General features: G+C 37.0%; 1 protein-coding gene across 1 annotated transcript; it reads right to left on the reverse strand.

Annotated features, from left to right (window-relative positions):
• Positions 1 to 606: 606 nt before the first annotated feature.
• ZC3H15 (zinc finger CCCH-type containing 15) lies at positions 607 to 15,387 on the reverse strand. The gene is made up of 10 exons (XM_063341816.1): positions 15,140 to 15,387; positions 12,774 to 12,875; positions 10,416 to 10,527; positions 8,633 to 8,785; positions 7,445 to 7,536; positions 6,283 to 6,465; positions 5,425 to 5,571; positions 5,170 to 5,274; positions 4,810 to 4,936; positions 607 to 4,077 (listed from the first exon to the last, which is right to left on the reverse strand). The coding sequence occupies exons 1-10, from the start codon at positions 15,215 to 15,217 to the stop codon at positions 3,884 to 3,886; spliced, it is 1,293 nt and encodes a 430-aa protein (XP_063197886.1). The 5' UTR covers positions 15,218 to 15,387; the 3' UTR covers positions 607 to 3,883.
• Between the last annotated feature and the right edge of the window lie 56,702 nt (positions 15,388 to 72,089).

Consider the following 72,089-nt stretch of genomic DNA (forward strand, 5'->3'; position numbering starts at 1 on the left):
TGAATAGATATGAGAGATACTTGCATATTAGAGCCATCTCGTTCTCTCAATTTAGGGCTGTAATAGTTTCACTGAGGGGAAAAAAAGATCTAACTTTGTAAGGCTTGTAGTCTAGTCACTTAATCACTCTACAGTTTCAGTAAGTTACTGAAAAGCAACACATGGAACAAGAACAACACTGTTTATGAAAATTCCAAGTATGTTATTTGCAAGATCTATAAGCTTACAAAATGTTTAAGCCTGCATTCCTTATTATATTCAGGTAATTTTTAAGAAGAGGCATAAACATTGCAAAATAAGTAGGAGTCAGCATTCAGAATGTCTGAGACAAACTTTTGGACACCTGTTATTTCACACATCTGACTGTGAAAGAACTGTGAAAGAAAATACCATAAATATACTCATTTGTATGCATAGGTTCTTTTTGTACAATCTGTTTGTTAAATAAGCACCATCATGACAATACTGAATTACCAAGAAAAGCACCACTGCTCCATCCAAAGTTTTTCCAACAGTAAAATCTCCCCTTAATAAAAAGCAGTTGGGGAGCACTGTCCATTAATAAACAGCAACATTTCCATTACAAACAACTAACAGATAGTGTAATATTTGAGGTCACTCTTTACGTTTAATTTTTTTCTCCAAATTTTTTCCAGGCCTTTATCAACAGTGCTTATTATAATACAAGTGAGGAGCTCTGAGTAACAAGGCAGTGGCGAGCATGAGATTCAATCACACAGGTCTCAAAAAAAAAAGAAAATTCCAGAATTTAAAGCTAGCCAGTTTAAGCAGTTCAAGCAGTTTTTCTGTGTGACAGAAATGGGGTTTTAACATACATCAAAGTTTAAAGCCAACAAATATGCTACTTCCACAACAGCAAGCACCAGGAAGGAAAGGCATGGGTTTTCTACAGCATTTTTTTAAATAATGGGTTTGTCTGCACTGGTGTCCAGTAATAAAGCTGCTACATTAGCATATTCCCTCAAGAAATATTAATGCCATAGCTACACTACACTTCCCACATAGTATTCATTGGAGTTATGAGATAAACAAGATGATGCAAACAGTGGTGCAGGCTGCAAGGGATGGGAATAAGTTTTATTGCAGAGGTGCTTCTCGCCAGGCTTATGATCCTTTACAGCCTGACCTCGACCCAGTAAGTGTCTCAGACAGAGCCTTCCTACTCCTGTAACAGTGAAATACTGTATTTTTGACCCATACAAACTGGACAGTCACCGAAGTGAAGATACTACTATTTTAGGATTCAGATTGTATCTCATTTTTCCGTGACGCATTCACTTTACATCAGATTAATTTTGAATATCTTGGAAATAAGCACTGTGATAGAATAGAGTCCACCTGAATGTGACTTACCACTGAGTTGTTCTCATTGATGCAAGTTTCCCAAAATTAATCTACCCCAAGTAAGGTCTTTGCATTCATTTTTAATTGAGCATTTGACTGAAACTCCCTGTCAGCTGCAAATTTAGGCTTAACTCACAGGATTGAGAACTTTTATCAGGTTATATTCAAGCCTATATTCAAGCAGAAGGAAGAAGACGACGCATAGTGCTACTAATCCTTAGAAGCATGCCTGAATGCTATACTAACAAAGACTTCTTTACAAGCAGTCACCTTGCTTTCATGGTTAGAAATCTAGACATACCAAGCAAAACAAGACGCTAGAACAAGTCCAGTCAGAAGTGCCAGAGTAAGTTGAAAGGGAAGAGTGAAAACCAAAAAGGGATAGCAAACTATTGTTTCCTGACCACGTGAAGTAATGTGTCAGTGACTACTGCCTATGAAAAATAAGTTTTTCTTCAACGCACAGATATTCAACATATTCAAATACCATGCAAGGCAACTGCCCTAATGTTCAAGTGACGCGTGCACAAAGGAGTTATGCACCACAACTGAGCCCTTTAGACCCAAAAGAGCACACACACATTCTGCCCATCTGTGTTTTATTACCTGAATAGTATGAGTTACTCTATCATTCCTTCACCGTAAAATGCAAATAATTAACAACATTGACACAACTGTGGCAAAGATTTAGCCTATTTAGATCAGTGAATCAGATCAGTATTATAGAAATCAGCATTATATATAATATACCAGCATCTAAGACACAAAATATAGAAAGCCATTTTAATCCTTGATAATGATTAAATTACTTTTATTCCAATTTAAAATATACAACTTTGAAAAATTATGCATCATACATTCAAATATGAACCACATTCTTAAGCGTCCCGATATCCAGGTATCCTATTGCTGGCCAGTATAATACAATAATCTGTCAACACTGTTTATTTATGGCCATAGGAGAAAAATCTCCATAAATAAATATGTATATCTGATATTGCAGCTTTATTCCTTAAACACTTACATTTTAGAAGTCAATTTCAGTAGGCCTCTGTCTCCCAAACACTGCTTCTTGTTCCTGTAGGAGAAAAGAAATTCCAAAGATCCCAAAAAGGACAAAAAGTGTCTAAATCAGCTATTTTAGAAATAGTATTCAAGAGTCAATTTAGCAGTGTCAGAACTATTAAAGCTAATATTACCAGCCAAAAGCAGTTCGAGAAAGCTTGCTAACAATGCCATGAATCTTAGTGGTCTTTAAGTAGTAATTTAAAAGCTTTAGAAAAAAAAAATCAATATAAACAGCATCATTAGTACAGCAATACTGTTGCAGATACTATTAGGAGCACGGCCAGGAGGCATAACCTACAGCTCCCTTGAAAAAGCACCAAGCCATCTTAATGGCAGGGATTCAATGAAGTTTAAAAGGACACCTTGCCTTTTATTTAAGCCTGACAGTTAAGTGCCCCCTGCAGGATACAACACTGCTCCCCTTTGAGGCAACTTACTACCGCGTAACTTCATTATTTATAGAACACGAAAGATATGACAGCCATTTTCTAGACCATAACATTCCTGCTCTGCGGAGCCTGAAGTCATCACCAATACAAAAAACCCAGTGGGGAAAGAATGAGACTCAAATAGCAATGAGTGATGTATAGCATGTATTAAATCAGTTAATGGATGGGTAGGAGATAAGAACAGTAGGGGAAGAGAGTCATCTGCTGGATTTTATACTGCATGAAGTGTAGAAAAAAAGTTGTAATTGCAGTTAGCCCTAATTTAACTGAAGCCAACACCATCACTTCTATATCAGGACTGGAGAGAAAAATGCTTATCACTACATTAGAAAATGAAGTTATTAACAGTTTGGTGTGATATCCTAACTTAACAGAGAAAAATCAACACAGGTATTTTAAAGTTGATAGTTTTTATTTACAGTTTTGTTGGCAAAAGGAGGTGGGAAACTTTAAAACATTTTAAACAGAGGGCACCATATTGTATTGTATGACGTATCAGTTCACAATCTGTATCTTCAGTATCCAGCTGATCAAATAAAGCTAATCACCACTTAAAGAAGCATAATCTGCATCAGCTCCATTAGAGTATACTGCCTAAAAACACTTCAGGCAGTTTCTAAATCAACACAATCACTAATAAAAACGCAGTTCAGGTGAAGAATGTATACTTTCACTTTTTTTACTGTACCTGGTATCAAATTGCCCACTTTACTTGCATACTGGCAAAGCAGTTACACTTCCTACTTTTAGTTGAAAGTTATAACCTCATTTTCTGCAGATTCATCTGTCAGGTAATTCTGAACTACTTTGAATATTTTACTGTGAGCATAGTCGAGATTGGAGTAGATGAGATTGAAGGAAAATATTCCTATGATGTGCCCATCAGAATCAGCTGGGTAACCATAAACATCCTGTTTAAGAATTCTATTCAAAAAGGAGAAAAAGCATAGTCAGTTTTCACTTTGTCACATAGATTTAATTCCTCGCTTGAGCTTTTTAATTCATTCTTCTAGATCAAGAGTGTTCAGTTCTTCTTCTAGTTCATCCAAGTCCTCTCCAGTAAAAAGATTTTCATCAACTGGAACGGCATCAATTACTCCATTTTCCAACTCCCCATCTCCATCATTATCTTCCTCTATATCATTTGGCTCACTGATGTTTATATCACCACCAGAAGCTTCACTTAATTTATTATCTGAAAATAAAAATAATTCTTAACACATTTCAGTGTCACAAGGCACTAATTCACAATACTACTAAACAGACTTTAAAGTTTTGAAACTATGAAGAATTTACTTTATTTGAAATTTATGTAGACTTACATTGGTTAAATTGCATGTACCTAATTAATATGCAGGTTTGGATCATCAGTTATTAAAACAGATTAAAAAAAGTAACTCAAACTCCCAACTCCTCAAACTCCTATTTTCATAACTGGGTCAAATTTAGTTAGCTACTCCTACTGAATGCCTGCACTTAAAAGACTCTGGGTCTTAAATAGTATTTCATGCATTTCATAAGTGCACCAAGATCAAGACTTCAAGACTTTGCCCTAAGAAATTAGAAGCTAACTTAAGACAGCTAGAAAATATGAAGAAAAGCTTGGATTTTTGTTGACATTATTCAGTCATTTACTAAATCTGAAAAAAAGGGAAACCACTAAAACAAACATCTTAAGGATTTACTTGAAGTGGCCATAAACGCTATCTTTTACTTCATCTTGAATTTAAGAAATTAAGAACTGCATAGCATTTACTAGAAGCTGTTTCTTTAGTAACTCCATGTATCATTGATATTAATTTCGCTCCCCCCACCCTTTTTAAACAAATACTTATTTTCAGCAGATCAGTAATTCAATTCTATCTACCTTTTGGGAAGCTCTTAACAATTCAATGACATATTAATGATGCCTAAATAATGAACTTACCATCTTTTTCTATTGAACTGTAAGTGCTGAATCGCTCTGGACTAGCCACAGTAATACCAGTCTCATCTACAGCTTTTGGGACATACAGGTTCAAATCTACATCATTTATGCACACAGGGTCTTCCACCTGAAAAACCAAGATTCTCTGCATGAATTTTTACAGAAGTTCTCATTTCTGCAGGATTCCTACAAATTTTTTTTTAATCTTTCTTGTGACACCAGAATTTTCACAAGATATACTCTGTAGCTATGTTAAATTAAGAACCAAGCTTATTAATTGCACTACAAGAACTCTCAAATTAGAAGTTTTCAAACTTGAATGTAACTTGAAATACTATTCAAGTTAATACTCCTCTTTACCTCATCATCTTCTCCCGTTCCTTGAATATAATGGGTGTCATCTGCTTCTTCATCATCTGCATCAACCAACTCTGGTCGAAACTCAAATACTTCACGTCCACTAATCTATTCACATAAAAGAAAAAGAATCTTAATTTATCGCTTGATAGAATTTATACTGCTGTAAAGAAAAAAAGCAATTCCAGGCTAGCTACCTTATTACAAAAACTTATGTACTCTCTCTTCTTACATTAAGAATTGGAGTGTAGAACATACCACCAATGCTTTGCCAGCTTTAAAATCTGCTTTCCTCCTCTCCATATCTTGCTCAGCCTTATCAATTTTTTCTTGTCTTTTTCTTCTCTTCCATGCAATAAAACACTCTAGAGTAATTTTGGTAACATTTGGTCCTAAGGCAGCACGCTGTCAAGTGAAGAGACTGATTAATGATAGAAACTGTTTCCAAAGGCTATAACAAATTAGAGAGTTACTCTTTTCCAGAAACTAATTGAAAACATTTCTTTCTAATTCATTCTTCACTCTCACCGCTATCAAACATGCACCATCAACTTAAAGTTTGACTCAACACAGAATTTTCCAGTTAGTAAGATGAGGCGACATAAAAGTTAAGATGAAAAGTGGAGGAGCAAAGAAACAACAATAGCTCAGGTTCTCCTGAAACTGACGCTGCCATGCAATGGTGACAGAAATAAGCAGAGCAGCAGTGTGATGCCTTCAGAAGGCCCTGTTCTCTTGATGTTGCTTGCTCATTACAGAGAGGAGATGAGATACAGTGGATAACTGGGACGCGAGAACTAAGGAGGCAGGCAGCGAGCTGGCGATGAGGAAGGCCCATAGAAGCAGTTGTGGCAGACCAAGGAAAAACAACAGTAAGAAATAGAAGCCTCCTAGAAAAGGATTAGCAACACCTGCACTAAGTACACAGCTATAATTTAATCTATTCACTAGGTAATAATTTCTAAACAAAAACATGAATCCAATACTATACCCTAGCTCATACAGCTATAAAAACCACTTTATATTTTTTAATTATTAATTAGGAAGATATTTACAACCGTCTCTTCAGAGTACAAAACCAAATACCACCAAAAGGTACCTGTCTGACAAGTTTACCTCTTTTTCTATTAGATCTTCTAAAGAAATTTCATCTTGCTTTTCCTCCTTCTTTTTGTCTTTTTTTAATACAAAACCTGGAGGGAGAGCGTGACGATACATGCAGTTGTCTCCTCCGCCTGGACAGACCCAAAACCATCCATATTTGTTGTTTTCAATAGCATCAAGGAAATATTTGCAGACCTGTATAAAACAATGGTTGTTAGCACCACATCCTCTTTTCATCCCCAGCAGTTTACGCTACATATAAAGTTACTACATGTTGGAAGTACAGTAATTTAAAGCCAGTTGTGCTCAAAACTGAAGGAACATGTGAAATGCATCGCTACTAAAAAAGTAGACAAAAGAAGTGCAACTAATTATCTAAAATTCATGTAGTCAAAAGCTTTTTCCCCTAATATAATCCCAACTTAAAAAGACAGGAAGATTTAGAAGACTGGCAACTGTGTACTACTGTAAACCCAGCTGGCACGTAAAAGCATGCCAACGGTCTTTCTCTTCCTGCTCACCAACATCAGTATAGCTCTAATCAAAATAAATAGAATCTGCCTCAGATGTTAAACCTTCCAGCTCACGATCTTGAGGTAGAGATGCCATTCCAGAACTTTTAACAAGCAATTCATAGTTCAGACTTAGTCATATCAGAGTTTAATTTTTGCAAATTTAAGAAGTATCAAAAGAATATTTCATAATTTGGTATTGAAAACAAAGTGAAATAGTTCTGTAGAATGAAAGAGAGATTAAGATATTATACCATTTAGTGCACAAACTAAGGAGTATTCTTGAAGCTAGAGGTCAGGAACTACAAGTGACTCTCAATTAGTAGATTTCAGTTTACAGGAGAATGTTTAAGCTTATATGCCATCCAGTGCATAAATAAGCCAGCATGTATGTAGCAGTCACTGCAATGAGATGACAGAACTAACTCATCACAATACTTGAATCTTCTAAGCAAATGGGATGCATAAGATATACTGCTGATTACTTTAGCATTTCTATTTTGAAAGCACTTCACCTACTATCCATTTGTATTTTACATGAGAAAATACTTTATGACTGAAAGAGCTTCAGGGTGTTTTTTTTTTTTTTTAATACATTACTAGAAATACTATGAGCCCAACTGTATACTCAAAGTATTGTTATAAATAAAAAAAGGACATACTATTTGAGTTTTGGGTTTTTTCTTTTCCGCCTCACCATGCTTCTTGTTCACCACTTCTTCCAGCTTCTTCTCATCCCAGTTATCCATTGTATCTAGAAAAAGACAGATGGTTTCACAAAAAATTTCAAATACTAAACAATGCTGTCATATTGCTTTTCTCCCTAATAAGTTTTAACATGCGGTTCTTATATTTTAGTTAGTTTATAGTATGGAAAATAAATTCAGGCTTTTATTATAAAATTTTCAAACTTTTCTATGCTGCTTACAAGACAATTTCCTCAAAAGCCTTAGAAATGTATATTTGGACATGCATGAAGTGTGTTTCAGTTAAAGACTAAAAAACGTGTCATTCCATCTGTACGCTACTGAGCGTGGACAAGGGAACTGCAGGAAGATAACTGAATAAAAGAGAAGGTTGGAGGCTGGTGTCAAGAAATACAGATAATGTAACCTGATGCTCGAAAGAGATAATCCCAAATTTTCTGTGTTAAAGTTAAAAGAAGGTGCCATCAAAAGAAGCAAGATCAGCAATGGTAACAGTAGTAGTCAATCTACGGGATCCTATCATATTCATTTAGGACGACACAGGCTAAAATTCAAATAAAGACCCAGACATGATGAATTGTGGAAAAACGAAATAAATTATTTTGACTATGGAATCTCTAACCCCTGCTAAGTAAGAGTGAAATCCAGAATACTTTGCCAACAAATGATTTGGGGAAAGGATATCAAGTCACAGAAAAAATTCCAAAGTATCCTGAATTCTAGAACTGCGCACATTTGGGCAAACACTAATAACAGTTCTGGAAGGCAGCTATGGTTGCTCATTACACTTCCTCCTTTTGCACTTTGGTTTTACAGAACTTAGAAGAAACTAGCAACTATAAGAAAGACCAAATACTCTATAACTTGCTACTTGTATGACATAATATGTTACGCAGCAAAATTCAAAAACCACCATTCATTACCATTAGGACACAGTTCTTTTTCTAAACAGGTCCTAAAGAATACTTGTGAGCACACTTTTTAAAGCAAGTTTCACTGCTTGTAAGTTTGAACACAGTGGTATGGGTTGCTGTGGTCATTGATCAGGCTCTTCAGGATCATAACCACAACACAAGACAACTCTTAATCTTAAAAAATTCAGATTCAGAATAGTTTAGTAGTCATTTTCTAGAATTATTATACCTTTTTCAAGGTCTTCATCTCTTGCATCAATGTAGACACTTCGTTTTTCACACTTCCTTTCCAAAGACAAATCATGAGAAAACTTGCACTTGTCTCCTTTAGTGCACTGTCCTTGCTTGAAGAAAGCACAAACTACAGATTTGGGGTCAGCACCTGAGTGAAGAAAGTTTTTATATTTTAATACAATTTTTTAAGCAAAAGCTGTATATTAAAAGTGCTAAGAACAATGTCTAGGATCATACAATCTTTAGGATTTGTAGAGAATGAAAACAGGTTTTTAAAAGTGAAAGTTATTTAACGCGTGTGTGTTCATCACAAGTAAATACTTCATGTCCTGAACGTGTCATATTTACTTTGTACAGTATGATATTTGCGTTAAGTATCGAAGCTGGCACTTGACTATTAAAAGAAATATGGACAGCATTGTGCCCAAGCGAATTATTCATTCATGTAATACATACAAGATATCACTCTATGGAACTTCTTCCCTATACAATAAGCTATTTTTGCCCTAATTCTGGATGTCAGCCTTTCCTTAACAGATCAACAACACACTAGAATAAGTGTTAATAATCTAATCTGCACTCATTCAGACCACTTTCTTTAAGTAACTGTCATCCTACTAAAGGAATTATTAGACCATTAGGAGGTGAGAATAGAAATGAAAGAAGTAGAAATGTATTTGTGAGACACAATGAAATCAGAATGAATATTATAAGTAAGGCATTTAAGTGTTCGTGTAAGATTTCAAGCTCAATTTTTTCACTTGCTGATTTTAAGCTTGGTGCAAGTCACCAGTGACTAGAGTACGTACAGCAATACACCCATTTAAAATCTTAACTAAAGATCTAGTTTTTAAACACCAAGTGGATCCCTAAAAGAACTTCAGGTAATATAGCTCTCCTTGCTGGCAATCTCAGTAGAAAGTCAAGGCTTTCATTAGGACGATATTAGTTCTTCTGAAATAACTTTAAGTCAAGAGCTACTTTATTTGGAGAAAGTTCACCATTGCAGATCACAAACAGAAAACAGCGAACAAATATCATGTTTGCTTTAAGACATATCTGGAAATCACACTTGTTCAGTCAAAAATTATTGCACATAATTCATTAGTACCAGAAGATTAATAATGCAAAGAGCTGATAGTTCATTCCAACAGTATAATTTTTTTTTCCTCCCACATGCCAGCAAATTGTAGGGTTTCGCTGAAGTATAAAATACTCTTAAACTCACATTATATCACAAAACTAGTTTGCTCGATAACTGAGTTCAAGTAAGACCACAATTCCGAAGCAAAGTCCTACAGTTGACTGTGAGGTGGGACAGAAGTAAGTGGAAAATTTTTTACTGTTCTGATTTGAATTCAAGTTTTCTGTTAAGACAACAGTTATATTATACTCTTTGTAATGCCTGGATGTTCACGTTTCCCTGGGGAGAAAGGATGCTTTAAACAAATACCATCACACGCACACACTCATGCCACTCATTCAGAAGCACCTAATTAATTAACCTGAATACAGCAAGGTATCTATAGCTGCCCTGTCAACATCAATGTAGCTTTTGATATTTTAATGATCTAGTAATCCCAGATGATTTCCTAAAAAAAAAAAAAATAAAAAAAAAATATGTCAAATCGTTACCGAAAAACTACTTAGTACACTAGATGGAGAAGGAAAAAGACATATCTACTTTATTGAAAAGTGAACTGTCATTTTCAAAGGCTTACTCATCTACTTCAGGTAAAATAAGGGAACATAAGTGAAGAGAATTCAGTTACTCATACCTTTGCTAATTTTCTGTGCAGCAACCACAGGCTTGAAGAGTTCGTTTAATTCTTGTAATTCTTTTTTCTTATCTTCTTTTTTTAATTTCTTCTCACTTTCTGTTTGAGCAGCCTATAATGACCCCAAATTTGAAGTTATTAATAGATAATTAGAATTACGTTACTCACTTCACAGGAAGTGTCCATTAAAATAGCAGATAAATTAGTTTATTCTAAGTGGAAGAGGAAAAGAACCTATGATATCTGAATTTCTCAGAATTCCTGCCCTTCCATGAATGGCCAGTGCCATCTAGTGGTAGTGACTTTTCAAACAGAAGAGATTTCAAATGCAATTTGTCAGAGATGAGAGATCCTGGTAGGTACCATTAGATAACAGTTACCTCTGTTCCACCTTTACAGGCTAGGAAATCAAGTGAAGAGACTAAGGAGAGGAAAAGTTAGTTGCTCTTTTGTGATACATTAGCAGTGCAAGTACTCAATGCAGTTACTTCAGGATCTGTGCAAATAGCTTATCTGTCTTTAGTCCCCTACGTGCTGCGTTGTTCTTTCTCTTCACGTATACCAGAAGCTCTTCCAGGAAATATGTCTGTAGAAGTTAGGAACTGCTTTTAGAACACTTTTTTTGGTTTGAATTTATATCAATGAATTGATAACCGGTGGTTTGTAAGACAAGAACATTCATTTTATAGGTAACTAGGGGCCAAGGACTCAACAAGCCCAACTAGGAAAAGCAAGGTTTGTGTATTAAAAAAACCATGTGACTCTGCCTTATCCTTTTTGGAAAAGACAGAAAAGGCCAGAAAAGAGGGAACAAGATAGATGAAAGAGAACATGGGGAAAACATTATTAGAAGATTTGATTCTTATCCTTAAGGGAAGCTAGTGAGACTCCCACCATTATACAAATATGTGGGGTGCTTCATTGGTAAAATACAGTGCAATATTAAAAAAGGAGCTTTATTCTTACAATGAACTTGGCAAGAAAATGCCAAATTGTTTTAAAATGGAATTGATTCGTTTGGTGCACATACAGAACACTCAGTTTTCATACTGAAAGTCCCTAAATCCTATTTTGTATAGCATGCAGACCCACGTATGTCAACTACAAAAAGTAGTACTCTAAGAACACTTTTATTTCATCCTAGGGTTCTAAAAGCATGAAGATGAAGCTTCCCTTTTTTTTCTTATTAAGCAAAAAAACCTTGACAGCATTTCCATTTGTATCTCAGGACACAACAATAATTGCTTTAAAGTGTTCTTTCTTTCTCAGGGACAATCCTAACTGAAAACCATTACTACAGGGTAAGAAAGGTATAATCAGGTCTAAAAAAAAAAATTATTTTTTTTTTTAACATCCATCAGTCAGTTGCTAAGAGCATCTGCGAAACAAATTATTTTAGGTTGTCTAATTTACATACTGGTATTCCATTAAATGCTACAGATTCAGGGATTTCATACAGGAATTTCAAAAAAACTGTTTCAGAAACATTGGTGTTACTCAAGTGACATCAAGCAGTCCATTCCACTACAAGTAATTGTTAGCTCTAATGACCTGACTATCAACTTTACCTCTAAAGTTGTACTTGACATTTGTTAGTTCATCCTTATGTTATGCAAGGAATTTAACCTAAATTATGACATCATTAATTTAGCTGATGCAAACGTAATATTCTACAGGCTTATTCATAGAACAGGAATCTGCATAAACACTTAGCAACTAGGTTCCCCAGCACCGTAGGAATAAGAGACCTGGCTCACTTCCATTATAAAAGTATTTTCATGAAATTTGTGCTTTCTGACTAAGTGTAATCTAAACATTTATCTCAGCCACATCACACTTTACTTCATTATATAAAAGAGCAGAGTAGTAGACCATGTCTCAAAATTTCATTTTCTTTGGCCAGTTCACCGAATAGATGCAGACTTCCATACATATAATGTGGAAGTATTATAATAAATACTTCCATAAATAAAACAAGCAGCACATATGGGCTTATACATTTTTTTTAATCTTCCCCCAATTCCAATTTTAGTATTAGTAACAACGGCTCTTATTTTTAACAGTTCACTGTTTCAGGTATACTGTAAACTCAATTATGTTACCTAATTAGAATACTGTGTAAAGAAACACACACCGTTATTACTTGAGTTTAGGGTTTTTTTCCAGGGGTTTTGGTATATAATTCTCAGCTACACAGGCTTTGCAAGAAGACTAGCTAGTTAAATCTGTGTTAATCACAATACATCAGGCAAGTAACATCTCAACTTTTTTCTACTTCAGTACTACATCACAATCTACATGTATAGTGAAAGATGATTTCACTATACGGTAGGAAAACATTACAGAATAAATGCTTACCTGACGTGGATTTTGCTGACCAAATTTAACTTGGTGAGTCACAGCCTTGATAAATTTTTGTTGTTTCGCACCTTTTTTATTCTTTAGGCCAAATGTTTTGTCCTAAAATCAAGAGATAAATACAGCCAAATTAGTTGAAACTGTCCAACAGCTGGGACAAGTTTCTTACCAAAAAAACCCCAAAACATCACCAAACAACCAAAAAGCCTCAGTCTTGCCATTCCTCTCCAGTTTTCAGTTAAACACAATTTTCTCCATCAACATGAACAATCCAAGAAACATGACTGACAATATTTAGACCGCTCAGATCATCTTTAAAATTTGCTTTTCAAAAAAACCTACTAAATGCTGCTTTTGTGTGAGCTATTGCTTTTATCATCAGACCTACTTGTGTCCAAGTAATTGTGGGAGCATATACACACAGTGTTTTCAGGCTTCTCAAGACAAAAAGAACACGATGTTTTTGATTACTACACAAGTAACATCTAAGGAAAATATGAAGACTGAATAGCCATAAATACTGCTTTTTTTCCCCCCGTCTACTTGTACTCACTTATTACTTTTCTGTTCAAGTATTCATCTAGAAATGTTATATATTTATGCTATGCAGATGAATAGTGTTGCATATAACATATTACTTTTTATTTCCAAGTATTTTAAGTTTTTCATTTTATAACTAATTTGAAGCCTTTCCCCATGTCAATTCCAGACAGGTTTTTTTATCTCCTAAATTCCACTGAAAGTAGTTTCCGTTTAATGCCTGAACCAATTCTTCCTCTATACCTGAAGCTTTATTGTTAGCTGTGTGTTTCTATACCAAACCTATTAAAAATTCCATTTAAAAAAAGATAATTCCCTTTCACACAAGTACATGAAGCATAAGTTATTTTTTGTAACTGAAATACCTACATTAAAAACCTATCCATGCCTTTGATTTGATACCATCTTCTTTCCTTCCAGGAACAAGTAACAGATGTTTATCTAGTGATAATACTTCAGTTCAAACATACTTTTGGAACTCTAACAAACCAAAAATATATTATAAAAGAATTAGAGAATAAACAGTTCCAAATTTTCAGAGTCACCCTGTTTTCATTTACAATGTATCCCCTATCAACAGCAGCTAGTCCTCTGTTACTTTATGCTAATCTGAAAAGTCTGTAATTTGTCAAAATAACTAGTTGGGAAAGAAAACAGATCATTCACACACTTGATTTCTGTGGCAAACGCCACATGGAATATATAGTCTTTGCGTATTTGGATTTTGTAATAAGTTATCGTTAATAATCTATGCAAGTTTTTCCCCTTTCAGCTTCGTGGGTTTTTTTGTAATAGAAAGCAGATTTTTTGTATGTAGGTGGATTTAGCAAGAACACCAGAAACTCTGAAGCTAGCAGAGAAAGAGAACAACCAGTCTAACCTAACACTTCCAAAGAACATAGAAACAGTATTCAGCAGTGCTAAACTTAAAAGAACACTTGCATTACATGGATATTCTGCTTAAAACAGATGAGCAGCTACTAACTTTCTTGCCAATAGATGCAGGCAAACATTTAATTTTCTATAACTGCTCTCTCCTTGTACCCTCAACGTCACCTTTTTTTTCGGTATAGTGGAAGATTTGCATGACTATGCTGATAACTAACATACACATCTTTAGCAGGTTGGGTTTTTTTAAATCCGGTTTTCCCATGGAATTGAGTATCAGAAGTTTAAATAGAATACAATATATTACTGAGTAATCTTAAAATTATTTTGCCTTCAACTTCTATGAGCCGGACTCAGAAAATATAGGAAGACATCAAACACAGAGACAGAAAAGGGTGAGAGAAGAGGGGGAAAAAAAAAAGAAAAAAAAAAAAGGGAAGAGCACTCCTGTCAGATCAGCTGCAGTACAGACACAGCTCTGGGCATAAAATATCCAGGCTGAAAACCCAAACCCCGGCCCAAGAAGCACAGTGGCCATCAACACAACTTAAAGGGCGATGGTCGATGATCTGACAGATCTGGGCAGCGCTGGGGCCGCGAAGGGAACCCGGAACGTGCTTCTGGACTGGGTTACAGCACGGACAAGGTGTGCGTGCGCATACCCCTACGCTTTTTTAAAAAAGTTTTCGGCTTTATGATCATTCCCGTGGCCGCTTCGGCGGAAGAGGCGGCCTGCGGGCCTCACTGCCGGCTTTCGGGGAGGCCAGCGGCCGCCGGCAGAGGCGTCCGTGCCCCCGCAGCCGGGGAGGCGGCAGAGGGAGGCGCAGGGAGAGAGATGCCCGCCTCCGAAGGGAAGCGGCAGGCCCCAGCAGGGGCAGGGAGAGGGCCGCGGCGGGAGAGTAGCGCCCCCGGACCCTGCTGGGACCTGCCCGCCTCACCTCGATGATCTTCTCCTTCTTCTTCTGGTCCGCCTTCTTGCTGCCCCCCGCCGGCTGCTGCTGCTTCTTGGGGGGCATGGCGGGGAGGGCGGAGCGGCCTCGGCTCTCGCTCGGGGGCTCTCAGGGCCGCGGGGACGGGACGGCGCCGCCGCCGCCGGCGAGGCACAACGGGTGCCGCTTGGCAAGGCCGGCGGCCGCGGGGCAGGCTGGGAAGGCCGCGCGCTGGAGGCTGGGCGGCGCGCGAGGGCCCAATTATCTCCCGGCAGGCAGCGCGCGGCGGGGCGACGGCCGGGCGCTCCGGCTGATGTCATGGGAGGGGGCGGGCCCGGGAGGGGCTCGGAAGAGCCTGCCGGGGGCGGGGGAGGTGGGTGAGGGAAGGGGAGTGGCGGCCACGCAGCGCCCACCCCAGCCGAATCCCCCTCCTTTGGCACGGGGACAGCCGCCTTTCGGCGGCCAGGGAGGGGTTCCCCAGTGGGAACTGTGGCCGGTTCCCCTCACGAGCGGCCGCTGGATGGAGCTGCGCTTACCACCAGCTTGGGAGGCAGTGACCTGCAAGCCAGCAGGGTGTTGAATCACAGAGTCGTTTAGGTTGGAAGAGACCTTTAAGATCCTTTAGTCCAACCATTCGTCTAGCATTGCCAAGTCCACCACTGAACCGTATCTCTCAGCACCACATCTACACGTCTTTTAAATAGCTCCTGGGATGGTGGCTCCACCACTTCCCTGGGCAGCCTCTTCCAATGCTTGACAAACCCTTCGGTGAAGAGATTTTTCCTAATACCCTAAACCTCCCCTGGCTCAACTTGAGGCCATTTCCTTTTATCCTGTCACTTGGTACCTGGAAGAAGAGACTGACCCCCACCCCTCTACAACCTCCTTTCAGGTAGTTGTAGAGGGTGCTAAAGTCTCGTCTCAGCTTCCTTTTCTTCAGGCTGAACAACCCCAGCTCCCTCAGCCACTCCTTATAAGACTTGTTCTCCAGACCCCTCACCAGCTTCACTGCCCTTGTCTGGACCTGCTCCAGCACCTCAGTTTCTTGTAGTGAAGGGCCCAAAACCAGACACAGTATTGAAGGTGCGGCCTCACCAGTGCCGAGTACAGGAGAACGATCACTTCCCAAGTCCTGCCGGCCACACTATTCCTGATACACGCCAGGATGCCGTTGGCCTTCTTGGCCACCTGGGCACACACTGCTGGCTCATATTCAGCTTTCTGTTGACCAGCACCCCCAGGTCCTTTTCTGCCAGGCAGCTTTCCACCCGCTCTTCCCCAGGCCTGTAGCGTTGCATGGACTTGCTGCCACAAAGAGCCTTGACCCAGCTAAGCACCAGCAGTCCTTCTAGGCAGCCCACCCCTACCTCTGCCAGCTCCAAGGCTTCAAGGAAGCAATCCAGAAAGCAGCAAGAAGTTTAATTGCTGCCTAAACAGGTGGTGAAGAGCCTGCCGGCAGACTTGTGAACAGCTGGATATAGGACAACAGCCAGCACCCACCGCAGCACTGTTTGTCATCAGAGAGCACCTGAGAGCTGAATCCCAGTCGGCCCACACGGGATATGTATTTTATGGGGGCAGTGAGGATGAGTAAGGTGATAATGCATTCGTGCATGCATGTGGTTTTATTTTTTTGCTGCAATCTCTTTGCCAGAGGAGGGAAAGCAAATGCTGCATGAGGACACAGGATGCTTTGCTGCCTATTAACAGCAATGATTTCCTTAGGATGAGCTGCAAGGTAGCTGTCGTGTTAAAAGGACTGTAGTTTCGATATTTGTCTGTCAGAGTCCCAGGACTTGCACTGATTTACTATCAGAGTCCCAGCAAAGGACTTGCACTGAGTCAGATTCACAAATAATCGAAATTAGTTATTTTATTGAGAGCAATAGTAGCAGATTCGAGATTGCCATTGATAAATTCACTAACTACAATAGCGCTAATTAATTAAGGTTAATATTTCTAGCAAAAATAATGATAGTACAACAACCCGGGGTAACATTCAGCAGAGGGTGGAAGGCGCAGCACTCACCCAAAAAGGCGTCCCTGCCTGGGGTGGGGGAAGAGAACGCAGCCCGTCGACTGCTCCGTCAGGTATTGAGTGTCTTCTCTCCCAATTTAACAGTCATTTTCTCTATCCTTTTATCCCTAAAATTACGAGGTTTCCCTCCCCTAGGTGACGTGTAGTATGATTTGGGTGGAGAGACAAGTGCTATAGTCATACATGTTTAACATGATCTCTAAAACCCTCATTAGCATATGCAGGGGGTGTCAACTTTAATATGCATTTCACAGGTAATGAGGCAAAGGACAATTATCAGGCATGGCAGCCTCTCAAGGAAACAAAGAACTTCACAAAGTCTCTGTTATCTTGATTTTACTGTTTTTGCTGGCAAAAGCAGGGCTGTCCTGTCTCCCCAAGACTACCCCGTTATTTATATATCCTGTGATAGCCAGACAAGCCTTCACTCCCCTGGGTTGCACAAGAGATAACAAAGCCAGTCTTAATTGCTCTTTGAGCACAGCAACTTCACCTCATTATCCAAATTCCACAGTAGCATCCTAGAGAACTTCCAAGCTAGAAACTCAAATGTCAGGGCGAAAAACAGACTCTCCCGGGGTACTTCACCATCAAGTAGTAAATACATCTGAAGTCAGCTGCTTTTTTGCCCCTTCTGAGTTCCACCTGACAAATACATCTTTCTCTAAAGATTGCCTCCAAAAAACAACTACAGTGCTGAACTCTGCTTTTATATTGGGTTCACTGACACATGCGCACTAGGGACTAACAGAAGATAATTTGGTACCACAAAGAGCTCAGAGGTCTGAACATTAGCTACCTGCTCCCCAGGGGAACGTTGCTAAATAAACCGTTCCTTCTAAATAAGTAGTCTCTCAGCGTGCAGAAGGGGTGCTCTGCATTTTGTACTTTATGAGAAATGGGTCTGGTTTGAGTGTGTGAAACAATGGTAGTCTGCCTGAGGGAAGATAAGCTTTCCATTTATCCTCTTCATTTTCTTTCAAAGAGCCAAGATTACGTTTGGGTTCCACCCAGAGTGGTACAAACCTTTCTGTAGAAAGGGTGAAACAATCCCAAATTGACTTCGATTGCCTAAGTAGGGTCTTGGTCTGGTACTTAAATACCAGCCTTAACATGCATTGTTGTTTTCTCATGCTGTGGCATGCAGGCAGGTTCTCTGACCATGCCACGAGCGTAATTTTTACTTTGGTTTCATGAAATGGGGTGTCATGGTTCTTTCCTTCCCACATGTGGAGGAGTTTCTGCAACAGGAAGAAATGCAAAACTTTGGTACTGCATTTGCGGCTTGAGTGGTAACTGTCTCACCTAGAATGACTAGGAAAAAAGGCTTCGAAAAAAAGTGAAATGTAAAGGGGGGCATATATTATCCAGATATGCCAACTTCTGATTACTGAAAAGTGTTCCAATATAAAAATATTACTTGCTGATAACTGGTTTTAAGGTCCATCTGTTTCAGCCTCTACAGCACAAATTTCATTTTGAGTAAGGTGCTTAAGTCTTGGTAGGATGTACTTTCATACTTTGTACGGCAAGTAAAGACTTTTCTGTTCCTCGCTAAGTTTAGTAGTTTCTGGTACAATCTGTATCCAAAAATATTTTACCAACAAAGCATATTTTTAAACTGATCTCATAGATCGGAGGTAAGAAAACAGGCTGTTCTGTAAGGGAACAACAAGCTGTTCTTACAAAGACTTCGAGCACCCGCAGATATGCAACACTAAAGATACAAATAGTGCAATACAATATCTTAATCTTCAGAGTGCTTGGTTAAATAATTGTACCAGCCATTTGTTACATGTCACTACTGGCATGCTCAAAAAAGGATGGAATATTTTGGTTCTACATAGTCTGCATAATACAGGAGAACAATTTCAGATTTATTTTTTTCAAGCTCAGAATCACAAAGAAGCATGAAGCAATGGAAGGTCTAAGAGGCTAACTGATTAACATATATACTTTATTATGTTGAGTAAAATTTGTAATAACTAATGATTTCTTGTTCCATCAGAAAATATATAGCAGCACACAATAGTTGGAACCTAACACAGGAGGAAAAAAAAAACCCCAACCCTTAACACTCAACTAAACCGCAATTCTATACTAACATATACAGAACTGCCATAAATTTTGGTGTGAGTTCCTTTTTAGCAGATCCCTACATGCCTGACTAGTTCTTCAGATAAACGTGAAGGGCAGAGAGAACCTCTTGCCAATGATATCTGGTAGATTGAGTCCTGAATATCTGAAAAGTGCTATTAAAAAAATAAATTGATATGTACTAAATAGTGTGGAGAAACAAAAAGTATAAATTGATCTAAAATATATTGTAGGAACCAATCATATCCAGAACTTTCAGCATTTAGCAGACTAATCAATCTTTGTTGAGATTGTACTTCTTTATAAAACACATAATTAAAAGATTTATCCATCTAAGCCTGAAGAACAATATTTTATTTCTAGTTTCCAGGAATTTATGCAACTTGGTTTTCTTTGCATCCAGCATTAGATTTAGAACTATCTGAGGCTAGAATTATGAACAAATACAAGTCAGTACTATCTACAATATTTCATTTAAAAATCATAAATAACAATGGAAGTATCAGGCTTAACATAACTCAAACTTCTTGTGTTGTTTTTTTCTTTACTGTACCTTAAAAATTAGGATCATTACTCTAGTATGTATTAATTGCTCTATGAATAATTGAATGACAAGTGAATAATTAACTTTACTGTGTTTATGGGTAGTCCAAGAGCCCCTTGTATTTTACTAAATATTCTGTTTCACTATGTTATGCATGCATCTCCCACAATTAAAAAAAAAAAAAAAAAGCCAAGTTCTCTACATTGTACTTTTCTTTCCAGTGGAATAAAAATCAAGCTATGCATTTCTGCTAGGTGATAAAGTTAAGTAAGTATGAATTTCCAAAAGCACAGCTAAAGAACTGCAGTTTGCATCCAGATTGGAACAAGGACCAGTTTTTAGATCCTTCCTTCTCTGTCAGAAAACCACTATGGAGTTGTAACTCCTACTCACTTAACTATTTCTTTTGCATTTGAATAATCCACACACCCCCAGTAAAGACACTCATTTAGTTCTCTTCATCTCCCCAGCTACCTGTTTTCACAGCATTTGCACTAAAACAGCATTTTAAGCCTCTGTTCCTCTGACAGACTTTCTTGAAACTGAGTAATAGCTTCAAAGTTGCCAGAAAGAGTCTAACAAAGGCAAGCACAAACATCGTTCCTTCGCCTTTCAAGAGGCCCCCTCCAACATAGCCTAAACATGACCAGTACCCTGCTCAAGCCACCACATCCTTGTTCAAGCCACAACAGCCTCCAGTGGAGGGGTTTATAAGATTAAAGCCTAACTTAATTGGGTGAGCCCAGTGGAGACATTCTAGCTAATGGCAATAGCCACCTGGATGACATAATCTGTCAGCTCATATCCTGAGGAAAGGCAGGGTATATGTAGTGTTCTTGGGGGACTGGTAAGTGGTTTGTAATCCCTACTAGGAATTTAGTGAAAAGTGAGTGTTGTGACCTACTGCATGTTAATTTGTATAAAATAAATTAAATTAATTTATGTATAATAATGATTAAAGCCAGCATGGATTCACTAAGGACAAACTGTGCTTGACAAACCTGATCCCCTTCTACAACAAAGTAACCTGCTCGGTTGACGGGGGGTGGCAGGTGGACATGGTTTACCTGGATTTCTCCAAGGCTTTTGAAACTGTTACCCACAGCCTCCTCCTAGAGAAACTCATGTGTTGTCGTCTAGACAAGTGGTCTGTGCAGTGGGTGGGGGAACTGGCTGACAGGTCACACCCAGAGGGCGGTGGTAAATACCTCCTTTTCAAACTGGCAACCTGTCACAAGTGAGGTCCCCTAAGGATTGATACTGGGCCCAATGCTGTTTAGTATCTTCATAAATTACCTGGGTGATGGGTTCAAGTGTACACTGATGAAGTTTGCAATTAAAGCCAACGGGATGCTGGGTTACATGGACAAGGGCATAACCATCAGAGATAACCACTCTACTCAGCACTGGTGAGACCACACCTGGAATGCTGTGTTCAGTTTTGGTCCCTGCTACACAAAAAAGGTGTGAACCGGCTGAAGAAGGTCCAGAGAAGGGCCACAATGATGATCAAAGGCCTGGGAAGCCTGACATATGATGAGAGGGTGAGAGAACTGGGTTTGCTCGGCCTTGAGAAAAGAAGGCCTATAGGAGACCTTATCAGCAAGTTCCAGTATTTAAAGGGCGCCTACAAAGAAGATGGAGACTCCCTTTTTACAAGGAGTTACATGGAAAAGACTAAGGGTAATGGGTACAAGTTAGTATCCCTTGTGTCTGGTTGGACACAAGGAGAAAATGTTTCACAGTGAGAACAATCAGCCATTGGAATAATCTCCCCAGGGGCAGCGATGGATTCCCCAACATTGGACACTTAAGATTCAGATGGACAGGGTGCTGGGAGTCTGACGAGAGGCTAGGATGGACTTACACAAGCCCAAGGTGCGGGGTGCATGGAGGTGCTAGGCAGGTGGGACTGCTTACCCATATTAGTGTGGTAATAATGGATCAACTGTGACATCTTCCTGTGATCTCACAGCCCTCCTAGTTACATTTGGGGGCGACAGCCTGTTACCATTTATTTGTGCCAGGAGTTAGCCAGAGCAGCCTCGTCAGTCGCTGAGCGCAGCTCCAGGAGTGCAAAGGAGGGCCTGAGGGGGTCCTTCAGGCACTGAAAAGTCTTGGTGGGACACCTGGCCCAGAGGAACCCTCTCTGCAAACAGGGCTTCAGCCATGGGTGAGTTACTTGTATCCTGTAACCAAACAAGAAGTTAACACTCCTATCTAGCTTTCTGCTTTCCTTCTTTTTACTTTCAAAATGTTGACTGCTTCTACCAGAAAGGTCAGAGAAATGGGTTCTTCCCAGGTCTTAGGTGCCATCTTTTTCATATCAGGAAGAAAAGAGGGAAAGGGAAGAAAGCAAACAGCTACCAATAATTTCTTAATGCTATCTGAAAATGAGAGGATGGTATGACAAATGGGCAAACCACACGCTAGCAAGGTTAGTCAAAACCCATCCTGATGTACTTCTAGGGTGTTGGACTTGTCGGAATTTAAAATAACATATTGTGTAGAGAAAGACCTGTGCTCAGCGTAGAGCAGCCCTCTCTGTGAGGGCGTGCAGAGCCTGAGGTGGTGGCGTGGCTGCCAAGCTATTAGTCAGGGTGCACCCATAAGTGTGTGTGCGCGCCATTCTGATGCACCTTTGTCCTTGTTCACTAGCGTTTGATTTCCTACACGTCCTGGGAGAGGGAAATTTTGTTTTCTCTGGGGCCAGGCTTCTGCCACAGAATTGCTGGATATTGGCATTAATATCCTGGTGAGGGTGAGACATTGCGGAGCTCGGAGAAAAATGCTGTAGAAAGCAGTGTGTGAACAGTTTTCCTCAGGGAAGGCCCATCCACTGGTCACTCAGGGAGGAAACTGGCTTACAGTTAGTGTTTCACGCAATTAGGTGTTTAAAAACAAACAGCCCAAGGCAAAGATAACCAATCATGTGATTTTTCGTGACAAATAATTTTCCTCTGTGCTTATATCATTTGTTTGTTAAATTAGAATTACACCTTTTGTGTAGCATTACACAGCTGACTAGAGATGTTCATTTAGACAAGAGGGTGAGGGAATGGACAGAATTAGAGGCCTGAGAGGTAGTTGAGATCAACAGGTGTTTCTCTTTTTGCAGGCTTGTTCTTAAATCCCATTACCTGACAAGAACGTGGCCTTTTTTGTTTTCCCCACAGCAAAATTCTTAGAAATTGGAGTCAGGACCATCTTGCCCAGACTGTGTTTCTGCCAAGAAAGATTGGACTAGATGATCCTTGAGGTCCCTCCCAAACTGGTATTCTGTGATTTAATCTCTTTTCGTTTATGGGGAAATCTGAGGAGAGGCTGGGATGGACAGGGTGCGGGGTGCATGGAGGTGCTAGGCAGGTGGGACTGCTTACCCGTATTAGTGTGGTAATAATGGATCAACTGTGACATCTTCCTGTGATCTCACAGCCCTCCTAGTTACATTTGGGGGCAACAGCCTGTTACCATTTATTTGTGCCAGGAGTTAGCCAGAGCAGCCTCGTCAGTCACTGAGTGCAGCTCCAGGAGTGCAAAGGAGGGCCTGAGGGGGCCCTTCAGGTACTGAAACGTCTTGGCGGGATGTTTTCTTAGAAATTGGAGTCTGGACTCAAATGAACATCTTGTTTCTTTCAACATTATGCCAAAGTGTTGTACCGTTACAATGAGCCATACATGTTAGAATACCCTCCATTCTTTGTTGTTAGACCAATGTTATTTTTACTGCAACCGCAGATGACCAAAGAGTGTATCTGTCAAAAATAGTGTTATAGAAATAAATTACCTTAATGCTATATTGCACTTTATAAATGACATTTCAAGTAGTTCAATGGCACTTTTTTTCTCAATTTTTTAGCTTTCTTGTAGGTGGAAATAAAGTAGAAGTATCCTTTCATCTGCTTAAATTAACTATGCCTTCTGATATTAAAAAGTTGGGTTGTTTTTGCCTAGGTTTTAGCTTTTCCTTAGAATGTCTTTCATTTTCTCAGTGCTTACTTTTTTATGATCCATATTGTTTACAAACAACCTGCTTTTTAGTCCATTGTCACCATGAAATGGGAGGAATGAGGATGATATGGCATTCTGGAAAGCTGTGAGGTTAATATATTGGCCTTTAGCATATAAGAGACTGTATTCATGTATTGTTAGGTGAAATGCATTATTTTGCATTTATTCATATACAAATTGAATCAAACCTTTTTGAAATGAAGATTGAGTGTATGCCAGTTTTCCTGGGAGGAGCTGCATGTCTTTGGCTCTCTTGAAAATGGAGCATGTGTTTCACTAACCCTTTGTTCATTACTTTTCCTTTCCCCAGGTAATTGTGCAACTAATTGATGGTGGAAAAAAGTCTCAGAAGCTTTCAGAGGAGTTTTGGCAGTTTTGCTCAACAGTAGCGTCCTGTGCAATGAGCACTGTGAGATCAGGCAAAAGTTGGTACAGAAAAGGACACTGGAATTGTGAGTATAAGCTGAAGCATTGCTTTAGTTCCATGGTGAAAAACTGGTAAGTCTTTGCTATCCTATATTTGTTGGTCACATGCTAACAATTGACTTTAGAATAAGTAAAGTATGCTCAATGATTACTTAAAGTACTAGTGAGAGATGCTTATGCCTTATGCAGAGATATGGTTAGTTCTCATGTGCTGTTGATCCAATTGCCATGCCTGCTGACTTGATTTGGAACGGCTGTGATGAGACAGATGCTAATTAACATAAGTTCATCATTGCTGCCAGTGAATCTAGTGTGTTAGAAATAGTGAATGAAGACAGTTATAGATGAATCAAGAAGGGGTATAGAAAGGATCATAAAACTTCCATCTTCAGGAGGACGCTGAGATAATTTTGCTTGAGCAATCGGGGGACTCTGCAAAATGTGTGAGAGCGTAAGTAATTTACAGGAATCCAAATAGCATTTAAGCTGGTCATTTTGCTTCTGCTAATGCTGGGGCCGTGCTTATTCAGGATTTATCATAGGTCATATACAGGAACAGCCATAAGGTGTCAGAATTTCCCCACATTCGAAGTGTATTTCCCAGAAAACTGTTTAGCTTGTACAGTCAAATTGTGCTTTCATTTACAGAGTAATTACAAGGGTTCACAAGCTCCAAGTCAAGTTACTAAAAAGTATTATGGTTTCCATATATATATGAATCCTTTAGAAAAGGTCTTGTCACACCAGGAATGAAGGACAGAAAATAAATGACAATGGATAGCTTCTTGTTACATAACAAAAGAAGTGGGAATTTAACAAGACTGCAAGATTCAGAGGCAGGTTTAGTAGGGAAGATCCAAAGGCATGTAAACCTACACATTATTCCCTGGGTTTTTTTTGTGTGTCATACTCTTGGAACCTGGAACATGACCAGTGCCAATACAGGGATGTGAGGGAGAGGGGAGACCCACAGGCAGCAGCACTGTTTTCTCTGGGTTTACACTTGGGTAGCATCAACCCTGTGTCTGGAATAACCCTCTTGTAGCCTGGATCATATCACAGAGATTATGAATGGAAGATATTGCCTCTCCGAGTTTTGTGGTCTGGGAAGTATGCTGTAACCTTTATGCCTCGTTTTTTGTACATCATCCTAACTAAGGCTGTGGTATTCCACGTGTTCTCTATGTATATTAATTTGGGTTAGGATTCTCAGAATTTGCATTGTCCCTGTAGAAGAATTCAATATCTTTACAGAATTGTATATGATAAATTTAAAATTCCATTAGAGGATAGCACTCCCTAGAACATGAAAGAATAAATAATTAAGGAGGTATTTTTAATAGGACTTTAAAATATCTATCAATTTTAAGAATCAAATGGATGCTTTTGTCCAAGGTTCACATATTAAAGACTGTATTTGTCAGCTCTTGATACCATAGCTACTTGGAGACATCTGGTTTAAATGTCACTTGAGACAGCAAAATTAAATGCTTTCAAAATTATGGTGATCCAGTGTCAGTGGTATTGGGTTTTTAAGATCTTTGTAGAACTACCCTTTAAGCTAATGAATATTAGAGATAGTAACAGTATTTGTGTTGCAAAGAAGGCATTTTAATGAACACCATGGAGTTAAGGACTGCAATTCTGATATCATTTAACGGTTAAAAACTCTTTCATAAATTTTCATAAATTCTAAATGCCACATGATTTCCTAATTTATAAAGCTGAAACTACTCTGGTACTTCATCCCATATTAAATGCGCTAAGAACTGACTAAGAAGAGATCACGGAAGTAGGTATCTGTGGGGAAACATCATTGTCTGCCAAAACCAGCAGAGCATCTCTGAATATTTTCATTGTTAAACTGGAAATAATTACAACATTTTTATGATAAATATTACGGGTGACAAAAATAAATGGTGTGGTAAATGAGAAAGATGAAGCAGTTATGCAGAATAATTGGACCATTTAGTGAGCTGTGCTAATACAAAATGTTTTCTTACTGCTCAGTGTAATTATTTTTTTTCTGGAAACAAGAAAACTGGTTATGAAAAGGGGCTTTCTTTGGTTACAAGCTACTTTCTGAACAATATTTAAAAATTCAACAGGAATATTTGGTGTAACACTTTGTCAAAGAAGACTCACGTGATGCTAAATGTATAAGCAGGGGAAAACTTAGTTGCAGCAGGGAGGACGTTTGATATCAGTATTGGTGACATCCCTATTAAATAGTTAAATTGCTGTAAAAGGATTTTGAAAAAATTGGAAAATTGTCAAAGGGAGAGAGCGAACAGTCACAGTTATTCAAGAAATGGAGGAAATGTGACCCTCTGGAGAGCGCGTCTCCAACAGTGACAAAGTTGGAGTCTGTCTTTTATTTTAGTGTATAAAAATAAAGGGGACTGAATGCATTATATACTTATTTTTACATCCTATGTATAAACATAACATGGAAATCCTGAGTATGAATGGAAGTCTACTTTGGAAAGGCTGAAAATTGGAGCTAAATTAGAGTCTGTATTTGTAACTAATTTGCAGTTGGGAAGAGCCCATAAAATTTATAGCAGAGATGCAGTAAATTGTTTTCCATTTAAATCTGGATATCATTTGGGAAATTATAAATTAGGTATATGCAAGTTACATGGATACAAGATAGGAATAAACTATAATAACCTGTGATGTAAAAAAGGTCATGCTAATTGATTTTTACTTTTTTTTCTGGTTAAAGCTTAGAGAATCTTTTGTGAGCCTGGGAGCCAGAGTTTCTGTCCTATAGATTGTCAGGCTCCTGAAATGAGCTCCTATATGAGAAGCGCAGCCGGTAACTCTGATTCATAATCAACATAGTTACTTAGGTTTTTTATTTCAAGAATTCTTTATTCAATTCAAAAATTTTTTATTTTAAGAATCTGTGTTCCTGGCCCACCCTTTACAGTAGTTCTTGACATAGCAAGAAATTGTGCCTCTTTTAGCTCTGCCTAAGTGAGCTGTTACAAATATGGAGTGCATCAGTATGGAATTGCTCAGGCAATTGTCTTCAGTTGCTATTGTTCAACTAAATTTACTTGAATTCTTTTATGCCTCATTAACCCACTCTTGTGCTATTGATGCCTATATTGGTGACATCCATATTAGACACCAAAGTTCTAAAAGTATTCAGAAAAAGTCGTAAAAAATGATAAAAGTGTTTCCAAATTCTGGAGACTAATTTGTTAATTGGAATGCATAAAATGAAACGTATAATTGTAAGTATAATTACACACTTAGCTGCCAGTATAAATTAATCATTGGCCATATCAATTAGAATTCTGCTGTTCTCACATTGAGACCTGGGGGAGCTTCTATGTTTGAGCTTATTAGCAGTTATTAAAAATATAATAGGACATCCTTCCTCTACTTTGATTTATTTTCTTAGTCACTTGCAGCTCTTTTTTCATTTCTTTTGAAAGGATATGACAAAACAAATACTAAAACATTCTGTTGATTTTTCTTGCAAGATATACTGCTTGCAATTAAGTAAGGATTCTTCATTCTCCATTTTTCCGCACCTTCTGCGCTCCATAACCCTTGTATGGTATAAATGCTAACTGGGAAAAGATGTGGTGCAATCTCGTATAATAGTTTACTTCCACCTTGTATGGCATAAGTTGCTCTCTTTAGTGATTTTTGTTTGTTCTTTTTAGTGCAGCAGAAATATTTCATATTGCATATGTAAAATGAAAGTATCCAAATTTTCTTTTTTGTCAAGCTTGTGGATTAAATTTCTGTCAGAAAATTCATCAGGGTAGGATTCTGTTGTGTGTATAAATTCAAAGTATTATTGTCTTAAAAAAAAAAAAAGGCAAATCTAGAGTTCAGGCTCGCTTAAGAAATAAGTGCTGTGCTGGAGTCCATGCTCTTTTCTTTATGAGGTTTCTGACATTCCTGTATTTTGACTGTATTAGAAATAATAGTGTCTGTATAATTGATTCTAAAATGAAACAAATGTTTTGAGGTCTTCAAATCTTTGGTGTAATTCCATGAAGTTTGAGCTTGTTTTTATATCGGAAATGCTTCACACAGGTCTAGTTATCAAGTGGAAAAAAAGGCATAGTTAGCTTTGTTTTTATTGTCCCTTTGGTGGAGGACGCTTGATTCACTCCATCTTCAGTAATGACTCTATCCATACTTTAAAGAACAATGTAAGTTAAGACAAACAGGTACTCCTGAAGATGGCAGTAAACACCTTTTCTGTAAGTGGAAGAAAAGTTCAGAGCTAGTGCACGATGATACTGCGGTTACTGTCTACTTTATTCCATCAGTATAAGGATTCCAGTAACAGAAGAATGAAAACTGAATTTGCAGATACGCACATGGCCACATTTTAAATAGTTGTTGAAATGTTCTGTGGAATCTTTCTCTGTCACTATATATATAGTGACATATGACACTCTCTTACTATATACAGTGTCCTCAGGTGTTCTCCATTTATCTTGGTTATGTTCTAATTAAGTAACTACAGGAGTAGGAAAGCTAAGGCATTGCAATAACAACAAAATGTCTACATCTGAGAAAATCTTAGCATGGAAACACTTTATTTCTTAGGTGAGACCCATTTTTGAGATAGTATCTATCAGTTGACCTGCCAATGCTTTACAATAGAAGGCAGCATAGATATCCCTATTCTACAAATAGGTACTTACAGTACAGAAAGGTGATTTAACTTGTGTATTGTCATCCACCAGGCTGATGGATGAGCATGCAATCAAAAAAGGAAGTAACAAACACAACACCAAGAAAAGATGTTTTGTCTCGTAATCTAATGTGATATTGATTATGCCATCCTGCTCTGCCTTTTAAAGAACCCAGTTTTGTGTACATTTGGGTGTGTACTAAATTATAGCTTTGTCATGTCCTCTTGGTTATCTTTTTTAAAGGGAAGAGCTCCATATTTGCTGAAGTAACAGTGCTGTAACTTGGGAGTGACTTAAGTAATGACTTCCAGTGTCATAAATGGCATCTGAAATAGATCTGATGTCCGTAGAAATTAAGATGGTTATTTTATTGTGTGATATAACTTGATACATTTATAAGCATGCTGTATACACATATTTTATATATACATATTCTGAACTATAAGGGGAAATTATTATTGTTCTGAAAATAAAGGGAAATATGCACACTTTCTTTTAAGGTATTTATACTTTTTATTAATGCTAAAAGAAGTTTTTCACATGCATGTATACATTCAAACACTGGAATAAGCCACTAGACTCTCATTTAAAAGGTGTGTTTTATTTTGAAGCATTTGTGAGAACCACTTTATTTGAGAGCGTGACTTAGAGTAACCAGTCACCCAGTAACCGCCTTCTGAAGCGAGTTGCGTTCTGTCTCTTTTATTCACCTAGCATCACAAGAACATTAATTTTCAAACAGTAGGCTTTTTAACTGACTCTTCTTTCATCTCAATATTATAACAGTAAAATAAATAGATCTAAAATTGGTCCTATTCAAATAGCTACAAAGTGCAATGGGCAGATCAGTGGCTGACAGTAAATGTATTCCAATAGAGAGACCATTTTACATAGTGTTACATAAAATGAGATCAAGGGAATATCCATATTTCCCCTTTTCCCTGGGTTTACATGGAATTAAGTAAAACAGTTAACAATAAAGCATGCGTTCTACTGAAGTTAGCTCTGAAGATGCTCCAAATGAATGAGGATGCATCCTCTTTTTCCTTAATGAGGGTTGGTTTCTTTTAACCAACATTAAAGCAATATTAATGTTAATTTAGACAGATTATTTTAACTTCTGTAAGTTGCATTTAATGATGGATATCAGAGTGATAATAATAAAAATTAAGTTAACTTTAAAAGAAAGGACTGTAGTTAATATGCTGTGGAGTTGAGCAGGCATACTATGAGAGATTGCTATACCAAAGTGTTTATTTTTTGCCCTATGTAGAAGGGCAGAGTAATACTGGTCTATTAAAAAAATATTTGTAAATATTATGTATAAGAGAATTTAAACACTTCATTTGCTCAGTACTGTCAAATGTCTAATTTTCTACTGTAATTACAGTATATTCAAATTCTTCATGCAATCATTTCAATGGAATCTTACTTATGGAGTACTTTTGTGAACAGCATCTTGTGGAAAAAAAAAAAAGGTGCCTTGGTCTGTGACATATCTTAATGAAAGTAACACAGAGCTGGGAGGTAGCTTCTCTGTGAGGCTGTGTTTTGAATTTTCTCCTGGTTATTCCTGGTTGTCGTCTTGCTGCTGCCGCCTGCTTGTACAGATAAGAATACTGTGCTGCTCATTCTGTTCAAAGAAATGTGCGTTGTTCATAATCTTGGTAGAAGTCAAAGGCGTCTCCTGTGGGCTCTTGATGTATGCAAACATTAGCTGTTGTCATGTTCTATTTAATACCACTGTGGCATGGTCTTTGTAGCAGACAGGATCTGCAGTAGTGCATGTGGCAGGACTGCAATTCTGTCTTTGGGGTGGAAAACTCCTAGAATGTTCATACCTTAGTAACAGTGCCTTAGACACCTCGTCTGTTTTTGGGTTAGAGAATTGAACTTCATAAAATTTATGAATCTGAAATTTTGGATCCTCCTTAGTTTACTTACAGATTTAATTTTGAATATGGAATTGCCTACCTTCTTTCCTTTCATGTTACTAGTCTGCTGTTGAACAGGAATTTCAAAGGATGATGGCAAAAAGCTAATAGTTTATAGAGTGTTGCTTTGTAAACTATTTTTTCTTTTTCCTGTCATATATAGTTTATTTAGGGAAAGAATGTCTCACTTCATACTGTGTTTCTCAGTTGGGTCATGTAAAAGTCACATTAAATATCCTTGTGAAAGAGGAAAAAATTAAGTACTCTCAATCAGTTCTGTCAGCATGTTATTCTATTCCATTAGTGAAAAGAAAATGCATCAGAGTTCGCTAACCTGCCGAGATGCTGATATGGTAAATTTATTAACCTTGTGAATCAGCAAGCGTTCTTTGAAGTCACCTGATTCTAGCTTTTCTTTGTTTTATTACAAATTGCATGGCATAACATCATATGTAGAAACGTGTTGAAAACATAAATAACGTGTGGGGTCTTGCAGTGACAATGCGTATTTGCATTCAAAAACTTACACTTTGAGCATGTGTTCTATGTATGACTTAATAGATGCTACAGATGGCTCCCATGCTTGCTTAGTTCTGCCCCCCATACCATGTCCAAGCAGGTCGTGAAGCCACTATATGGATCCAGGTCATGAATTCCACTATACCTTGCACAGGACAATGAAACCTATGTAGGTCATGCTGGTTTCTTAGAGGGATTGTAATCAGCTTTTGATGAAAAAATAATGCCTATTGTTAGCTATTGCTTTTAGTTTTGTTTGCGTTATCTTGCGTACTATGAATTAAATTCTTCAGAGAGTCAGTTTTCCATTTATTATTGCAGTGTCTGATCTAGGTATATGTGGGTTCTTGATGGATAGTTATTTAAATGTATATTTGAAAACTGAAAAATACTGAGGAAGCTGTTGGAAGATTTTTATTGACTTACATTAATGTGTAAGTGAAAAATTGCATTACATGTACTGTATGCAATACAGTACATATACTTTGTGCCTAGGCGTGAATGTTTTCATGCCTGCATTGCAAGGTTTGGTATGCATGAAGTCATTTGGAATGGATTAAGTGATTTTTATTTGCATATAGCTCTTACGAAAATATAGCTCTGCTTTTGCTTCATGATTTACAACATAAAGCTTAGTTTGCTAGGTTTTTTAGTAAGCATAAATGAAGAATTAGCAAGAACTCTTCATCTTTGAAAACAGATGTGATTTTTCTTAATGGTTTTGAGTCTTGAGTGATTAAAAGCATGAGATGAAGCTGCTGGTCAACAATTTAGTTTTGAGGGTCATCAAGATCTAAATGACACAGAATGCTGCTGTTTTGTTAGCCACGTGAGCAAAAGAGTTTTCTTCTGTTGTTTTGTGTTGCATCGTCTGGTAATAGAGACAACATGGAGCAACAATGTACGTAACTTTTACATCTGTGCTGAAAAGCACACTTAGGTACATGTTTTAAAGATTTTCAGAGTAATCGTGGACTTGCAAGTCCTACATGCTCAATCAACGAGGCATATATGGTCTACATATGCCTGGCTGTAAGCGTACGAATACTACTGCTACTTAGATCAGTAAGTTAATTCAAATATTAAATATCTTGATCACTTTGAACTGAAATATTTCTTAGAGGGAGGAACATCAGCTGAGGAGAATAACTCCCATAATTTTCCACTGGTGGGAGGGGAAGTTGCACCCATTTCTTAATCCATTTCGTAATACAATGCACACTGCAAAAGAAACAGTTGTACTGTGCTTACATATCTATAGCTTATCATTTAACATTTATAAGGAAATAATTTAAATTAACTAGCAGGCATACTGAATAATGTAACTTAAAATTGATTTCATTTATCAATCTAACTAGAAAGTATTAAGACTGTCAGACTGATGTATAGCATCTAATCAAAGGAAGAACACCCAATTTCAGGCTAATATCATTAACACTTCAATGTTTTGTATGACAATAAGTCTTCAATGCATCCTAAATTCTTTGATATTTCAGTGCAACAATAATCCTCCAGTGGATTTATTATGATAATTTTAATATGCTTTTCTTCTCAAAGATTGTTTGAAAAGCAAATTAAAATTATTATGAATACTGGCATTACAATTTTTAAAAAGTTCTGAAATATAACACCATTTTGATGTTATAATTGTTTCACGTTAAGATCAAAAGGAAAGAAAGCCAAAGCAGTATCAAGGGCTGGGGACTTCTTATTTTAATGACTAATTTCCAACCCCTGGGTTGTGCATACACACTATTTTATTTTTTTTTTTAACTCTTCTGTTGCTAGATCCTTGTACTTGAAACCTTTAATTTGGTGCAAAGTGCGCTAGCTTTTGATATTTCTCTCTTGCTCTTAATGACACAATGCATCCCAGGCTTTCAGGATTTTGCAGGTCTAATTTCAGCCCCAAAATCAAAAATTCTATGCAGTGTAGAGTAACGTAGGCCCAGTAAAAACAGGACTACTGTGTAAAGATGTAGAAGGGCCACTTTCTTCCTCCTTCGAAAACAGATGACTATCAAGAATTTTCCCTGCTTGGCTCTAGTCCTTAGTTTATTCTGAATGAGTCTGAAATTCTAGGAGGACTATATGGGGAAAAAATACTGAGATGAGAGATGCTCCCGATACCCTATGGTTTGATGGAGTGCATAATAGGTTTAACATTCACTTACAGTAATCATCTCTTACCACTTGCGTTGGTGAAAGCCTCAGTTCAAGTCCGCATAGAAATTGTTTTCCTAGTATAAATATTTTGTTGTGAATCTAGAACAAACTATCCTGATTTTTTTTTTTTTTTCACATTTTGTTTTAGGTCAAACAAATGTGTTACGAAAATACAGTTACTCTTTGTTTGGTTAAGTAAGCATGACTCTGAAACAGCTGATGGGAGGAATATTAAGCTTTGTCTGCTTGTGCACAGCTAAAGGGTGTCCAAGGAGTGTACTCAACATGGTGCTGATGTAGTCAGTTGCTACAAATCTGTAAATCCTTTGGCACAGCACATTGATGTATTTTTACTTGTTTATCAATGTACAAATGGTCAAGTCATGGGGAGGTGTTACAGAGGGAATAAAAGAAAGCTTTTATTAGCCCAAATTTAATTTCTTTTCCCCCATTAAAGATACTAATGTGCTGTATCTACCACTCAAACTTTTATAGACTGCTTCTCCCATGGTCTTTTGTTACTCTAAAGCCTTAATGAATTTTTAGTATAGTGGACTAAAAAGTAGCAGTAGATGTGTCCTTCAGAGTGTCTTAGAATTCCATACTCTTGATGCACAGATGTTGATGAAGCAGCTGGTAAAACAGGATGTGATCTATAAAGGTCACATTCAGTTTTGGAAGTTTTGCGTTGATTTTTTTTTTCCCTTTGTTTTTCCTTTTTTTTTTTTTTCCCTTTTCACCTTGTTTATCAAAATCAAACAGAAGGTGCAAAATAGATTAATAGATTTAAAGGGGAAGCTGGAAGAGAATGTGCCTTTAAAATGAATTAATGGTAAAATATATCACACTTCTTTAAAAAACAAACTCCACAATATTAATGACACATACTAGTAAAAACTAGGAAGGATGAAATAAAAATGTGTTGAGGCATAATCAGGGAATGAGAATGTCTTAGATGAGAAATGGAGGCTCTGTCCTTTTATTGCTCCCCACAGCCCTTCTCTTTATTTCCTCTTTTGCATTTATTTTCTAGAAGAGAAAGTCTTGATGTTTGACTGCCTGAACAAATAGGTGCAGAGCAAAATATTGGGTACTGTGTACTCAGGGAGAGAGATTAAAGATTTTTAATGCAGTTCGGGTTGCTGTTCTGCATCTGAAAGAATGTAGCTGTCCTCATGAAGGATTAGAATGGGATTAAGATTTTGAGCTATGCATTTTTAAGGCTCAGGTAGCCATCCTGTGTCACTGCAGTTCTTATTGCAAAGTTGACCTGAATGATGTTAACTTTTTATTCTTTTTGGGGAAAGCGGCAAGGGAAGAGGAAAAGGAACAACTTGATTTTGATGACAAGACCAGAGCTACTTTAAAGACAGGAGTGAGAAAAGCACGTGCACTTTCCTTTTCATGCTGCTGGTTACAGAAGAAAGGATGTCTTGCCTTTTTTAGCTAGTTTTCAGGTAATGACTTAGTTAAAACTCTGTCCTGATGTCTTGCCTTGCTAAAATACCTGGAATAACTCTGGGATAACTAGCTTTAGAGCAAATTTTAGGAGAACAATAGAAGACATTAGGAAATAAATTCATAAATTAGAAGCTGAAATAAAAAAAGTTGATCCCATGAGATAGGGGTAATGACAGCAGACAAATTATAACATTAAATAAAACATGCTTTTGTATAGAGACTCTAGTTTCATTGAGGACTTGGAATTAGATCATTTGCTGATGAATGCACTGTTTTCTCTTATGGGGACTTCATATGGAGTATAAAACTATGTGCAATGAATGGTGGTCAGAGGTGGAAGGAGGACTATAGAGAAAGGATAATCAATGGTAGGAGTAAAAAAGAAATATGTATAACTATTTAAAGGGTATGATGTTGCAAGCTTTGACCTGAGGCATTATTTGTCTAAGTTCTATTAACACATCTGTTTTGTAAGTGCAAAGTAAACACATTCCATTCATAGTGACCATTCTTATGATAGTGAATCAATCTATTTTTCATTCATTAATGAGAGTAGCTCTTTGTTTACTTTCCTCTAATTAGCTCTTTGATTCCTGGTTATTTTTTGCCCTTTAAAATATCGCAGTTAAAAAGGGCTACAAAGATAGTAATTTTTAACCTTTTTAAAGAGCATACCAGTGTCCAAGAATTCATTTTAGTAACTAGTAATGATAACACTTCATGTATCCAGTGGGAATGAAAAGGTTGCATTGTGATTTGTGTAGAATGAGGCAATGTGGAAAACAACAGCTAGACCACAGTTTTCTTCAGATATTTTCAAAAGAAGGCTGCGACCTTAGAGCTGTCAAACATTGCAGAATTCCTTGAATATCTTATCCTGTGTAAAATTGAGTTAATGTGCTGTATTTAGTGAAGTTAGTGGAAATTGGAGGCCTTTTCTAGCTTACAAGCTTTGTGCCCATTGCAATTAGAAGACTAATGAGATTTTAGTTTATCAAAATGTATGTTTCGTTTCAGTTTGGACTTGTGCTGTTGATACTTGATAAACTAATCATATTAGCAAAAATAACGGATGCAAGATTGTAAATTTTTCGAAGCCTAAGCATGTTGCCTACCTTTGACTTTAATTACAAAATATCATATGCAATATGAATCACTCTGAGGCCTATTTGCAGGCAGTCAGAGAATAATTCATAGCCTTTAGAGCAAACCTTACAGTTCTTGTTGGATCAAAACTAATCTTGTTGGATCTTCTCTGTCTCATAACTGCTATTGTTTAGAACTTTTAAAATTATGGATGACTTGAAAACTAAAAAGTAATAGAATAGGTATGATGGTACAGCAGTATCGTGTTTGACAATGAGTCAACTGTGCTCCATGACTTTAAAAAGGAAAATTTGTAAATAATCAGTCATATTCTTTAACTAAATCTTGAAATAAATACATTAAAATACTCCAATGCCTACAGTCATGGCCGTAGTTTATGAACTATGGGCCAAATACCAAATGCTTTAAATGCAGTTAAAAAGCTTTTGGTAGGCCATACATTAGTTGGTCTGTAGTGACTCTGCTCACCCCATCTCAATTTTCTCAGAAATCCTTTTGTAGCACCACTGATGCCAAATACAGGGAAATTGTAGAGGTTTGCAATCCATCAGCAGTATTTCCTGCTTTCTGTGATGTCGCAGAGAATAAGCTGCTCCGTTGAAAAGGTTGTAATGGGCTAGGACTTGTCCAGATGTGGATTTCATAGCGCATCTGATCCTACTTTGTGTTATCTTTTGTATACCTCTTCTTTTTACAATCCTTACAGTGAAATGATGCTGGCTTCATGACTGAGAAGGAATAGCAGTTCTCCCTTATATGTGGTACTTCATCATAGTCACAGGAAAGTCAGTGGCAAAATTTGTGTTCACTTCCACAGGAATAGAATGAGCTGTAAAAAGCTGATCCAGCAAAGAAACTTATATTTATTTCTGGCCCCACCCCGCCACGGGTACCTGAGCAGTCTCTCAATAATCACCTCAAATCTCCCTTAAAAAGAAACAACAAAACCTCACTTTTTCCTCAGGTATTTTCTCATGAATATGTTCCATACCAAAGCTCATACTGCAGATGATAAACTTTTGATGTGCAAATAATTCAGGTCGGGTCCTGTTAGAGATGGCCACTTTAAGTTGGAAAATAATTATTTATTGCTAATAACATAACCTCCAGCTATTTTTGACAGACCCGCATGTCCCCACAATATAGAGCTTGGTCACCAAGCACTTGTGAACAGTACATGTTTCCAACTGCATTCTTATTTCATTTGTCAAATTAAGTGAGCAAATAGGTTGGAAGCCTCTTCTGTCAACACAAATAGTGTAAACTTTATTAACAGCAGCAGTGAAAAAGCCAAAGATTCTCATGATTTATGTAACTATGCAAGGAGTCATGTTAAAAATATGCTAAATGTGCATGTTACTAAATGGTAAATATAACATGCAACGTTTTAAAGATTATGGGGAAAAATTGAGGTGTCTTGGTTATCCACAGCCATGTGAGATGCCCTAGGATATCCAAGATTTCTGCATGGGACTGGCAGATACATCACAAACTTGGGAGACCCGCATCCCTCTGGAATGGCAAGTGAACACGAGACAGGACTTGGCTGCAAACAGCACTAGATGCTGATGCCTGTGTATCTGAATTGCTTTCTCAGGCTCACTTATGTTGTGTACAGACAGTGGCAATTGGTTTTTAAATATGACCCCATCAGCTGATAGGAGATGATGGAGAGATAGGTGGCACAAAAGTTTTCCTTTGCCAATGATGATGTGTTTGCCTGTGCTATTATTTTTCTGCGCATGCCTACTCTATCTTGCTTGAACAGACTCTACAACTACTTCTTTGCAAACTATGATTTAAAAGTTAATTATTATGTCAGTTCATAAAAAAAATTAAAGACCAGAAAACAAGAATACTTTTACGAAATATGAGAAATACTGAACTACATTTGAAAAAATAATTTAGATTCTATTTATCACTCATAATCATCAATCAAGAAGGTACTCTATATTTCACAGTACTCTTTTCTGTGATTAAAAGGGACTTGGATTAATCATGTTGCAAATTGGTTTCTTCATTTTTATGCACTTAATTGAAACTGTAACATGGTCAGCAAAATATGTAAGAAGATATAATGGTTCTGTATCAAATTAAATATGAAAATGGGGAAATTTTGCACTGATTAATTGACTGAAAATATATAATATTAATAATAAATAATAAAATAATTATGCAATAATAACGATATAATAAATAGAAAATTAATATAATTGACTGAAAATAGAGACAGGGAAATGCTGCAGTATCCCATAGTATTTAAGAACATATCTATGTATTTTGAATATGTAGAAATTGAAATGCATTTCTTCAGATGAGTCTGTAACTAAAAGTGCACGTAACATCTTAAGAAATTAAAATCAAAATGACATTTGAATAAGGAGCCACATAATCGGTTTTTAAACACAGAACGTAACAGCATGGAAACTTCGCACAAAATGCAAGACAGTGGAAAGGCATCTGTTTATGAACTGAATAACCAGAGTTTGAGGTGAGAGATCACCAACTGCAAAACAGACTTAGAACATAAAGTCTATTTACAAATGTTAGTATCTGCTTCCTGGAAACAGTCAAATCTCTCCACAGTCTGCCAGGAAACCTGCACAGCCTTACATGTTGCTTGTGGGGGTTTTCTTTAATCATCTGCTTGTTAGATGTAAAGATGCCAAGAAAATTCTGATATGAGTTCTTCAAGTGAATAAAGTCACCTTCCTGTCCTTGACTTATATTGTATAAAGTAAACTTAATTTGAATTTCTTCATGCTTGTTTAGTACCAGGCTTGGTTCCAGTTCTCATTTAAATTTTGGAGAAAAACAATTTCCAGTGTTCAGTCACATGGGCAGGAAGTGCTTCTTAAGTTCTCTGAATTTACCTATTTAAAATCGGGAGATTGCAGGCTTTGTCTTGGGCTAATCACTAAGGCCTAAGGTTAGCTTCTTAAACCCTCTTCAGCATTCCTCTGGTGCCTACTATTTAGTCAGTATATCTAGTGAAAAATTTCCCCTAACTTTCACTAGGTAAAATCTGGTTGGTTAAAAGAAAGATGTTGTACTCCAATGTGAAATTACAGATTTGAAAGAGAAATGTTGATCGAAAATTACAGTTAATATTGTGTAGATTGTCAAAACATCATAAATATAATCATCGTCTGATCTTATGGGATTAATAATCAGTAAGTCTATTAATCTTTTTGCATTTTAGTGTAGATTGCTTTTAAGTTTAAGCTTCTTGCTTCAAAGCCATTCAACTTTCTAAATTAATTACTATTTAAAACATTAATGTATTTCACTTACTGCTGGAATATATTACAGTATAATATTAACAATTTACATTTTTAAGGGACAAATATTTTCACACAAATGATTTTGAGATTTTAATGTCCTGGTGAGGGGAAAAAACCTCTTCATCTAGTTGACTTTGTGAAAAGGGCCAGTAGTTACATATTCAAGATGCATATTCCTGAAAAGGGCAAATTGAATAGTTCTATTTCTATTAAAAGGTGAGTGTGCGTATGTGTAAATAAGTTTCAATGATATAAATATTGGGGTAGTCTTTCTTCCTTAGATATTTTCTCTCCAAACCTGCTAGAAATAATTTCTGAAAGTAGCAGAAAGTATATAAGATACTTAAGATCTGTATATTTTTCTTTCTAATTATGTTTGGAAGAAGTTCTGTAGTGTGTGTCTAGACTACTAGGTGCAAAAGTCACCTAGAAAGTGTTTCTCAACACAACTATGGGATGTAGACCTGTGTCTTGAATATAAGATTCCAAATAGATTTAAAATAGCAAGAATATTTTTGAATAATACCTCTTAGAAAGCAGAGCTATCAGACATTATCTGCATTCACTACTTAAAATTAAAAACTGTCTTATCCTAATATACAAAGGCCAAGTATGAACTGTTGGCTGGGTAACAAAAGTCTATATAATCAACCTTTCCTCAAGCTCTTGCAGGAAATTTATAACATCCAAATGTCACGAATGTTTCTCTGTTAAGAAGTCATGATGCAGCTCTGGCTTATAACCATAGCTCAAGTATTATCTTAATTTTGTCATTGACTTTGGTGAATGTTGAATCTGGCCTGTATTGCATTACTCGGAAATAGTGTATAACCTTGTGTAGATAATAATTGTGGACTAATTCTTTAAATGCTACATAATAACTTAAGCTACATAATTACTAGTATTATTTTAAGGTTATTATGTTTGGGATGACTTTTTACTTGCGTATTACATGAATAGAGCAATTATGCATTTTATGTTTGAGAATTGATACTTGAGCGGAATACTGCTATTTTGGTGGAAATGCAATTGTAATGTTAAAGCAGCTGGGGCAGAGATGGGAAGCATTTAACAAGAGCTGCTTACGAAGTTGATGGTATCTTCTATGTATCAGTGACTTCTGCTTTGCTGTTTCAGGGCTTGTAGCTCTAGCGATAAGATAGTGGAAATGTTGAGGCAAATAAGGGATTTTTTTCCAATTACAGCAAGTAAGTTTTGGAAGATGCCACTTAATAATATGTAAGCTTTTACTTTCAAAAAACTTACAGATGAAAATATATTGTGCATCTTCATACTTAAATAATGATGAAGTATTTTTGACTTTGCCATAGACTCAACAATATGCAGTAGATGTTTAAGTTCATGAGTTATAAAAGTAATGGCGGCTTCTGAAATGTAATATTATTGGAAGTATTATAGAATAGGGTTGTTGCAGAGTAGCAGGCTTCATTCATAGGTAATAATCCTTCTAGGTGATCAAAATCATGGAGGGAATTTCACACAGATAAGTGAGTTATTTAACTGAGAAGATGCTTACTGAACACCACAGGAAAGAAAATAAATTGGTCAGCTAGTACATCAAACCAGTAGTTAATCTAAAACTGGCACTGGAACACACGAACGATTGTATCTGTGAGGAATACATTTGCACATACGTAATACATTTCTGCCACTTTGGCACTAATAAGAAATCTGTTCTATTTTCTTAGGGTATGTTTAAGGAGCTTTTTCATACATGCAAGCAAATGATCCAGAAATTCAATGTGTGAAATGAGATTGTTGATTACTTTCTTTGGGTTCTTAATTTAAACTATTATTTTCTATATATAAGAAGGTATCTTAAAGTTTCCTGGATAAGTGTGATAAAATTCTGTAATAGTTGTTTCACATAAGTTTTTATCAACCATGTCATGTAGCTACTATTGCCATAAATAGCTGTTAACTGCTGCATTTCTGAATGCAAAATAGACTAAAGCTCACTCAAAATTTAGATTGCTGATATTGTAATAACTTTTAGATTCCATAGCAAAACTCCTGCAGTTTACATTTGATGGTTACCCAGAATAACCACTATTTTAGACTGTTTAAAATAAGAAAAGGTGGCCTGCAAATTAGGTTTGTGTGGGCACTGATCAGCATTCATTGAATAAATAAACGGGTCATAGTTAAACATAATGAAAAGTTTTATATATATATATGCAAGTATATAAAAACTTTGGCTTTTAGATAATTTATTCTCATTTTGTTGTTTAACTGATGACATACAGTACAAAGTATTTTTCCAGAAAATTGACATTGTGAGGAGATAAGAGCCTTGTAGAACTGCACTTTTATTTGCTTTTTAAAGATAAATGATTCTGTATTATAGACTTTGTGTGCAGATAAAAAGTTGTTTCTTGCTTTGTTTAGAAGCTGCAGTGACTAATTTTAGTATTTCTTGAAACTGAGGGAGAAATGTCTACATAATTTATGATTACAAGTATGCTACTGCTAAGGGTTAAAGGGAATAGGAATGTAATTTGCGTTAATTCCTTGCTGATTATATGGACACCATTTGACATTGCAGCCTTATGCTAGCTTGTAAATTAAGGAGGGTCAAGCTTGCTCTGACTTGCCTACAAGGTCAAGGTCAGCCAGGGACACCGAGAATGCTGCTGGCAAATGTATCAGTGACTCAGTAGGTGGCACTCTTCCTTATGAGTCAGCAATGAACCAGTGCCTCCACTGAGAGCTGGAAGGCAGAATGCTTCTGATTGTACCATATTTTAGGTGGGAAGTAAAGCTCTGGTCTTGGCCTTCTGCAGTCGTTAAAGGCTCGATGGCATGATTTACAACAGGAGCAGTGTTTGCCCAGAGGTCATGGTGAAATCACAACATCAAGTAACAGTGATTACAATTTATTTCCTTCAGATGTCCCTGGAAGTTTTGAATATATTATAATTCCTCAGTCGTTGCCAGTTTTATTTTCCTGGCCAGTACAGAGTACCTGCTATAGTTGATGAAACGGCATGCCCGATATTCTCTTCTTCACCTCCGATCTTGGTGTTGGAGGCTCTTTTTTTTGTGAGATGGAGATTAGGAGGCTCACGTAATTACATAAAGTGAAATTGCAACAGGTATTCCTAAACTCTCACTGAATAAATTGAGTTACAACAGAAATGGCAGCCTGTCATCCATCTGAACCTCTCATATCAGAACAGTTGTGTGTGCTTTGGGAGGGATTAGAGTAGGCAAAATTCTCAATAATACTAAGGCTCAGTTTGTAGTCTTGATGGATGACTTGTTAAAGCCACTATCCAGATTAGGATGATGGTTTTCCAGTCTCCAGAATGGGACAGAAGAACGTGTCCTTACCAGCTTCAAGTATACTGGAAATGCTAAAATCCCTCACACAAAAAAGAAATGTTTTCCAGATACTTGTATACCTGTGGCATTTGGTTTCTAAATGTTGATTTCACAACATATGTGCAAAACAAAAGAATACTACTATCCTTTTAAAAAGCTGAGAGGAAATTATGGTTCAGAATCCAAATGATGTAGACAGAATTAGGTGTGTGGACTCAAATATGTGATGTGGAAATCCTCTACTACTTGTCTGTTCAGCCATGCTAGTTGCCAAACTCAATGAATATGTATACAGCATAATGGAACCAAAATCTGAAGTCTTTTCCTAGGTAGATCTCTTTGAAACCCACGTGGGTTTCTCCCTCTCCTGTGAAATATGCTAACAGACTGGCTCCAGATGACCAGTCAGACTGCAGTTTATTAAATAACTGTTTTCACTATTTGAACTGTACGCAAAAGGTGTTATAGCACTGTATGAAGTTGGATTTTAATGGAATCCTATCTCTTAATCCACTCAGATTCTCTCAAGCCTTTCTACTGTACATTTGAGTATAATTTTCAAAACTTCCTCCGCTGATCATGTACTGGGATCCGCAGGCAGTAACTACATTAACTGGAATCATGCTGGGATGCTAAGGAGATGGAATCTGTGTATGCCAGTAAATGATTATATAGAAATTAAACATTCACTAACTTTTCTCTTTACTGAAGTAAAATGTTTGGCCTGAGAACTGTAGTGAGTTTGTTGAAATGGTACTGGAAAGAATACATGGGGTTTTGTCACTTGTTTCGTGAAAAAATAGAATGAAGATTTTTTAATGAAGAAAAAAAATCATGCGGTTTTCTGTTCCCATCTAATTTATGTTTCCTTTTTGCAAGAATGTATAAAAGATTTTGGGTTTGATATACACTGGAAATAAGAGTGCTAGGTCTTACCAACGCTTCAGTCTTCTCTTCCTCTCCTCCCCAGCAAAGTGCATTTTCTGAAACCCAGTACAGTAAGATAGAGACGTTGTCATGGTTTTAGGAGCTGATTATTTATTTCTCTTTGTTGCCAGGTATCATTGTACTGTGATTCTGTACCTAACTGTAATAATAGTTTTTTACTTTTTCACTTCTTTCTGCTAAGGTCAAAGTAGTTGGTCATATTAAAAACATGAGGTTTCTGAAGTCAAGGATGCATAAAAAAATGCAATGCATATATACCATAATGAGAAACGTCTTGTACTGCCAGGGACAGCTTTTTATTTTTCTTTAAGATTTTTTACTGAGTTTTATTATAAAAAAAAGTATGGTTTTAATCTTTTAGAATATTGACTGTAAATTCTGCTTTTAATTAACTGACTTCCAGTTTAATTATGTTCAGTGCAGCTATGAGCTTGTATTCAGTCTTGTTATGTTTTTAAAGTGAATAAATTAAGTCTAGCAAGCAGAGAAAAACTAATGAGGAAGCACTCACAGAATGCAGAAATTTTACCTAATTTGAAGTAAACAAGTGTAAGTCCTATTTTTTTATCCACTTTATATTTTTAAATAAGCAAAAAAGTTAAATTCAAAAAAAGAAACATGCTAATATGGCACTAAGTTTATCTAATTAAATACTCTGAAGATAACTTTTAAGGTAGGTTCAGTGACATTCAAGCTGGCACCAAGCAGCCAGCAAGCCAAAAGCTCTGGAGAGAGTAGTACCAGTGCTAGGGCTCATTTTTTTGCAAGCCAGCTCAGGAACTGCAGGAATGGGACTGCATTCTCATGTTACAGTCCCATAAGGATGCTAAGTAGATAAGGGCAGCATTATAAATTTGATTCTGGATCTGAGCTAGCAAGATCGTAAGAGGCTTCACCATGCTGGGTCGGCTCTACCAGTTCAGTCTGGCATGTGCGGGAACCTGTCTAATGCTCTGTTGTGAAGTTACATATTGTAATATGGCTGCTAGATATTAGATGGCAAATAATTTTAATAACCACAGGGGAGTGCCACTCTGATAAATTCCCTTCGTAAAATACTTAAGTTGCACTTCAAATATTGTGCTGTGCAGTAACTACCCACAGAAGGGGCAACAATTTGGTGGTAGCAAAAAAATAACATTTGTATGATCCACATAAAGAAAAAGGAAATCAAGAAATACTTTGAAATACAGACACGTTGTTTGCACACACATCAAAAAAGTTTATGTGATCATAACATACACAGGTAAATACCTGCTTTAAATGATATTTAGTTGATTAACGTCAGTACTAACATACAGATCTTCATCTCTAAAACTGGATTCAGCCTTTATATATTTTCATATCCATTTGCTTCAGTTTAGCAGCATGAGATACAAGCCCGAACCTATGCAGTCTTGTTCCTTGTTTGTACCCCCAGGTGTACGGTGACTATTCTATAGAGAAAGCAGGTAGATTTGGGAAATACTGAGCCTTCTAGTGTAGGGACTTCTGGTGCCTATGTTGGTACATCCATCGCATGGCATGGAAATGCGCATCCCACTTAATTTGATAACTTGTTTCTAAGAATCTAATTTTTCTGAGAAAATGTTCTCTATATGTATGTTACTCTATGGCTATAGCTGCAAACATTGTTTGGTCAGAATTAGTATTTATACAATTTATTGTCTATTGCTCCCTCTGACTTTGTGGAGCACAAGTAGACCTAACTGTCTTAATGAATTATTGGTAGGTAATTAATCAGCATCTCCTGGTTCAGACAATTGCCTCCTGGAACTTACCATAATTCATCTCCATCAGCCAATACATATAGACTTTAATTGCCTTATAATATTGTCAACACTATATCAGCTAATATTGAAAGGATCTGATTGCATCTCTTTGAGCAAAGCAAAATATATTAGTGTTCTGCCCCTATTCTCATTCTACACATTTCTCTTACCAATGTCATGAGCTGGATTGAGGACACATCATCAGGGTGCAATCAGGAGCAGGCTTGTCAAAGTGAATAGTAATTTCCAATTTGCAGTGTAAAAAGAATAACACCCCACAAGGCAAGTTGCATAAACTACTGGGTACTGACAGCTGGGGCAGTAGAAATTCTCCTTTCAAGTGGAATTATTTTTAAACACCTAGATGAAAATATAACTATAATGCTTTGCATGCTTAAAAGGTGCAAATAAATAAATCTCTACTCTCATTTCACTTAGTGAAATTTACTCAGCTTCATTTTGGATCGTTTGAAACATTTTTTGAATTTCAAAGTATATCTGATTATTTACCCAATATTTGGGGAAATTATTCAGATTAGTTTAATGTAGATGTTTCTATTCTAGACCCAAGATACTTCTATATTATTTGTTACTTTGATTAGCGTGTTGAAGTTCACTGACTCTAAAAACTGCTATCCTATTTCTTCAACTAATAATACAGTAGTAATTGCATTTTTATTAGTCTTTATTTGGATGCATCCCTGTCCCTATGGAAAAATGTTTTTGAAGATACAGTGAGGTGGAACACTTCAAATAAAAGCCAGGCTAAATCTTCATTGAAATGAATAGGACTTTTTCCCTTGACTTCAAAGAAAACAGCAGCATAATAATTAAACACAATTGAGGGAAAGTGGGGGGGGGGGGGGGGGAAGAAGCCTTGATTTGAATACTCTTTGGAGTAGAGCATAAAGACAGGTAAGAATGAGCTCTGTGAGGTAAGAATAGGGAAGAGGCAATAGCAATGTTTTTCAGACCAGATAGCTAGTACTGCAGTATAGGCAGTTCTCATTTGTGTAGGGTGATAAGAAAATACACTAGAAAGGACAATATTGAAGATTCGTGTAGTTAGATGACCTGGTGGTTGAAGCAAATTCTCTGTTAAGGTCTTGTGGGAGCCCTTTCAAATGAAGGGAGCACATGAACCATTAACACTGAAGTTCCCTGATTTATTCTAAATGCAGTAGAGACTTAGCCCCTTCATCATAATGTCTTGTTTTGGACCTAAAGAGAATCTCTATGGAAAGAGACTGTGGAGTGTGGCCATACTGAATGAATCATGTTGGAGGCATTTGGTAGCTGGTGTTTGCATGGCCTCCGTTTTCCCAGTATTTTCAGTTAGTGTTTCAGAAGCCTTTATTGGCAGGCAAGATGCTCTTTGAAGTGTCGAACTAGTTCATTGAGACTCCCTGTTTCTTAGCAAAAAAAGTAGGAGCTGTTGTAAATGGCCATGACCCACAAATCCGTGATATTTACCAGGTCATCCTTTGAGGAGGAAGGGCAAATCACGCTTCCATCCCTTTAAGGTCCATAACATATTGTATATTCCCTTTAGATATTTATTACCTCTACTGAGAAAGAGTGAGCTTGTAGAGAAAATGGCTGTAAGGATTTGTTATACATTGATCCACAAAAAAATGTGTTGTGCACATATAAAATAAGAGTTTCACATAAGTTACATAGATTTAGCATTATAGTGTTCCTATAGTATTTGTCCCTATGGCAAGTATTGTCATGCCATGAGATTGTCACAAATCACATAACACGTTTGAAGACTGGTAAAAATTATGTGCAACACAAGGAATTTTGGATCTCTATATTATTTTATTTTCACAGTAAGATTTCCTAAAAAACTTCTTGATCTTTATCTCAAGGAAAAGGCTGAATATTGCTGCTGGATGTTGTCAGATTGGAATGTGGTCAGGATAATCTGCTTGCTTACAAACCAGCATTAGCTAATTGTGAGAACATTATATTAATAATTTAAAATAGCTTTAGCATATGAAGATATGACTTATTAGTTTTAAGGTGATAAAACAGCTAAGGACTGTTGTTGATACTTTTAGAGGAGCCTGTTTTTCCCCAAAACAACAGGGAATATTTTACTTTTGAAAGAACAGCAGCTTTTTTGATGGCAGGTTCTTAGTTATATCAGATGAGAAACTTCTTTTAAAAACAATTTTGAAGGTGGTTATTCAATCAAATATTACAAATAGAATATGCCAATAAATGTACATGAATTTTTTAGCAATCCATTACAAACTAATCTTATCAACTTCCTTATGGGACTGTCACACTTAGATATTCTTCTAAATTAGCCCCAGCTGTCCCATATTCTGCCTGGGAGGGACCCCCCTGGGTCCTGGCTTCCATGAGTAACACCTATGGTGCTTTCCCCAGGTGTTTTTGGCAGCTGAATGTTAAAGAGGTAGTTTAGTAATCATGGTTCCAGCTTTGGAATCCACAGAAGGTCTCTGCTACATACCTGGATGTTGTGAGATTATTTTTATTTTCTCTTTTGATATATGCTTGTCTTTTCTGTCCACGATTAGTCTTTGTAAAGCATAAAAAGAGCAAGTTCTTTAATGTCTGTTTGTTACTTAATTTAGTGGGGAACAGATGGATGTGTTTATACAGATGATTTCTGTCAGATTTTTGAGAAACTTTTGTTTCACTTGTGTGATCTTTACTGTTGTGAGGGGAAACTTTTACAGACTGAGTTCCTCTTAGTTCTAGTTCAGACCATGCTTGCCCTGTCTTTCTCCTCATTTTCCATTTCATTTTAGCCCCTACAGGGCTAAAATTTGAAGAAATACTTAAGAAAACCTCATGTTGAAACAAATGAGGCGCAGCCAATAATCAGTCAAGGTGTTTCTATTATAAAGAAAAAACATGTGCAACTGGTAGTAGAAGTGGATTTGCAATAGCAGAAGGTTTCAATATACCATCTCTACGCTTTGTGGTAGGAGAGATGTGATAAAATGAGCATAAGGTAATGATACGTGAACTTTCTGGGTTTGGGGCTGAGTAAAGCTTGATATGATTTTTGTTTGGTTTTTTTATGAAATAAATAATTGTAGCTGTTCTAGTAAAGACATAGGCTAGAAGCAGGGACGTGAAAATTATTTTTTGGAAGCAGTGGTTCATAAAACAACAACAAAAAAGTCTGTGACCTGGTTTTAGAAGATTTGTAGCAGAGACTTATTTTTGTCTCAGTATGTTGAAGTAATAAGTCCATGTGGTATATTTTTAATGCTGTTCTGTTGAGCTTGGGTTACTATGCAGGTGTGAAGTTTGTCTTGCCGTCTCTTTCTTGGGCAGGTTTACAACATACTGCCTACGCTACTCAGTAAACGTTAAGTTTTTCTATTACTACTTATAGTGTTGTTTTCGGGTTTGGTTTTTTTTTTTGATGCTTGGGGTCTAAGCTATTAGCTTGTAGTAATCGTACTAGAACAGATATAAATGACACAATTGTGTATTTGCTTCTTGAATAGCTCTTTGTTTCTGTGGGTTAGTGTTTGGTAAGCGCTTGGCTGAAGAATGCTTTGTGACAGTGAGGGAAGTGAAACAATCAACTGTTGCGGGGGGAAGCTCTGAGGCTCATCTTTTGCTAGTAATGCTGACTTTGCTTTTTGACTTAATAATAGTTCATATTTATAACTTCAGTTTTTTCCTCTTATGGTTAAGAGCACCTTATGTGAAGGGTTTTTCTTACTTAAAACCATAAAAAGGAAAATTTTATTGAAACTGGATTTAAACTACATAGAACTAAACCCTACCTATTATTGGAAAAAGCCTGTCTTCTAGATGTAGAAGGACTTTAATCCGAAATGGCACAAGTCCACTGAACCCCACGTTTGTCCCCTTTTGAAAGAGTACAGGGAGTCACTTAGGATATTTCCATAAGTATATATTTTTGCCTAAAATCCCCTTCAAGAATTTTGCCATGTGGAATATAAAGGTAATATGTACAACTGAATTTTTATAAATAATAAGCAAATTTTAGTTATCTCACAGAAGATATTTTAATGTTTATTGGACAAAAACCCACAAAGGTTTAAAGGAGAATAGGTGATGGATCCTGGGTTTGGAAGAGTCCAGGTGTACTTCCTAATGACACGCAGGTGGATGAGGTGGTGAGCAGCTCCTTCCCTTAGCTGTCTTCTATTTCTTTCTAGCCTGCCTTAAAAATATTGTATGTGCTGGAGAGAGGAAATGCCACATTCTGCAAATGCTTGGATTTTGGTGTTTGTCAACTTACCTTCAGTTTTGTATGTTGCCTCTTGGGTAAGAGACTGAAGTAGACTGGCTTTTACCTGAGGGTAGGCCACCTGTGTGTTGCGTTGTATTGGAGGTACTAGTTTCAGTCCTTGAGAGTGCACTGGCTTCTATCTGAATAAAAAAAACCAAACTGGAACCTGGTCTGTCTGAATAAAAAAAATAAAAAAACTACAAACCTGTATGCAGGTATTTATGTAGATATAAGCTGATTAGTATGTGTTAATATAACACTAATAAAAATAGGTGTCTTACTGCATCAGATTCAGGCTCCATCTAAAACAGTATTCTGTCTTTGACAGTGGCCCCCATCAGATACTCAAAGAAAAGTATAAAAGCAAAAAAAGTACCATAATTCCCAAGTACTATAACAGTGTCCAACATTTGTAGTTCAGGGATTTCCTGAGACTGTTTGTACAGATACAGTAAAACTCAATGGATTTCTCTTCTATGAAATAGTCCAACCTCTCCTTGAACTTTCATAGGCTTTTCTCATTTGTGTAGTGTATTCAGAAAACAGAAACGAAAGGAGAACGTCTGTCTTTCAGAGATGAAGGACTATCAATTAGAAATGACATGATAAACTGAAATTTACTGTGGGACACTGAAATTTGATTACCGTAACCTTGATCCTCTACACCGATCAATAGCTACTCCTTGAGCATCAGTTCAAACATCAGGCATTTTGTGTCTCTTTAGAACAGAGGATGAATGTCCTTTTGATGAAGAATAGCAAACAACAACAAAGGTAGTTCAAAGTTTTTTTTTCTATTTTAAAAGTGCTTTAGTCATCTAGATTTTTTCTAATTAAAACATTGGTCTTCAGTTGATTATGCTTAGATTTTCTTTGTGCTGTCTTTTGGGAAAAGAATCACTATGTTAAGGATAAAAACAAGTGCAATACCTATTTATAGACTGAGCATATTTCTCTTATGATATTTCCCTATAAGGAATTGATCAAAAGTAGACTGTCTTAGCTTTCAACCTTCTTAAAAGTAGCTTTTTTCTTTTATTTAACTAATCCTTGAGTAAGAAAGGGCTATATATAACTTTTAAAATTATGGTTGTATAGAAATACATCATCTAAAAATAAGAATGTAGTTAAGGGCTCATTGTCAAGATATCAATCCCACATCAGGGTGGAAAAGGGCAGCAATTAAAGGAGTTTTAACTCTAAGATGGCCCTCCAAAATGCAACAGAATTTTCACTTTTCTTGGTGTTGATTTTTCTGACCTGCCTCTTCCTTAGCAGCAAAATATACCTTGACTTTTTCAATTTCTTGGCCAAAACATCATCTGCTGCTTGTCAGTTATGTACCTTCAAGTTGCATAAGCAAAAGACGTGGCTTCAATGTCTTACATTTAGTTTTGAATTTCATTCCTTGTCTCTGCTTTTAACGTTGAATTCAACATAGGAAAAAGTGCAGTAGTTGGAAAAGAGAGAAAGTCCTAATTTGAGACACTTCTGTGTGCTTGGAGAGATAAGTGGTTGGTTATATGTAAGAATACTTCCCCAGTATTTATATTTTTGAATGAAGTATTTATTTTTTAATAATTTAAAAAATATTAAAAATGTTGAAATAGAGCATAGTATGATACTTGGATGTAAACTACTTAGCTGGTATCGTTTAATCCATTTGTTATTGCTATCTTCCAAGCTTACCAGGTGTGATATGTTTACTTACTTGATATAGTGGCAACAGTTTCATGTGGCAATACTTCAAATGAAACAGTTTTAAAATGGTTTAAACTGCCAATTATATTCTTCATTGCATGGCAAGCGATAAATCTTGAGTATGTGTTTCTTTTTTATCACCTTTATTGCTTGGAACTCCCTTCTCTTTCATTCTATAGTCTTTTGTTCCAGTAGGAGTGTTACAAACTTTAATGTAGACTATGTTATCTGTTGTAAATACCATCAGGGATGTGAGAATAAGTTATTTATTCTTGCTGCCTAATCTCTGTTGGACTGTCTTCCAGTAGGCTGTGGGTTTCCATACAAAGCTGACAGACATTTCGAGTAGTTGCCAAAAGTTATCACTTCATAATTTCTGCTAGGAACATTTGCTTAGCTGTGGAAAGTACACCTGGGGAAATAAAACTAGCTTCATGGCTTGGAAAGTGTCGTCTTTTTCAGGTCTGGCTTTGTTTTATGTAAAGCTGCCAAGGAAAAATTGTTCCAGAAATAGCTTCTCTTTTTGGCACAGATGCTTTTATTAGAGCTCTGCTTAAACAATAAGTAGCTCTAGGATGGGGAGAGGAAAATAAAAGCTAACCCTCACAGACTTCACATGGGACTGCAGGATCCTGAATCACCAAGGCACGAAGGATTACTTTTCTTTCTTGGAAATAGATCTCTTAGCTCCCGGTCTCTTCCATGTAAATATTAAGTTGTATCTCGCGGACATTTCAGACACAACTCAATGGACAATCCTCTGTGTGTATCATGTCTTTTAGAGGATGGGAGCAAGGCAGAGCTGCTTGAGTGCTGGTTTGTTTGGTGTGGGGGTTTTTGTGTATGTGCACTTTCAGTGTGTTTTTTACTCTTATGTAGCAAGTGTTTTGGAGGCTTGTGTGGCTCAGCAGTTACACCCATTCCCTTTATGCTTTAAGGTGAAGTCTGCTTTGGCTATTCTCTGGAAGCGTAATCTAAACTCTTCGGTAGAAGTTGTTAGGAAACCTATGAAGAAACTACCCCAGAATAATAAAATTACTTAGTTCTAGGATTAATTAATGTGCCATAGTAACTTAAGAAGTTTTCTGTTGTCGGGCTGGAATTTGGCATTGATGCAGCAACATGCTACTTAAACATTGGTGCACCAGCTTTTTCTCTCATTGCTTCCCATGTAACTTCTGAAAGATGTCAAAGATAAAAGAGCTATCTTATGCCTTTTTCCCATTTCTCCTAGTGAGTAGAAACATACCTATTGCCACAAGTGGGGAAGCTTGCCCCAACAGTACCAAAGAATCAACAAAGATTACTCTCAATCTTAAAATATAGTGTATAGCTGTTGCCTGCTTTGTGGCTGTGAACACTGTGTCTCTTCATGAAGGCATGCAGTTTGGTAGAGCATAGAAAAGAGAATTTACTACTAAATGCCTATAAGCTGGAGTTACTTCTTCAGCTGGCTGGATGGAAAATGCCAGGGTCTTAGCAGTAACTAAGAAAGCAGGGCTTGTATTTAAAATAAACAGAGAAGGGAGAGGGAAATGCAATCAGAATACAAAACTAGAAATTAATAAATTGCCCCTCCAATTGCATTTGTTTTGGGGCTGGGTGACTAATTTCTCGAACAACTTATTTTTAAAAGCTCGGTTTGACTTGGTTAACATTTCCTTTCAGAATCTAGATTTTTCTATTTTGTCTTGTCTTTTCCCTGTTGATTTTAATTATCATAGTGTCAAAATGTCAATATGCTTTTGTGGAACTAAGTAGAAGCTTCCTAAGGTATTTGTTTAAGGAGTACCTGACTCAAGGGTGTAGGGAGGGAAGAAAATAAGTAAATACTGTTTGTCTACTCTAAAAGCTCTTCTACTATCTCTTACTGCACTGATTTCTGAATTTAATCAGAATCCAAACATATTTCAAGCCTTCCCTCCAGTCTTAAGAAACCTAGAAATTGCCTAGTGTTGTTTACACAGTCACTTTCCAGGAAGCCCTAATGGTACATCAGGATCCACTTTAGGTTTTGTCCTGGTTTGAGGACTTCATGATATTGTGTAAAACCTCGTCATTGCTGTGCCAACCTATTACAGTTAATATTTTGGCGAAATGAATCCATTGCACCAAAATACTCCAATGGATTTCTTATGCAAATTCTGCAGCAGATGGTCAGATGCATTGATTAGCTTGGCCGCTTGGAAGAGTGAAGACTGTACATTTAATATAGTCATTCTCCTTTAGGAACATCATGTCTGAGTTCTGTCTTTGTGGCTATTAGCTCACAGCAAAACCTGTTCCAGCTCTTACCCTGACTTGTTTCAGCCTGAACTTAGATATGGCATAATATTTCTGATTTTCTATGTTTGTCTACTGATACTGCTGCTACACAAATTCATAAGACACCTTTGTTAAATGCCTAGCATCGTAGTGGAAAATGAAGATTACAGACATGGATGTATATAACTGTAACTTACATTGCAATACATTTTACAGTCTTGTTTGTGAGTATCTTTCCGCACTACTTACCTGGCTGTAATACATATGAGTACCTGACTGAACAGTTATTTACGAGTGGTAAGTCCGTTGAACATAAACTCAGGAGAAGGTAAATCTCCTGGCGCTGTTTACCTTTATCTTATTTCATAAAATATTCATGCTCATAATCTTTGCAGCTCAGAGACACTGAAAGATGAGCCAAAAAAAGAGGGAATAGCTTTAAGGCACTCGGGAGTCATTTTGATTCATGTCTAGGGATTTCACAAGGATTTGACATGCTTGATCTTTAGCTTGTAATTAATTGTCAGAGCTGCTATCAGCTTTAGAAATCAGTTTCTACTAACTGGCCAAAAATAGCAGTGTTGGTCTTTCAAACCATTGCCTTTTAAGTGTGAAATCAATTGCACCAAGAGCATGTTCTTTTCACAAGTAACAAAAAAAAAAAAAATCATGTTCTAGAATGTCATCCGATTTGTTTGAAAATGTTAGCACTGCTCATGATGCTTTCTGTGCATGAATGGGTTGTGTTAAATTTAGTTGCATAAAATACTTGGTTTGAGGAAAGAAGTATGTGTCTGGATACTCCTTGTAAAATTACTAGGTATACGTGGCGCTCTCTATTTTAAAATGTGTTTTAATGCAATATGTTCTATAAAGCCAGTCAGATGAAGAGAGCACTCTTGCTACTGAAAGTGCTATTTTAAAGATTGTAATTTCATCTCTTGCTGTCAGTGCATGCCTGATAGTTAATAAAAGTTTGGAACTGGTGTAGTTTCAAGCTGTTTTTATTCAGGTTTCCTTTGCTGCAATGAAAAGAACAGGTTCAATTTAGATGAGTCTTTGTCTCTGCAAATAATACTTTCTCTTTAATGAAGAGCAAATTCATTGAAAAGGTGAAAACATAGTGAAGCTTCCTGCAACTGCCACACTGCTAATCATTGCAGCATACTTGTGATTTGGATATTGCCCACCAGTGATAGTCTGCATTGAAGGAGTGTGGGTGTACCATGGTAGAAGGGTGTACTGCAGCTCCACCTTTATCTGTGTAGAAAGAGTGCTGGTGGCAGAAGTGTCTCATGAGGGTATACGCATGCTCCACTGCATGTGCCTTTGTTCGCAACCTGACAGTGCGTGTTACCTCTTGGCCCTACTTCAACCACTGGGAATGAACCATAGGAAATCTGTGAGGCTGCCCAATTCTTGCTTTGACCAAGGGATTTGAGGAATTAAGAACCAGACTAAAATATAGCAATATGTCTATTGCAAAGACATACAGTAGACCTTATTAGACCTAGTAGACATGTTTCAGTCCTGTCTCTTCTACTTTGAATAAGAGAACAAGATAGATACTGGCATTATAGTGTGTATCCTCAGAGGGGGAAAAAAGGTAATTTACAGCTTACTTTTAACTGTTTTCAATAATGTTGACATTTTCATCATCTGTTTGTTGAGAATGTGGCATTATTAAAGGTAAAAAAAAGTGTTCTTTGAAGTATTAAGCTGTTTTTTCACTTTTAGGAATCTGTATTTTGAGAAATACCTGGTGATATTTTTTTCTTTAGCAGTAGGAAGTACTACTGCCTGTCTTAAGAGGTGCCAAAAAAGGAAAGATGAGACCTGTTCAGATGAGACAATTCACACTTCTGTCAGTTTTTAATGGCTGATGATCTAGATGAGGAGCTCCACAAAATTTAAACAAGCAATTTCCCCCAGTCCAAGAAATCTTCTAAATGCCCTCAAGCTACTCTCTTTGTGAGGGGAAAGTTACTCTTTTCTGTTGAGTGGAAGTTTAGAAAATGTTTAGTTGTACTGATTATGTTTAATTAAGTGGTCTCTGTTTCACAAGACTGAAATTCATCCAGCCGTCCTGTTCTGTATAATTACCTGTCACAACAAAGAGAATACATTAAGATGGAAAACTGAGATTGATGTAAAATTCTGTCTTATCTGATCTGTAAGGTTTATCACAGTGTATTTCATGAAACTTGACTGTATCCAACAGTTTTCAGGAGGCTCCGAGTACCATGTGAGAATACTTCTTTAAAGAAAGAGTACTTAATCTTTTCCTATTTTTATTGATGAATCAACAATACTATTTTTGTTGCTTCCTATGGCAAACAAACTGTGGAATGTGCATGTAAGAGTACTGGTTGAGCCTCTCTGGTAGTTTTATACAGGAATCTCCTTGTATTACTGTTTGATATGACTACACAATTTTCCTGGCAAGCTGTCAGGTATCTCCTGTACGGCATGTTATTTTGAAGCCTATGAGTATGCCTTGATCTGGCTTATCTTCTAAACATGGATATCTGTTATTACAAGATACAAAAAATGCATTCAAGGAATCTTGAATCTGGGAGGACAGCTGGGGAACTTTATCTTGCTTCTGGAGAAAATGGTCAGTGTTTTTGCAGCACGTTTCTCTTAAATCCAGAATGGGCCAAACATCATTTGACCCCACTAAAGTACACTGATACAAATCTAACGTAGCTGTGGGGTTTTTGATGTGTATTTAAATATATAGCTGTAAATGTAAATACACATATGCATACTTATAGGCATATGTATGCGTGCATATATATCTTTATAGAAAATGCATAGCAGCCAAATGACTTTCCAGCTGGTACAATAAAATGAATAGCTTTATGAAGGCCTTAGTTCCTCATTAAAAAAAACATTGAAAAGTAGAAGATTTTGTACTAAAGTTTTATTGTGGGGCTTCAAGTAGATGTGTGTGTGGATAGTCAAATATGAACGAAGCTCTTAAACAGAGGAATCTCTACAGAGATCAGTTGAACTGTGTTAATATATTCCACCAGATTGTCTGCCCCAAGTTATTTTTGTTATCAGGTTTGTCATTGTGCAGTTTTAGAATGGTTAATATTTTGTGCAACTTTGGAGTCTTAAAGAAAATAATTGTTTTATTTAAGATGATGTTTTCCCTTGTTTTAAGAATAGGAAAAAATAATCTTGAATCAACCCTATGGACTCTCATTTCCCCTTCAACATTCAATTATTTTAATTTTTCTAAAATTTTCTGAATAATGTGCATATGAACTTTGTCATAGAAAGTAAGCGATACGTATGCCTTTGAAGTTTTTCTTTCAAATTGTTCATTCAGCTTCTGTTGACTTGACTGGGACTGCATACACGAGTGCATGAACTGAACCTTTATTGTTATCCAGTGCTTTTTCAGTTACTCCTCTCCTACTGCTTATGGCCTCTAATTAACTCTCACTCACTCACTGTCTTTGCAAAACAGATGCTCTTCTGCAGAGCCACTTTAAATCACCCAGCATAACAAACCTAAGCATATATAAATGCACAGACTGAGAAATGTATTGTTATTTACAGCCATCAAAATAAGTTTCACACTTGTTAGAAATTAGAGACAGCATAGCTACAGGTCTCAAATCCTCCTTTTGCCCTGTGTCCCTGACTTCACTTTTTAGAAGTCAGAATGAGTTAGTGATCAGTTGGCATTTGATAAATATGACCCTTTATCCTTGCAGGCCACTAGAGGCTTTACTTTGATAAATACCTAGCAAAACATCCCCATTACTCATTCTTCAAGAAATAAAATGTGACACTGGGCACTGTGGCTATTATCTCCCACACACACTTGGTTTTTTTCTTCCTTTGAGAGAAACCTTGGTCATTTTATTCATTAAACTGGTAAATGTTTTATAACGGTCTTAAGGTTCTCTCATTAGTGGCTGTGTTTTTTTAATTTAAAATTATGAAAATATTCTATAGTCTATGAATTATATGGTTTGGCACAACTCCAGAAGAATGCTTAACTGTTGAAATACTTCTTGAATTCATTTTTTCCCCTGGTTGTTTTTTGTGTGTGTGTGGTTTGGTTGTTTTTGGTTTTGTTTTTTTTTTTTTTTTTAAATAATCTGAACTAAGCCTTGAATAGAAACCTGTGGTGGAACTGCAGGAATGAAGGAAGGCGGAGCTGACACAAAGAAAGGTTCAATTGGGAAATCCTATTGAGGTTAAGAAAATGCAGCAGGTTTTGAGTCCACTTGCTCATATGTGTGGATCACAGGGTGCAAGAGATTGGATCTGGGAATATCCTGAATACAGTCAGGAGGGCCGGGAACTGGGAGCCAAGACTTTTCAGAGAAGTGTCTGTAAGAGGAGCCAGCTGCAAGCTGCTGGTTTCCAGTAACTTCTAAAAGTAACTGGATCAGTGTTAGTCCTGCCCTGCATTGGAGCAGAAAACTATTGATCGGTTGGCCAACAACATGTTGCTACTTTGAAGGAATGCTTACAGGTTCCCCAACCTTACCCTCCTTCAGAAAATAGTGGGACTGTCATTACCAAAAACGTTAGATGCAGTGTGTTATTGTAAGATCTTTATTTCTTGCTTTTAAGGCTTGCTGAGTTCAATTTTTTTCATTTCTTTAATGCTAAGAGTAGGAGAGCTTCACATAACTGTATCTTTAAACTGTTCTTGTGGTTGGTGTGTTTTTATTATTTTTATTTAATCAGGGCATATGTTACAGAATATGTAATGATATACAGAATATGTACATACAAATATGTTACAGAATTCGTAGTAAGAAATCCACAGACCCGATCTCTTTGCTAGGGATCAACATGCTGCTGTACTGTTGGGAGAAAGTAAAGATGCCTGAGTATAGGTTCCCAGATGGTGTTAGCAAAGTAGGGTGGCAGACAGAGCTTTTGTGAACTGGAGAATTGCTCTCGGAAGAAAGTTGCAGTTCTTTTCTTTGCTCTATTGACAAAATGGGTCCACCTTGCCCTCTTAAAGCAACTGTGTGTGCCAAAACTAGGTAAAGGGATCTGTACCCAGGAGAGAAGGAAATGTTGATGTCTCCTTGGGTTGTTATTTTGGGAGATAAAACTTTTGTTGGCTTTGTGGGGCTGAAGCTGGCACTCTTTATTTATACGTCCTTCTAAAATTCAAAGTGTGTATTCAATTTAGCAGTAGAGAGAAGAATGGTAATCTTGACTATAAAATGCAAAGGCAAAACAATGTGTGCCATGCATATAACTGTCTGTTTTATTATAAGTAATGTTTCAGAGCCTGTCCCTCCTAAAGATGTTGGTAGAGATAGCAGAACTCCTCCACTTTTAAAGGAGGTGGGCTTAAACTGTGGAGGGATAAATGCAGTGTTTTCCTGTGGCCTACAAAAAAGGTGGAGTGATGAATATACTGCATTGCATAAACTAACGCAAAATTTGCAAAGAACAGTTTAAGCTGTTCAAACTTCTTTCCATGAAGTGTCTGTGATTTGGTCTCTCTTCTCTGAAGAGTACTTATATAATTTTTTTCCTGTGCGGGGAAAGGTGTTGAAGAGGGAAGCAGATATGAAAAGGGCAAATTGAACAGCCAATATTGCCAGTGGTAAATAATATCTTCAAAGTTTGCTCACAGCTTATAAATTAAGGATGCCAACTCTGCCTTGCACTGCAGTTAAGAAAACAGCCACGAAACGTAGGAAACCTAGTGACTGTAAGGAGAGATGGTAGGCACCTTTTTCCAGGGGTCTGGAATTAACATACTTCCCTGAACGATCCAAGCATGAACACTTGCATAGAAATCCTGAAGGCAATCTATGGTTGCTTAAACTATTTCCAGGATTTGTCTTTACTGCAGTTCCAAGTTGGTTGATACCTATTTTCTGTTTGCCTTTGGGAAAGATGTGGTAGATTCCAGCATAAATTAAATTTCCCTGTGGAAATATTAGTGGGACAATTAAGGACTGAAAACTGTCAGATTCAATTGTGACTGAATTTCAATCGCAGCTTAAACAATTAGATTATTCATACTTAAAAAGAATCTTGTATTGTAGTGCTTGAAACATAGCTGATAACATTTTAGGGAAGACTTGTGTGGATGCAAAATATTAGATGCATCTGTGTAGTGACATACTTTATTTTGGGGGTTTTTAGGCTCTCCTAGCACCAGTATTGCCTTAGTACAGTTTCTGCAGTCAGTGATCTTATTTCAAGTCCTTCAGAATTTTACCTGCCATACAGAATATAAAGCAATTTAATCTGAAGAAAAGTATAGGTGTAACTTGAAATGTTAGTCTTCTGTTTCTAAAAGATAAGCATTATGCTGGGTGGGGATGAGACAGTAAAAGAACTATTAGACAATCTCATTTCTTATTTTCAGGATCCAAGTGTGAATTTTTTGGGTGTTGCTAACTAAGGGTTATCTCACTGTTGATGTAAACAGATTTTTTTCCAAATAATGTGTAACATCTCAGGTGAGATTCTCTTGATGTTGTACTGCAGTCTTACTGCAGCAGCCTTCAGGGTGCAGTGCTGACTGAGATCATCTATGTGATCTTTGTAGCCTGTGATTGAGAATCCAGGTTATTCGTGTTCAAGTGATTGCTGAAGAAAGCGTGCCTGACTTCCTTTAAATTCTCCTGATGACAAGTAATTGAACCGGAGACCGTGTGCATCTAAAAAGAAAAGCTGAATATGGTCAGTGGTATGCAGGTAGTGGGCAGATGTTGTGGATATGCAACAGTTCTGGATTACAGTAAACTGTTGGCAAGAAGATGAGGTTCTTTGACACATGGACCCAAACTTAGGGTTTTATTTCTAATTCTGTAGCTTGGGCCAGCTGTTGTTTAACTGTCCTATAACCTTCCCTGGGGGGTGTAGGAGCAGGTTATAGTAGCAGGGGGAGCTCTTGATAAGAGCAAAGGGGAAGATGGACGAGGTAGAAGACGCAGTTCTGAGCTGTTGCTCTTAAGCATTGAAATATAAACCTCATGCTATTAGAAAAACGTAATCCTATGGATTTTGTTTTATTTAAAGTAAAAACAGGATAAATGAAGGTAAGTCTGCAAGCTTTTTTAAGAAATTTGCTGACTAGCAACACTTTTAGCAGGTACGGGGGGGCAGGAATAATGTTCAGATTATGTTTTGGAAGAAGGGCAAAGATGACACTGATAACAGGGCAAAGCAGCTATGTTATGTGTGGTAAAGTGTAGAGAAGATAAAATTGAAACATAACATGCACTTTACGATTTACAGCTCTCTAAAATCACATGGGCTGGTTGTAGGTCCATCAGTCTTATGTGTGTTGCTACATTAATCATCTTTTCAATTGCATTGTTCTACAAACTAAGTCAATGACACAAAAACTAAGCTGGGGTAGGTAGTGCACGTGCCATAAATGTGCTTCACTGCTTTACCAGCATGTGTTTTAGAGAGCAACTATAGAAAGTTTTGAATTGATTTTTGGCAAGATGCAAAGTGGTTCAAGCATCTCTTATCACTTTCTCAAAAATGATACAAAGACTATATGCCTCTACTCTTCTCTTCCTTCCTCTTTATTTTTCCTTCAGGCTGCTTTTATGCATACATGCATAATGTATAAATATACATAAATTGCATAATGTGTATGCATAGTATACAAGTGATATGAATGTCTTAGGTTGCTGTCAGTAAAAGGAATTATTGGACATCTTGTTGGAAAGTGTGTGTGTATAAATGTACACCATGACACAGCTTCTACAGCAACTTTACAGTTGTTATAGTGTATTCACGTATATATATTTACAAGAGAGGTCAGCTGAGTTGGTGTAGGTATAAATTATGCATGAATATGAAAATGGACTTTAAAGAGTACAGCTGTTGCAAGGAAACAGTGGAAAGTAACATGATATGCTTGAGAAGTGTCTTGGGCTGAGGGATACTTTTTCATTTGCCTCCTGCAAAGGGTTTTAACTTGCATTGCATGGCCTCTTCAGAGTTGGCTGATTTCAGCAGTAGTCTGAACTGGACCTGCGAAAAGCAATTAGTAATTTTCTGGAGTATTTTTTTTTCAGTCTTTTTGTGTGTGTGTGTGTTTGTTTTTTTTTGTGGTGGTTTTTCCCAAGGGCTAGTAAATATTGGACATCCTTGCTAAATTATACACATGTAATAATACAAATGCTTGTAAATCCATATTAACTGAATGTTGAAAGTGGGTTTAAAAGGCACTCTTAACTTTTTCCTGTATTTTTCATTGACTGTTCATTTTTTAAAGAAATTTATAGTCTTTTATTAAGAACACAGAAGTTCTGACTCCCCCTTACACATACCTACAAACTTGCATAATAAGCAAATACTTTTAAAAAAGGGTTTGAATTGTGTTGATCCTGTGCTTACTGAAATCAGTGAGGATCTGAACTATGGCTTGTGTTAGCACAGTCTGTAGGTGTGGAGGAATTTGAGATTTGCTTGCTATTTTACAGTTCAAGAGAGTCCCAGTCTTATCTTCTGCCATTTTAGTGAAAGAAAATACTAAACATTGAAACCTTCTGGTTAAGAGATGTGTGATGCAATGTTTTGTGGTTTAGTTTCTTCTTGTTTTAAACTTATTGAATTCTACTGCTCTTAAGAGAGGTTGCAAACGTGTGTGCAGGGATGTCTCATGGTTGGGAAAACTCTCCATACTAAATAAATTAAAATTAACTTTAAATACAAATATGGGACCTGGAACTTTAAAGTGAGCAGAAGTGCTACACAAAGCATTAAATGTTGGGAGTATTTGGAACAGACAAAGATGTCCTGGAATTAGGAGCAACGGAAAATATCCCTGTGGTCCGCAAGAGGTAGCGAATTGAACAGCCTTCTGAGTGGACAGAAGAAGGTTGTTTAGGGGACTATTGGATATCACAAGCGATGGGGAAAAAGGAAAATATTGAAATTTGTGTGTTTTATTTTAGTAGTAATGAGAACATTATCAATACATCAATACCAAGGAAATTTTAAAGTGGGAACAGCTATTCCCCCTCCCTTTCTTGGAATTAGGCCTAATTTCAAAGGAAGCTACAGCTGAAAGTAAAAACCAAAAATGGAGCAGCATCAGAAACGAATAGTTAGAACATCTGTTCTTTGACCTTTCAAGTCAAAATTCATTGTATCCTACCTCTTTGGATGGGAATGTTTCAAAATTGCTATTAAGTACACAAGAGTAACAAAACCTTCCCAAGCCAGCCACCTCCATGTCCTTTTACAAAATACAGCATAAAAAGAAGCCTCCTGTCAAAGGGGTGAAAAAGTTAGTACAAAGAAATTAATTTTTCCCATGTTGAATAGCATCTCCAATAACAAAAACTAATTGCTTAGAGCACCAAACAAATAATTAGTTTATAGATAGAATCCAGAAATGCAGATAATTATGTGATGTATCTTTGAAGTAGAGTGATATTTTCTTCTGATCATTACAAACAGACATGCAAGCTATTTATACAGATGATACTAATGAGTTAACCTAAACTTGTAATCAGCAGACTTCTTTCTATGGCTGTGTATCCAGTTTAAGGATAAATGAGTATAGGCAGTTGTCTTGGCTCCTAGAGTCATAACAGAAATAGCAGAGCATTAGTACGTGTTCAGATGCTTTTGATTGAGCACAAAGTTCAAGAACAAAAGACCCCTGTGACTGATTGATTGAAGAAATTTTATTTCATATTGTTTTCATTTATATTCACAAAATTAATTCTGAATGAAAGATAGACTATGGTTAATTGTTTACAGTAACTTAAAATTGGCTTTGTAGTCAGTGATTTCTTAGTCTTAAAATAAAATATAGCCCAGAATCTTTATAAAGCTTAATTTTTTTGTAGATTGAGCTCTGTAAACCTTGCATTTGTGAGTCAATTTCTGTAATGCCCCCTTCAACAGGAGAAAAGTTTGTCTTGGTTATACAAAGGATAATTTTACACTGCAATATTCACATAAATGATATTTGCAGTGGATCTGTAACTAATATTTTGGTAGTATGTATAAAATCAGATTAAAGGTGTGTGGGAATTCTTTTTAGGAATGGTAATTAAGGGTACACTGGTCAGTGCATTTTATCTGGAGAATAAGGTCTTTTGTTTACTAATTGAGCTAGTGCTTAATAAGTAATAAGTTCTAAGTTTTAGCACAAGTTTTCTTGCAGCATCTATTTTGAAATGACAGCATTTCTCAATGACAGGGGAGAGAAGGCTGTTTCACTAAATTGAGCTCATCAGCAGCATGGTAAACTGAGGAGAGTAATGTTTATGAGCTTGAAAGCTAATAAATATTTAGGAAGAATAGCATTCAGTCGCTGAAGTAATGTGTAAACAATTATTATTATGCACCTTAACAGTCGTTGTTTGCATCGGGAGTGAGAGTCACTGTTTAAAGGATTCGGTGGTGGGATCCAAGTGGCACTCAATAGACTTCCCTCAGAGCTATATGGAGATTTTTGGCACCCTTCCTGCCTCTTTTCAGCTTTTTCAACTGCAGGCTGTCACCACAGCAGCAAAGTTAAATTCCTCCGTAAGGTGGCCTTTTTTGTGCTGTTCTCCATTTCCATGTGCTCTGGATCAAGTCCTGTGTGTACTTCTGTTGCACCAGTCCATAATGTAAGAAGCATTACGTTCTACAGGGATATTATATTTTCTGAGCAGCCTATGCTCACTTCTGATTTATACTGTTAAGTTTTCAGAACCCTGCTTTCTCTCTTCAGTGAGAACATTCCATCTCCATCCTAGGTCCAGCAAGAAATCAGAAAATGTTAAATGTCAGAGAACTAAAAAACAAACAGAAACCCAACAAATAAAAATCCTCCTGGGGACGTCCATCCTCTGCAACTCTTGTGCAGAAGATGATGCTGTAGTTTCTGATTTCTTTTGAATAAGAGTAGAAAAGAGGTGGATGAAAACTCACCATATTCCAAAATAATGGCTTAGTGTCCTACTGATAAAATGAGTTTTGGGGTACAAAAGGCACTTGAATACTAGAGTTGTTCTTTCTGATTTTTATCTCTGTGAATTTTTCTATGGCTGGAAATGGGAGTGGTAGTATATGTTTTTCAAGTGACTTCCTTCAATTTCTGTTGGCCTCTTAAAAAACCCAAAAAAACCCAACAAACATGAACCCATAAAAAAACAACCCCCAAACAACTCCACCACACAACTTGTAGAAGAGTCAAATTATTGTGTTCACATGGTGAAAAGACTCTGCCTCTGCTTAACATTAAGAGAAATACTGAAGTATCTGGCCTTTCTGTATCTGAGGATGGTTTGTGCATAATAGCTCTTTTAAGGTAGAAAAATGTACCTTTTTAAAGAGTCTAGACAATGTCTTAGAGTAGACTGAAGCATCACATAATCCATGAACTCCTTGTGGTGATTGACAACAAGAGTGACAATTAATTCTAAATGTGTCTGTGGTTTTGTGAAATTGATACCTTCTTGCTAAAGGCTGGAATGAGATCATCGGCTTATTTTCTTAGGCTTTCTAATAGTAACAACTAAAGGTCAGTACTGAGCTGGATTATATGTTTGAATCATTCATGATCTAATGCTCTGCATCCAATTACTAATCTCCTGAAAAATCTTTTCCATGCAGTTCTAAATTACTCTATTTTTGGAAATGCTGCTATCAAATGCTTATGCTGCTTGCAAAAAATGCCATTGTAAAAAGATTAATTTTTGTTTTGTGTAGCCTGATTCTTATAGCCCCACTTAGAGTCCTGGAAGACATGGCTTTTGACTAATTAATAATTGCTTCCAATTTTCTAAATGCCTAAAGAGACTGACTGCATCCACTAAGACCTCTGCAACATGAACTCTTTGAGACAGAAGTTACAAGTTCGCTGGTATGCAATAATAAATGCTTTAAGGGTTCCTTAGTAACTAAAGAGCCGGGGGGAACCCTCCCATGCCAAAACAAAACCAACAAACTATATAGTGTTGGTTGTTTTCTTTTGAATAGATCAAAAGTTAAAAGTTTTTCTGTGGCTAGAAATCTCTAAAGGATGGACAATGATAATTTAAAAGGGTAAAAGATGTTAAATCAAAGCAAAATTCAGAAATTAAGGAGTGTTTTAGACTGAACATAGGGAAATACTCCCTTATCTCCTGGTTCTAGATTTTTCCACAGGATATTCAAAATAATGTAAGCTCTTTGAGACAGTGACAATTCAGTTTTGAAACAGCAGTGAGTGACATAAGGAATACCATGATGTTGTTGGAAACCCCATCAGTTTCCAAGTGCTTCTAAATGGGTACAAGTGATTGGTCTGCACTAGCAGGAACAGAACTAGAAGGTGTAATAACTTTGGTTTATGGATTTTGGAGATTTTTTTTTCTGTTTTCCAAAGATGTCTGTTTTGTGCCTGCTGTGCAGCTTCTGTTATAATATTTTACCCTAATATAGCTGGTTTAAATACACTACTGGCAAGGCTATTGGTTAACAATCAAGGTAAAGTCAAGTGCTTTTTACCTTTTAGCTGGCCCTTATCACACTGATAATGTTCTTGAAAGACATGACTCTGCTTTTATGAACTGTTTAATGTTCTTGTTCATCTTGTTCTTGGGTGTCTGTTGCTAACTGGTTTTTAGTTGCTGTTTGAATTTTGATTTTGTATCTAAAGAAGCAGCTCATGTTTATCAGTTTTATTTTGTACAGATTTCTAATTCTTTGGTATGTTTTGCATATTTGCACTACTGTTAATATTTCAAAATTTCATGTTACTTTTGTTGACTGAAATCTACTCCTTTTTTATTTGACAAAATAAGAGCTGCAGCTGATAAAAGATGTTAATTCTGCCACACTTCTAGCTCTGAAATGGGACCAACAGTATTTTGTGAGTACATAAGACTTTAGTGCTTGAATCTAAATTGAGTTTTACCATGGAGAAAGATAGTGGGTTGATAACTACCATTGATTAACGTTAATAGCATAGTTTTCAGAAAGATTGTTTTTATTTCCCCTCACTCTGACAAGTTAGTCTTGAGAGACTATGCTGCCATATTCCATTAGACACGAAGCTAACAATTTGTGATAGTTTTTCATAGTACTTGACTACCATAAAAGCCACGAAGATGCCTGTGTCAGAAAGGCGGAAGGGAAAAGCTTTAAATTTTCTTCTCAGTTTCTGAGATACTTTATTGTCTATTTTGATATCATTGTAAAAAAGAGAATGGAATTATCTTATGATAAAAGCAAATATTGAGGAAATACTTCTGCATTACTTACATAGGTGGTTTGTACCTTGATCCAGTGGGATGTTTTTTTCATGTATTTTACTGGTCTTTAGGCCAGATTGCTATTGAGAAGGAATTACATGCATTGCAATGACAAAGCTGTGTAAAACCAGATACTAGATATGCCTGCCCTGTGTGTTTTTCCACTATTACAACCTGTTTTAAATCCTAGTGGCAGCAAACGTTTTATTCATGTGCCTCCATAGAAGATTTCCGTTCCACATGGAGGTCTTGGATTCAGATTGGCTTTTCAAACACAACTGTTTAAGGTGAACAGCCTTTTGGCTAAGATTATTGTAAACTAGATTTTTTTTTTGTTGGTCAAATCATTTCATTGCTCTGTGTGCATCAGAAACCAGAATGGAACTGTTCTCTTTTTGCATTGATGCTGTTGCCAGTCGAACTTCAAAAAGATGAAAGTCTAACATAGTAATACAGTTTAGAAAGATGTCACCAACATCGTTTGCCCTGTGTTTTTGCCAGTGTGTTGTTTACATCACTGATCTTGCAATATTATTTGTTGAGAAAATCTTTCCAGATGTGAATGGTATAATTACTCATGCAAACCAGGATTTGCTTTTCTGTCCCATAGTTTAGTGTCAAGACCAGCATTCTGTCATTTCAAGCAGAAGTAAAGAAAAAAAAAAAAGTTCAAGAATGCTTTCTCCCCAAGTTGTGAACCTTCCACGCCTTTGAATTTGGTAACTAATGTAATTAAATAAAATTCAACTGTTATCACAATGAGAATAATTAGATAAATGTAATGAAACAGTTGCCCTTTAGTCTTGGAAACCTTGCTCTGAAGAAAATCCAACTTTGGAAAAATAACATGCAGGCATATCCTATTACCCTAATCTTTTCCCTCTTGTAGCCGATGTTATATATTTTCAAGGGCAAATTCTAGATACCAATAAGAATATTTCAGTGAAATTAGGATTAAAATTGTAGTTTAATTGCAGTCTACAAATATATATACTCCATGCTTCATTTTGGAGGGCATTTATTATATTTTGCTAGTGAAAAGATGTTTTCAGGAAAAGTCAGTATTTAATGAACTATTTGATTTAAATACTGACAGCAACATTCTGTAAAGAGATTTAAAATATTTTTATTAATACATATGTAACTTCAGGTAGGAAATTTACCAATTGAAACTTCTGAGGTCTAAACTGCACAGACAGATATAATGATTTGAAAAAAATGGAACTTGCACATACAAAGTAGGAAATATTTACTAGTGTTGGTGGGATTAAGATACTATGTTGATTTATAGGGAAGTGGGCCGCTCTTAAGCATAACTATTGTCTGCTTTTTGGTTTTGAGTCTGAGCAGGGGTTTGTACTATGCAATCTCCAGTTTCCTTCCCACCTCAACTGTTCTGTGATTCTGTGGCTGCCAAGTACAGAAATTGTCTACTCATCCTTCTATGTTGATCTTGTTCATAGTTTAATAAGCAAATCAATTAATTTCTCAGAGATCCCAATCCAGCAACATTAATTTGTCAGGCAAAACTTTGTAATATTTTACAAGACTTTGTGTAGGAATAAAGCTCTTCTTTGTGTCGGTCGTCTTGCCAGTAAGCTAGTCCCCAGTCTTGCTTTATGAAATCAATTTGTAGACCTGGTATTTCAGTGGTGTATTAAACCTAAGTGTCTATTAGAAGGGGACAACCAGATGTTCAGAGGGGATTGACTTCACCTAATGCTGTTGATCACTTTAATTTTTAACTATTGTAAATACATTGGTCACCTTATTTCAGCAGCTGTTGCTTTTGGGTCATTGGTAGGCATCTATAGTAATCAGTATCTCTGTACTGAACTGGGAAAGTGGTGGCAATTCATTGGAACCTGTAAGATCTGGGCATGGCATAGATGGTATGGAATAAGGGGTGGATAATGTCCTGGTTCCAGCAGGATTAGGGCTAATTCTTCCCAGGCTCTGGCAGGGACACAGGTATTCCATGCCATGTGAGCCATGCCCACCCTGAGCTGCCGGGGAAGGGGGCAGGAAATTGCGGCTCGGGAGTGGGCTGGGGTGTCCCAGGTCGGTCGGTAGGCGGTGGTACCGTAATCGTGTTTGTACATTCCTCTATCCATGTTATTGTTGTTGTTTTCTTGTTCCTTTTGCTATTCCGTTAAACTGCCTTTGTCTTAACCCACGAATTTTGCCTTTTTCTTCGACTCTTCCGTGTAGGAGTTGGGGGAAACTTGAGAGCAGCCGCATGGTTCTTTATTGCCCTCTGAGGCCGAACCATGACAACTGGCACACTTCCTTCTCAGGAGCAGCTTTGTTTTAGCCCAAAACCTAATCAGCAACATCAAAGAATTCAAACTGCAACTTGGCCAGAAGATGTCAGCCTTGTTTATGTAATGTATGCAAGAAATACAGTGTCAATAACCTTCCCACAGGTTTGCTGTCTTTCTCCTACTCCCACTAAATTTCCTCTGGTGCTCTGTAAAAGAAAACACTTTCATGAAGCTTTGTCTTTAGGCTGACAGGCACTGGAAAATTACTACAGGCGCCAGCCTAGATGTCACTCACAGCGCTACCTCTTTGTGTTACTTGAAACAGAAAATGCAAGCAAAGTGACAAGCTACCTAGATAAGTGGCCTCATATGGTCCTAACAGTGAGCTAATAATCTGATACAAAATCTGTTTTATGTGTACAAATCTGTTGTGTGTCACTAGTAACCTTTTAATGGTGGTAATATAAGGGAAATCAAGCCATTCCTCCTGAGCACCTGCAGTTGGGTAATAATATCTCATAAACCAAAGACAGAAACATGCAGCAAATGGTGTATTTTTTCGGGAGTGAAATTGATGCTGCCAGTAAAATTGCTCTTGAAGGGAGGGTAAAATGTTCTTTAGAATCCTTGTCAGATTGTGTAAGAAAGCAGCTGGAATTCATATAAAGGTGATTTTTAAAAAGTCACAGATATTTAACCTAGTGGAGGTTAATCACTACAATAGTATTATTTCATGATACTGCGTCTGAAAATGTTCATTTTTGGGGTCATTCAATGAAAGTAGGATTGCTTTATATAAATTTGACATAGGGGATAAAACAGCCTCTCTTCCCTCTGAAAGACACGTCTGTGCAAACTCATTCTCTCTCTCTCTGCCTGTAATAGTAAATTGAAGGTCATTTTACAGCAGCATGGTTCATCTCTTCGATCTTCGCGTTTTCTTGTAGTGACTGATTCAGAGGGGTGGCTGTCAATGCATGGCATGCTGAACAAAACGGATACATACCATCTGATTTGGCAAAAATGTGGCTACAAAAGCATCTGTTGACCTTTGAGTTGAGTAGGTTCTGTATTTTATGACCTATGCAATCATTAACTTTAAAAATACATTATGGTATGACGAGGCACTCTAGAATATTAACGACTAGGGCTGAGGATATTATACATTTTCCTATAGTCCTCTTGATACCCACGAGTGACTCGGGAGAGCGTTAGCGGCTGCATGCCTGCATTTGGAGGAGAATGAGAAGATGGCATGTGGAGGAATATAGAGCATCTTAAAATCTCATATTGGTTTTGGTTTTTTTTTTATGTGTTGTGGGTTGTTTTTTTTTTTTTCTCCTAAAAACTCTTTCACCCAAAACTCAGATTTGTTTTGTTTGGTTGCTTATATATAATGAAATGATGATCAGTCATATGTTATATATGACTGATCATATATATAATGACTTATAAATGTTTCAATGACTTTAGATGACTGAGGGCAAAAGTGTGGGGGTGGGGGCAGGAAGAGAGTCAAGACCTCATCTTACTGGTTTGTTTTCTCATTGCTAATGTTTTGTGTATGTGTGCATATACTGAGGGCATGAAGTGCTAATTAAAATGAATTAAAACACAACCTAACCTCCCTAAAGGGAAGTGGGAGACTCTTATTTTCAGATTTGTTAGTATATTGGTTTAAAAGCAGAGGACTGTAATAAGGAGAGAGTGAAGGTGATTCTGAGGCAGCTCTGTTCTGCAGTTCAAATTAGAAGCTCTTGCATTTCATTTTAAACATTCCAGAATTATGATTTAGGAGTAACAGGGACAGGGAGAAGAGGAAATAAAGAATTCTTCTGTTTCCTTTTTTCTCTGGTTTCTAAGACTATTCCGTCTTGGATATAAGACAGTAGGTCAAACTTGCCAGTGGGGAAATTTAGGCTGAGCCTGCACTGTAAAAGTTTTGCTGTAGTGCCTGTACTGTCCAAACTTTCTTAAAGCATATTCACTGTGTGATTGGGATAACTACATTTGTGCTAGGCATCCTACCCGCAAAGTTACTGAAGAAAAAACAAAACTAGATACTAACAAAGTGAATACACCTCTCAAGCACTCTGTGTGGATTATCACAGCGTAATTATAGCATTTTCATATAAAGGATGTCATTTGAGGGTGACAATGTCATCTAAAGTTTAAGAACTTTAATTTCAACATAAGATTTAAAACAAGAGCAGAGAAACTTTGGAGAGGTGGGAAACTCATCACCCGCGACTTTAATAATGATCCATCTCTGCTAGTAACTGTTCCTTCCCAGTGTGAGCGTACCCAATCTGGATTGCTGTTATTTGCTGCCTCTACATCAGAGGCTTATATTGTTTCCAGTTTTCTGAAAACTACTCTTTTTGCTCTTCATCATGTCTCAATGATTAAATTTTACTTCTAGTTTCCAGTATTTACCATTTTACTTCTTATTGTTAAAGGAACCAAGGAGTACAACTTGTGTCCACGTGGCCAGTACCTTGTTGCAGTAGTTGTTTTAAAGCGTAAGTGAAGCAGTGGTTGTGTAGGTTCTGTTAAAATTCTTCTACCAGTTGAAATGTAAAGTTATGCTGTCTCTAGAGGTAGCTCTTCCTATATTTGCATACTTTCATACAATATCTGTCAGAGATTACACTAGATATTCCAGAGGCTGTATCAGTACTCTTGCAAACAAGTTCTTTTTCTTACACCAGTTGTAACTGTGCTCGTGCCTCGCTGTTGCCCATAAAAAAGAACCATAGGGACCCTACATGCCTTGCAGTTCATATGTTGCTTAATGTTGTTTTGTTGTTTTCTAAAGTGAGCTATGTAACAGATGAACTGCCTTTTTATTCAGCATCAATGTAGTACATTCTGGTCCGCTGAATTCACTGGTGTTGTAAACATGAATGCAGTTTGTATTAGGAAGAAGTATAGACTTGCC

Source organism: Chroicocephalus ridibundus, chromosome 7 (genome assembly GCF_963924245.1).
Source record: "Chroicocephalus ridibundus chromosome 7, bChrRid1.1, whole genome shotgun sequence".
In the NCBI taxonomy this organism is placed as follows: Eukaryota; Metazoa; Chordata; class Aves; order Charadriiformes; family Laridae; genus Chroicocephalus; species Chroicocephalus ridibundus.

Bases quoted from the DNA above. Each gene is read 5' to 3' on its own strand.
- ZC3H15 (XM_063341816.1), bottom strand. From the start codon at position 15,217: ATGCCCCCCAAGAAGCAGCAGCAGCCGGCGGGGGGCAGCAAGAAGGCG. The intron at 5,275-5,424 runs GTATGTTCTACA...TTATGTGAATAG, and splicing joins AAGCTGGCAAAGCATTGGTG to ATTAGTGGACGTGAAGTATT. The intron at 4,078-4,809 runs GTAAGTTCATTA...TTTTATTTTCAG, and splicing joins CAGTTCAATAGAAAAAGATG to ATAATAAATTAAGTGAAGCT.